Raw genomic sequence first — 72,089 nt, forward strand, 5'->3', positions numbered from 1 at the left:
TATGGTTTCAAAAAGACGAGTATCCTCGCCTATTTTCAATCCGAGCATTATCGGCAAACCCTATAAAGGAATATTTCTAACAGAAAATTTCCATCAATTACGCTAAGGCCCATCAAACGCTTAAAATCCAATTTGGCCCCAAATAAACAACAAGTCAAACAACTCTATTCGTAAGCTACAAAATAGCGAATACTTGTTTAGCAAATATCAATAAGTCTTCACCAAATAGCCCATCAAAATACAAACAAACATAAACAGTACTAAAGATAAATTACAACAAGATCTTAAACATTCTCTGCCTCATCCTTGGCAACGCCATCATCATCAACCATTTTGTCATCTCGAACGATCTTCCCAGGATCCATCTCAAAAAGATCGGCATCAGGCACAAGGAACTTCGCCTGTAAAGACACCCTCTCAAAACCCTCAACAAACGAATCTAAGATCTCATCACTCGTTGTCTTCTCTATTTCTTTAAGCTTAGCAGTTACCTCAATAAGTCGAGCTTCCATGCTCGCCAAGTTAGCTTCTTTCTTTTTCAAATCCTCAACATCATTGGCATAGTTCTCCTTGGTCTCCTTCAATTGTTTTTCAGTTTCAGCCAGCTTATTCTGGGGCTCGGAAACATCACCTTTAGACTTATTCAACTCTTCTTTCAACAACAAAACCTCATTCTTCTCCACCAGCACCTTTTTATGCTTCAGCTCCTGACTACGACCTAAACTAGCTAACCTCAAACCAACCACCTACAAACCACAATGAATAACAAGAAAATATATAACAAAATTCCCAACAAACACAACAACCATAACACAATTAAAAGACCTTACCTGCATATACTGACTAACAGCCATTTCGCCAACCTCATTCGCCAATGATACATCAGCTTCAGACTGACAATGCTCATCCGCAACAGCCATATAGGGATACTCCTTCCCCCATACAGATAAACCTTCACTATGTTCGGCCATTTCATGTAACTTTTTCTGATTCACAACAAAAGCTTGAATCTCCTCTAAAGAAACCCTTTGTTCCTTCTCGCTAGTATCCTCGGACACATCGACCACATTCGATTTCCTCTTCTTTGCAATCACCTTCCTCCGGCCCTGCTGAGGTTGGCTAACTTCTCCAACTCCACCCCCTTTTCGCGATTGGACGACGACACCTCTTTCTCCAAGTTCTTACTTTTAAAACAGGACCGAAGTGAAGCAGCCGACACCCCAGGATACTTACCACCTGCAGATTCAAAAAACAAAATAGCAACTCAGTAAGGCTCAAATACACAAGTAAATCAATAACACATATACACAACTCACCCATATAATCTACCACAGCAGCCCTATTTTCCTCCCACTTTAACAGTTCAAACATCGAGATCAAATTTTTTCGATCAATTTGTTCCACCAAAAACACAATCAAGCAAACATTCCTCGAAGATATAATCTCCGGTCCGAGTATATTTTGGGGTTCCGAGCACCAAAATAACGGAAACTTCTCGGCCAGATTTTCATCTATGAAAAAAGGAAAATCTTTTTCCAAACCTCTAACTTTGAAATACATCTCCTTAAAATATTTAAAAGAGGATTTATACAACCTGAAAATGCCAAAACCTGGGGTGCTATTGAAGTTTATCCAACCACCCTTCCACACCCCCTTGGCTTGAAATAACGAAAAGAACAAGTCAACAGATGGCACCTCTTCCAGAAATTCCATCAGAATTTCAAAAGAACAAAGGAACGCCCACCCATTTGGATGAAGCTGTGATGGAGCACAGTTTAACTGCTTCAAAACCTGACATTCGAAGTCTGTAAATGGCAACCTCACTCTCAGCTCTTCAAGGACACAGCTGTACATGTAGAAAAACTCAAATCCCCTCCCCCGGTGGTAGACCCTATCATCAACACTACATGGCAACAACTCAATTTGAACTCCAGAGCCAGCCCTTACTACCTTAGTTACATCCACCTCTTTCACAGCAGCTTCATCACAAAACAACGACACCCGAGACTTCACATCCTTCCCAACCCAGTCATAGGACCAGTCTATCTTATCCTTTTTCTCCTTTTCAAACCCCATCAAACAACAAAAACCAGCATGCAACCAGAAAACATAAAAGAGAAGAATGAAGAAAAAAATCAAAAGAAGAGAGACAAAACCATACCTCTCTTACTCATTCTTCACAAAGAAGTAGAAAATCAAACGCCAAAAATACCCAGGTAAAACTCCAAGCAGCAGAATTAATAATCCCAAAAGCAAAAAATGTTCCAAGTGATAAACTGCCTCAGTCACATCAAACGACGAAAGCCACATTGGAAACCAACAACACTTTAATGCAACCACTATTTCTCTCTCCTCTGGACACGACTCCCCACGTCAACAAAAATAAACCTCTTTTAATGAAGTACATTGAACTGGAGGCTCACTCAGTAAACCACTCAACCGAGTTATAACTCATCACAAAGCTCAACCTGTTTCATTAAAAAACTCTCCTCAGGCTAAGCTTGGAGGCTGTGATATGGTCGTCATTAATACGAGTTATAACTCGTCCTCATAACCGTTATCAATATATGCTATAACTCATTATTATCCGTTACTGCTCGGACTTTATGAGCCACAGCTCGGTGACATCAATACTCCTATCATAACCGACATCCCAAATGGCACAATAAAGTCGGTTACAATATCAATCATCGCAGAAACTGACAATTTATTGCCGAGAATGCAACGGATGAAGAATTCATCATATAAAGCAAGGTAAAGTGTTCTTTTCATATGGATTCAAACAAGATAATATACTGACTTAAGCTTCGGAGTGCCTTTGCAGGTACACTCCTCCTCCTCTTCATTGCTCATACTTTCACACCACGACACGAAAGAAAAGCTCGGATCCAAGAGTTGGACGTTCAGCCTTTGAGGACATTGCTCGGTTGACACCTCTATTTCGCAAGCAAGATCATAACTCATAACCAATAACAAGACACTTCATTGTAATTCCTAGGGAGAACGACCCGAGGTTCAATACTTCGGTTTATAAATTTAGGGGTTTGTACTTTTGACAAACAATCTTTTGTATGAAAGGATTATTGATTGGTTTAGAAACTATACTTTACAACGAGATCTCAATTGTGAAATTCTAAACCGTCACAAAGTCCGTTCATCACCGCCTCCCTTTCTTCTCTGATTTTTCTTTACCGAACCCACTCTTTGCATGCAAGAGTACCACGACCCCTCTCTCTTCTCAGGTGTGCGACGACGATGTTTTCCTCGGTTGGGTCAGACACGCCACGACGACGTTCTCCTTGGTTGCAACAGGCGCGCCACGGCAGCATTTTCCTCAGATTGGGTCACAGGTGTGCGATAAAGGTGTTGTAGTCACCTTAATAGTGAGAGGGAGAAGCAGTGAGAGGGGAAGAGATTGGCGGTAATGGAGTAGGTGGGTGGCGGACGGCAATGAGAAGGTAGGAGGAGAGTTTTCTGTGACTCTGTGAGGGTTTTTGAGGGATAAGTGAGGAGAGAGGAAGAAGAGAAGAGAGGGAGTGACGGTAGAATGGGGTTAGGGTGGGGTAGTTTAGGAATTTTATTAAAAAATTTGGATTTGGATACTTTTGTCATACGGAACCCATCTTTCATGGGTACAACGTTAATTTCCTTAGTTTATGGGTACTTTTGTTAGCGTTCGTAAATTTCATGGGTACTTTTGGTAGTTTTTCCTAGTGTAGTATATATATGAAAATATAAAATATATATTAAAAGTTTAAATGATATATATGTAAAAAATATATAATAATAAATTTTAATGTATAAATATATTTTTTTAAAGATTTAGCTTAAGTAAAGAATCACTATTTTACGCTTAGTAGAGTGGGTGAACTGTATTAAAATGGTACAATTTTATAATGAAAAAATATAGGTAAATAATTTTTAACAATTAATTTTAAATAATTTTAATTAATAATTATTTATTTAAATTTTAAAAAAATAAATAATAAATAATCAGCATTAGTTACCATTTTAAATTATAAGAATTATCATATCAACCATAAAAAGAAAAAATAATGATTCTAATGTGTGAAAGGATATCTGTTTTTTTTTTTTTTTTTGAAAGATATTTAGGCTAACACTATTTGATGTGTGGGTGATAGTGTAAAAAATAATTTTTGGAAAGATAATTGAATTCCAAAATTTAAAAGCTTAAATTAATAAACTCATCAGGTAAGTAGGATTTTAGAAATAGGATTGTTTTTCACAGATTTTTTAACTGTTTCAGATGGTTAGGACATGGCTAAACTCCAAGAATGACTTCCTGAAAGAGATGACCTAGAAAATTATAGCTCTATCCCCTCTTTCCCCATAAAAGCAAAGTGATCAGATTGCTTGGGCCCCCACTTTAGATGGGCTTTTTTCACTGAAAACTGCCTACTAATATCTCCAAGCAGATTCAGGAATGTAAAGCAGAAGTTTCAACCTCATTTGGCACTGGAGGGGTCCTGAACATATTAGGTCATTCATGTGGCTCCTAGTTCACGATGCAATTCTCACAAATGTGAAAAGAAAGAGAAGACACTTGGCAAATTGTTCAGCTTGCCCTCGGTGCAACCATAGTGATGAGACATCAATTCATGTGCTCCGAGATTGTCCCTTTGCTAAAGCAATTTGGTGTATCCTGCAGCCTCAATGCCCTGCTAATGACTTCTACTCCCTTGAAAGAGTTGAATGGATCATTAGAAACTTGTCTCTCCGTAACGTCTGGTCGTGCACCTTTGGTGTGGCGGTCTCATCCCTTTGGTTCTTCTGCAATAAGCTGGTTTTTGAAGGATCTACCTCCAACCCCATGCTTATGGTAGAATCTATAAAAGTTAGGAGTTCGGTCATTAATAAAGTGATGAAATGCAACCTTATCCCAAGGAAGTCACACATCAACAATAATCATCTTATTAGGTGGTATCTTCTGTCAGAAGGTGTTATCAAGATCAATGTTGATGGGTCCTTTTTCTCACATATAAATAATGCCTCGTGTGGCGGTGTCATTCGTCATCATTTAGGTAAGTTCATAAAGGCCTTCTCATGTAACTTAGGAAGCTGCTCCATAATGCATGCTAAATTATGGGCCATTATCAAAGCGTTGCAAATTGTTATATCAGAGAACTTTAGGGATATCGTCATTGAATCAAACTCCTTGATGGCCATAAATTTCATCAAAGATGGCTCACCTCCCCACCATCCGTGTGCTGCTCTCCTTGAAGACGTTCACAATATGGTAAACCGTATCCATCTGGTGCATTGGAACCATACTCTCCGAGAAGCTAAGTCTGTTGTTGACATCCTAACAAAGAAAGGTCATACTTTACCTTTTGGCCTCCATACTTTCGAGTTGGCCCCCTCAGGCATCATTCAAGCTTTGTCCTTTGATAGTTTTGGCTCCCTTAGATTAAGATGATGTAATTAGTATTACTGTTTTTTGTTTGTTTTGTTTATTTCTTTGGGGTCCTTGACCCCCTATTCTCCAAAAAATAGTAAAACAACCCTCCAATTCATAATCTCGTATTCTCCTCCTTTAATTAGATATGTGCCTATTTAAATTTTGTATCTATGAGGTATTTTCTTGTTTTGCAATAGCAGATAAATATTAATTTTATCTGTGATTATGAGTTGTGACTTATATATATTAATCACTATGCTGTTGTGACTTATAGTACATACATATTACATATAATTTTTTGGATGTTTCTTTCTAATTAAACAGATATTTCTTTTCTTTAAATGAATGTTTTTTATATAGCACAGCAAAAGTTTGACCTTCACAACCATCTTTATTAGATGGGCTTAAATCCTTCTCCTCTGAATTGGATGTAATGCGCACAACAATTTTACAAAACTTTAAATTTGTCTTAGTTGTTTTGGTTTAATTGCTTCAATTTAGATTTTGGAAACGTTGAGTGATGCCTTTACTCTAGAATTGAAAGTTCTTCCTTTTAGTTATTTTTAGAGCTACTAGCTTGGATTAGATATGATTCAAATAATGTAAAATTTCTTAGTTTTATCTTTTGGCTTTCATTTTCCTTTAAAATAAGGTATTACTATTATGAAACAATTATAATTGCTTACAAGTTTTTTGACAAAGCATCCGTTGATAATGGTTGGTTAATGATTATGCAGTTTTCAATATAGTCAAGAGAGAAATTTTGCAATAATATTTGATATAGTCGCAGAGAAAAGGTTAATTACTAATTATTTAGATTTTAACAAGGAGATTTATCTTTAATGGCCTAAATTCAACCATGCTAAATTTAAAGTCTCCACTCTAATTAACATTCTATTCTTCTAAGACACTAAATTAGCATATGATAACCAAATTTTAAATCCAAAATTAACATATAACTAAATCCTAAATTTTCTTAATCCTAAATCCTAAATTAGCATATAATAACCAAATCTTAAATCCTAAATTAACATATAATAAAATCTTAAATCCTAAATTAATTTAATTCTAAATCTTAAATTAGCATATGATAACCAAATTTATATGAAAGTAGTGCTAAATTTTAACTAGATTGTAGAAACAAAGTTATCAACAATAATAAGAACAAAGTAAGTACTAATTATACAAAACCATTTCAATCATCAACACAATGAATGAAAGTTAGGGTACAAGAAAGCTAATAAAGTAACAAAATCCAAATCCTAAACCCAATTTCATAGTAATCAATTTCAAACCCTAAACCCAATTTCACAATAACATAATTTAAACTCTAAATTTCAATTTCAGAGAGAAATTTCATCGATTTGAAATTAAAACATATATTAAAATCAATTTCACACTACAAGAAAAATGTTGAGAACCGTCGGATTTACCATAAAAAATATCAGCCGGTATAAACTTTGCTGGTAAATATTTACCGTCGGATTTATTGCGTTCGATGGTAATTACCGTCGAAATTTCCGATGGAGTATAATAAAAGGAAAACGGATCTTTCGTCGATGTTACCGTTGGAATAATCTGATGGTAACATTTGGCACCACTTCGTACGATTTTTTTGCCATATTACCGGCGGATTTATCCAATGCTTATACCGACGGAAATGTTATTTAAACTATTTTTAAAAAATAATGGTACCGTCAGAATATTCTAACGGTAGTATTTTTTTAAATTTAAACTTTTTCCGTCCATTTATAGTGTACCCTAATAATTAACAATTGAAATCGTGCTTCAAACTTGATGCGAAGTACAAAAAATTTAAATTATAAATACCGAATGATGGTAACTGAAATATCTGAAACAATGCTAACTATATTACATTCACATAACTATGTTTACATTCACTGAAATATATATTACAAATACGCAAAGTTTCTTGAAGAAATACATATCACAAAACTATGTTTACATTAAACCTAATCAGATTCATCATCTTCTTCCTCTGGTTCACCATCCTCTTCTTCTGATGTAGTTTTCTGATTATCATCGAACTTGTCTTCCTCTTCTTCGTCGCCATCGACCCTGTCTTCTTCTTGAAGATCGCCGTCCTCTGCTGGAAGTGCGTCGGCATCTAGTCCAAGGTTAATAATGTCATCATCCATAACAGCAGACCGAAGGGAGATCGGCTTACTGGTATCAATCACCATTTTCGAAGGAGTTGGGTCGTCAAACCAAACACATTTTAAACAATTTAAACGATGATTTGGCAAAACTTCTGCTTAATTCAGCGACATCCATGAAATAAATACATTTTTCATATAGAAAACAGTTGCAGGCATAAATCATTAACATACAAGTATTCAATAAAACATCAAATCCTAACCCTTTTAAAGCGCAACCCCTTATAACTCCACAATTTTCAGCAAACAAGGGTTTCAAAAAGGCGCCATTACGCGACCTTCTCCCACTTCCGTCCTAAAATTCTATCCTAAGAAAAGTAAAAAAAAAAAATTTAACAATTCATTATATTCAGATATAGAAAACCAACCTGGAATATTACTACACAGACAACAAAAAAAGGAAACTCTAATTGAGCTCAAAAAAATAGCACCCTCCTAATAAAAAAGATTACTTATTAAATTCACAAGCTGAAACTAATCCAAAAACTAACTTAAAAGAATAGGTAAAACTCATTACTCTAATTAATTAAAACCTAATTCTTAATTCAACGAAACTAACAAGAGGCATCACAAATTTAGTTTTTTACTTACATTAAAGTAACACAACAACTCCTAATAACATACTTCATTAAGCAAATTTAATCACCGATTTAGCAACAACTCTAACAAAATATTAAACTCACAAGGAAAACTAATTTAAAAGAATAGGTAAAACTCATTAATCTAATTAATTAAAACCTAACTCTCAATTTAACCAAACTAACAAGATTTAACAACTCTAACAAAATGTTAAACTCACAAAATAATATGAAAAAATATAATAACTATACCAACAAACCAATCAAATGATAGAAGTGGTGGCTCGTAGTGACAGAGGCGGCGGTAACGACGATTTAAACAGCAACCATGGTGGAAGATGCAATGGGGACAGTAGCAGATTCGACGAGCACGTGCTGCAGTGGTAATAGTGGGTACTCCAGGCACAGTGGAGACGTCGGTGGGAAGTTTCGGAAGCGGTTACAGTGACTGTTACCGTCGGAGGAGTAACCAAACGAGGAGAGAGAGGGAGAGAGCAGCGAGGAGAGAGAGAAGAGAGAGAATGGCATCGAACATGTGAAGGAGAACGTCTTCGCGTTTGAATTTAGCCCCAATTTTATCGTCGGATCTATCCGACGGTAATGTCTTTGCGTGTCCAAAACACAGCGCTTCACTAAACAACAGTAAACCGTCAGATTATTCCGACCCTAAATCTGACGGTACTAAGCGCGCTAAAAATTATTTTTTTTTCCTCCAAATATTACCGTCGAAATTTGTGTTTCGACGGTAATATTTTAAAGTTACAAATTTATTACCTAATCTGATGGTAAATCCGACAAAAATCTCGCCGCTATCTAACGATGGTAACTCTAACGGTACTCAACGTTTTTTCTTATAATGTCACAGTAAAATACAAACATTAATTTCAAAAAGTCTAATGGTAGAAACGGCCAACTTACTTGCAATGGAGGAGGTGGCCGGCAGCGTAGCAGATTCCTCGTTGCAGAGCAGAAGCGGTGCAGATTCTTCACGAAGCAGAGGCGCGACTTGAGCAAATTTGTCGTTGCGGAGAAGGGATAATGCAAGGAGAGGAGGCGGCGACAGGAGGCGCCAGCGGCAACGGGGCTGACGTACGGAGCGGCAGGGAGAGAAGAGGGTTAGAGAGGGAGTGGGAGAAGGGAGGTTAGAGAGAGAGAGAGAGGAGATTTCGAAATGAAATTAGAGAGAGTTCGCGCTTCGAATTTTAGGGCTCGTTTCCGTCAAATTTATCAGCGGATAAATCCGACAGTAACGCATTGTGGGTCACCAAAATGCAGCATTCCACTAAAGGAGTTTACCGGTGGACAAATCTGCCAATAAATCTCACGCTACATTTCGCGCTTATTTTTCTCGTTTTTCCTCCAATTATTACAAGCAACTTATCGTCAAAAACGGAAATTTGCCAGTAATAATTTGACTTGACGAATTCCACATAAAAACCGTTAATAAATCGACGCTAATGTATGTGACGCTAAAACTGACGGTATTCAAGACATCTCTTATAGTGTCGGCCCAATAAAAATTGACAAAAATTGATTAGTCCCCTTTTAATTACGTAATGGAATTGTTTCATAATTCATTGATGCTCTGACAATTCGTAAGAGAGAAAATTTGTTTCGGTCTGAACTTTGATACACTGATTGGTGATTCAATGCGTGAATTTTTGGAATTTCTAGATATGTAAGTTATGTCTTACTCAAATAATATTTTTTATTACTGTAGTTGACACTTTTTTTTTTTTATATTGTTGTGTTATAGTGTAGTATACGGTGTTTTAATTTATATAAATAAATGTTTAATTATTGTTAGTAACAAGTAATATTAATTTTAATAAATGTTAGTCCATCTTTTAATTTGTTATAAAATTATTTTAATGTTTGTACTTTTTTGAAAATGTAAAATTTAAAATCTAAAATTAAAATTTAAAATAATTTTTTAAAAAAAATTAACTCATATTAGCTAAAATGAATAAAAGATTAACTTCTCAAGTTCTCATAAACCCTTTTAAAGGATCAAACTGCATAAGCTTAAAAAATATAGAAACTTCAAAAAGTAGTAGCCAATGCAACAACACCAATGTGCATATATCAAATTCTCAAGATAGAAATACATTGCATCAAACAGCGTTTTCATATGATAAATATTATTAGCATTTGATCTTGATAAGAAAACTACCACCTTTTGCACGTGGCTGGAATTCCTATCAGCAAACGAACTTTTGAAAATGACGGAACAAATTAATGACTCCTAATGAAGTCAACAACCCTTTCAATTAGCCTTTCAGTCTCCGCAGCCACTCTCGCATCCAACTCCATGCCAATCTTATCCACATAGAAGCAATGCGGCATCGAATCAAACACCACAACCTCCACCTCTTTCCCCGCATCTTTCATGGCCTCACAATACTCCAACTGCGTGTCACGCATCAAATCCTTCTCGCCAACGGCAACAAACATCGCCGGCAGCCTCAGCCCCGCCAGCAGCGGTGCTTGGGGACCCATCGGGCTTATAATCGGGTGATCCTTGGTGGTTGCACTTGGCTCCGGCACCGCCAAATCCATCAGCTTGTCGACCATATCTCTAGTCAACATCGTTGACTCTTCGCTTTCCATGTAAGACTTAATAGGCCCTGAGCGTAGAAAGCCAGGGCACAAGATCAACCCACCGACCAACCTCACTGGCTCGATGTCCGTACACCCTGCTCGAGCTGCCACGTCATGAACAATGTTTCCACCGGCACTGTCGCCAATAAGAAAAACTCGCTTGAAATCAAGAATATCCGTCGTGAGCCATGGCTCACACGACTCGGCTAGAGCCAAAGAACGGATCCACATGAGTGACGCAAGTGCTGCGTCGCTTGCCGCCGGAAGCTTGTGCTCTGGAGCTAAGGGCAAGTACACTGACACGCACGGAGCACGTGCCTTGCGCACGAGGTTGGTATAGAAGTGATAGTACATGAACCAGTCGGGTTGGGTTATACAGTATCCCCCGCCATGAAAATGGAGAAGGAGGGGAAGCTTATTTGTCGGTTGTTCTGTTGTTGTTTCAGGAAGGTATATGCGCGCCTTTAAGCCAGTTTCTGGGTTTATGATGAGGTCTTTGGTGGCAACGCCGTTGATGAATTCTTGATGTGGTGGGACTGGATTCATAAGAATCTGGGCCTGTGGCGGCCCAGTCCATGTACGGTCTACTGTGCCGTCGTCGTACACCCGTAAGAAGCCGGAAACCTCTTCCACAACTTTCTTGCCGGTGTTAGAAGCCATTGCTTGGGTGGGACTTTAGTTTGATTGGGTCACAAAGAAGAGGGAAATATGTAAAATGGAGCATTCAATAAAGATCCTATATCAATAATTTTAGAAAAAGTATAGATAACCAACAATATTTTTGAATAAGGTGTGAACAATGTGAATTAATAAAATTAAAAAAATAAATTAATCTTAAATTTAATTAATAATATTAAATTAAAATATAGTATATTCTTATCTAATTGGTAGTTATTTATGTTGTTTAAAATAATTATTGTTTATCTAACCTTCTCCATAATGTTATTCATTGATTTAAAGCTAAATAAAATAATAAATCACTTCTTCTGGAATGTACGTAGGAGAGAGGTTGTACCGTTGTAGCCTTGTCTTTTGTAGACGATAATTGAAGTGAGAAAGAGCGACATAACGTGTGGTAGGGACGTGTGGTAGGGATGGAATGGAGTCCAGCTGAGTTTGAACTAGACGGTTTACAAAATTGACTTTGGCTCACTCGTGAACTTATTAATAATCCAGCTTATTAAGCTCAATCTTAATTCATCTAAAATTTACGAGTAGATTCAAATTTGCAAACTGATTTAAATAACAAAAATATAATTTATAATTTTATATTAATAAATTATAATTTATATATATATATATAAAATATTTAAAAAATTAATTTTATATATTATTTATTTATCAAATATAAATTTTTTATTTAAGTTTTATATCAAAATTATATATAAAAATAACTATAAAATTTTAAAAATTAAGAACATTAATATTTATGTAAAATTATATATTACTATTTTATAGGACAATTCACATTAATAAATCAAATAGATCTCAAATTTACGTATATCTTCCAAAACAAAAAACGTAATGTAAATGCACAAATATATATAAATTGAATTAGTGTAATTCGATTTATCATGAATAGTAAATCGAACGAGACTGAGTCGATTTACTATGAGTTTTGGTGGTTCGAATTGGTCCAATTCGATTTAGTTAGGGAGTGCACGTCGAATGAAGTAAATTGAAGCACTGATTCGATTTACCAAGATACAATATGTTGTATGTAAATCGAATTAGACATGAAATTGAGGGATTAAATATTGAATGCTCATAGTAAATCGAATAAGCATAATTCGATTTATTCAAAACGGTGGCTATGGTCAATCGAATCAATGTATACCGATTTACAATGGATTGAGTTATATATATAAATCAAATTTGAGTAATTCGATTTAGTGTGAAACCATCTTATATAAATATTACTTGAAGGTGAATTTCTTATGATAGTAGAACACAATGTTTAGTGAGGATAGGTTAATTCGATTTACCAATGCACGTAATGTAAGCAATAAATTGACACAATCCAATTCGATTTACCATGTATTTACCAAGATATATAAATAGATGTAAGTTAATTCGATTTACTATGGTGCAAACGTATATAAAGAGTACAATAAAGATTACATTTAATAATGAGATATTCTCCACATCCAAGTTCATCCAAACAATTTTAGGTCACGCGCTTTTCCCGCTTTCTTCTTTCCTCACACTTCTTCTCTTCTTCTTCTCTTCTCCCTGCGCTTCTTCTTCTTCTTCTCGCGCTTGTTTACGCACAGAGCGTCTTCTTCTTCTTCTTCTTCGCATTTCTCCTCCTCATTCTCCTTCTTCTTTTTCGCGTTCATTCTTCTTCACATGTTTTCTCTTTGTCGTCATTCTTTTGTTGTAGTTACTGCTGTATTTTTTTGTCTTTTCTTCCTTCTCTCCCTGGTGAAGAAGCACTAGAAGGTGAGGAGGAAGAGTGTTAAATTGTGCAGAACAGAAATGAACTGAATATGTTATTATAGTAAAACAATTGTATAGTACTAAATGAATGGAACATTATCCATTATATAAATTCAAATTCGAACAGCTTTTTGCATAATGAACCGAACACGTACTCATGGTGAAATAATTGTATAGTATTGAATGAACGAAACATAATCCATTATATAAAATCAAATTCAAATAGCTTTCTACATAATGAACCGAACACATACTCATAGTGAAACAATTGTATAGTACTGAATGAACGAAACATAATCCATTATATAAAATCAAATTCAAATAGCTTTATGCATAATGAACCGAACACGTACTCATGGTGAAACAATTGTATAGTACTGAATAAACGAAACATAATCCATTATATAAAATCAAATTCGAAATACCTCTGTCTACAATTTAGAGATTATCAATTCAATTCAATTCAGATTCAGAACACATGCGTCCATTCAATTCAATTTAGCAAAATATTGGTGTTGTTGGTGATGACAATAACGAAGAAGAAGAAGGAGGAGGAGGATGAGGAAGAGGAGGGGGAGAAGCAAGAGAAGAATCTGAGGAGGAGGAGGAGGAGAAGGAGGTATACGTGAATTTGAAAGAAGAAGATGATGACATATGCGTGTATTTGAAAGAAGAAGAAGAAGAAGAAGCGCATGGGAGAAGAAGAAGAAGAAGAAGCGCGGAGAGGAGAAGATAAAGCGCGTGTAATGACGCTCTTTTAATGAGAGTGGTTTTTGTTAGTGTTAGACCTACTTGGATAAAACTTGGATAAAAAAAATACTTGGATATGTAGCATAGCCCTTTAATAATACCCATAATGAATACAATAAAGAGTACATTCAATAATAAATTAAAAAAAATAATTATAAATATTTTCTATAAATTATTAAAAAATCTCATTATAAATGTCATGTTACGTTGAACTTAAAAAGAGTACTAAAATATGTTATTTTATATGTTAATTTTAATTTAATAAAAAATATAAATTTTTATTATAAAAAGAGTATTTAAAAAGTTGTTCAATTTTTATATGTTATTAAAATTTAATAAATATGAGTAAATTTTTATATATTATTTTTAATTCAATTTACTAATAGGAGTTGAAATTAATTTATGTTTGATAATTATATACTAAAATTAATTTTAATAAATGAATATTGTTTGAATAATATTAGTTAATATCACTTTATAGATAATTACTAAAAAATATGATATTAAATTATAATATTATCCTTTTAAATTTGTTATAATCTTTTTTTATACTTTTTTTAGTATATTTTTTATATTATATAATATTTTTTTCTAATTTCCTATTTTAGTATGTTATAATTTTTTACTATTCACAACTAGAAATTAATACTTTTTTTATAATAAAAATTAATATTTATTTATTTATTAACTTAAAAATAACATATAAAAATTGATAAGTTAAGTACTCTTTTTTTATAATAAAAATTAATATTTATATAGGTCGATTTCACATTAAATTTAATAGTCCGAATTCGATTTATACTTAGAACTCAGTTTGCTAATAAATCGAATTGGACTGAATCGATTTACCATGGACAACCAAATTCTATAATTCAAAGCAACCTAATTCGAATTACTAGTTGTCACAAACCATGAATAAATCGAATTATACTCATTCGATTTACTACTATGGACATCATGCATGCATAAATCGAATCAGGCCAATTCGATTTATGCAAAAGACATTTCCATGTAATTCAAAACTTATTACCAATTCGATTTACTACTATATTGCATAAATCAAATTTAACCAACTCAATTTATATAGAAATATGGTTTGGATTTATTTGGGTGAATCACGTAATATTGGGCTAGCTTTGGTTTATTTATGTATTTTGCCTATTTTATATGTATATATATATTATTAAAAGTATAGATTAAATACATATCTTATATATATATATATATAATCGAGCCCGCTCACGAGCTAATGAACAGAGCTTATCTAAGTTCAACCTCGACTTATTTAATTTATGAACTCAATTTTAAGTTCAAACTCAACTCATTAGCTCACGAGTTCAGCTTATCAAACTATTAACAAATCGAGTTCGAGCTGACTTGACACACTTCCAACCTTAAACATGAGTAATAATAAGATGGATTTTCAGTAGACTAAACAAATTTATTAGGCATGAAATTTCAAAAAAGAAAGTTTAGGGAATCAACTAGGATACCAATTAATTCTTTCAATTACAATGTGAATTGCAATAATACAAAAAAACCATCTTATAATATTATCCAAACTTAAACCTAATTTAATTTCTCACTATTACTTAAAAAAAAATAACCTCACCTCACGTTCCTCTCCCATCCCAATAGCGTTGTACTTCATCTTCTCCAATTAGTTTTGTTGTTGAGAGACATCACCTGCACCTCCAATCGTGGTAATCAATCTTCCGTCGTACGAAAGAGCTGCTACGCCTAATATCGAAATTGACATCCACAACACGCACGACGGAAGTTTCTTGGCGGCGTCATTACGCTGCGTGACTTGACACCAACCTCGAATGGACGTCTGCCAGTGTCCACCCCGCGCCTGGTGATAAGAATGAGTGATGCTATAATTGCTGTTTGCCGCCAATTATAAGGTAACGCTGTTTGTGTCTGTTATTATTTCGTCTTTTTTTTTTTTTTTTGAAAATCAGACAATCCAATTTTGTGGAGGGAAGAAATTGGATGGTGTGATTATTTTCTCTTCCCACAAAGTGTCTATATAGCTGTTCAATGTAATCACCTCCTTATATCACAAGTGAGAGATTTACTTAAACTCCTCCCCAATACAAAATAAGGATTAATAATGAAATTAGTCTTTAAAAATAGTTAGTTTTTTAAATTCGTCTAAAAAAATTTATTAATTAAATTAATTTTTTAAAGATTACAAATGAATCATTTTGTTATTTTATTAACAGCTTTTGTCAACGATTGATGATATGAAATATTAATTGATAATAATATAATATACATGACATCTAACATGTCTAATTGAACATCGAATAAATATGTTTATGAAAATCTATCAATTTAGTCAGTAAATTATATTGGAATTAGAATTTATGTAATTGGAAGTAAAAGGTTATATTGGTCTGTATTTCAATAGTAAATACTTTATCATATTTTTCATTTTAATAAAAATATTAAAAATTCTAAATTGTTTATTAATTAGATTCTAATTATGTATAAAATAACTGGATTTATTTAATTTTTCCTATTTTTAAAAATTATATATATTTGAATTTTTATTTATTTAATAATTAAAAATAAAATAATTAAAAAGAGAGGTAAGTATCCCATATGAGAATTGTTGTAGATAATAATAATAAAGAGAGAGCACTCAAATTAAATCATGTGGGGTGCGCATGGCAAACTGGACTGTCTTTCCTTCATATATAATATCTTATGCATAAGTCATAAAAAACTTAATAAACAGTGTAACATGCATGACCTAACAATAACATTCATAACCCACTACAACAATTTCAGATTTAGATAATAAAAACCATTGTCTAAATATATGAAAAAGGAAATTGCCTCTAACTTGCCTAACACAACAGCACACTTCGAATTTAGACATTAAAAACCATTGTCTAAATATATAAAAAAGAAAATTGCCTCTAATCCGCCTAACACAACAGGACACTTTTGAAGGAGTTATCCATAACATTATTTCTTTTAATCTAGAACAACACTTTTTTAACATACTACCAGAAATACGGGAGTTACCAACAGGTTGGTATTCACGAACAAATGGTGGCAAAACTTAATGATCGCAGTAACTAATTGCAACGTATTATATCTCTGTGACCAAATTTTGCGAAGTTTTTCTGACGTTCTTTTTTGTCCGTGGCTAACTTGAGATGGATTTTCTTATTTGCCACAGACCTAATGATCACCGTGACGAAATGGAACAATGTCCACTTCCAATTCTGTGCTTAGTTTGGTATTTCCCTCAAACCCTTTCAAAATATTTCTATGCAGTTCATATTTTTCTCAAATTTAAACCTTAACCTCAGGTAAATATCAGGGTGCAGGTTTTTTTTTTCAATTTTTTGATAGTTGGTTTCTTCTCCCTCCCAGTGCTGCCACTGAAAATTAATAAGGTATGTTAATTATCTAATTTTAGATGCGGTTTATGATTTACATTTTTCACACTTTCTGCTAAAGTTGTTAATTTTTGCTTCTTGATTAAATAGTAATTTCTTAGTGTGGTTATGTTGTTCATTAGCGGTATAAAAATTAGATGCGGACCATGATTTGTAATTTCACTCTTTCTTTCATTTTTACCCTGCACATTTTTTCTGTCGATGTTCTTTCTGGCCGAATGCAATTTTTTTTATTCTTTCCTATTTATTTATGGTGGTTATGTTTGTATTTATTACCCTTTTATTCTTTACTATTTATTCATGGGGGAGTTAAATTTTGATTCTGTTTGGGATGCATACTTAAGAGTACAGATACAAGAGTCACTACCATCATCATCAAATTATTAGAAGAGAATTCAATGCTACAATAATAATGATCCATGTTATATATGTTAAAATTATAAGAAGAGTACAAAAAGAAACTAAGTTTATAAACTACTTATAGACTAAAATCACTTTTTATATCAGTTATATTTTTTTCATATATATGATGGATCATTATTGTATTCTTAAGTATGCATCTCAAACAGAATCAAAATTTAACTCCACCATAAATAAATAGTAAAGAATAAAAAGGTAAGAAATACAAATAATAAAGAACATGCAAAATTTATTTTATTCCAATGACCCACTGTTCAAAAATAAATACATGTTTATAATTAACTTACAGATGGAGTATAAATTGATTTGAAATTAAATTGAGGAGGAGGGAAGTAAGTGAATTTAATAATAATATACATTAAAATTATTATTTGACAGAATGAAATTAAAGTTATGATGCATAATAATGTTAATAAGGTGAAGATTTTTTAGATAGGGGAGATAAAAAGGGGTATAGTATCTTTTGAAATTCTCATGTTTATGTTTAACGGAGTAGCTCTAACTAATTTTAGAAACCACTAACTCTGATTAATTGGAATAATAACTAAGTTAATTACTAAGTATTAATTAAATTCATCTCGACGTTCAAGAAAGAAAAAACTATACATTGTACGTATTTAAATTACGTTTCATAAGCCTTGAGAAACCAATTTATAAACTAATTCGTTGAGTAGCAAAAGTTCAGGGTCAGGTTTTAATTCTGTTTTGAATTTCATCTTTAACTCTTAGTTTTGATGGCTACTTCTATATACAATGATAGTATGTTAGCATAGTTTAACTCCTTCTGATAGGGAGCATGATTTGAATTGGGGTGTGAAGTGAATGAGAACTAATTTTTGTTAGTATATTCTAGTGATTTTTCAATCTTTTATTTATTTATATGAATCTGATTAATTGTCTTAATTATAAAAATATGACTAATTATGCTTTTTAATCTTGATGTATTTGTTACTATTTAGGTCACACAAAATGACAATCGCACGACCTTGCTGAAAAGATTCAACATGGATTACTATGGAAGAGCGTGACTTGCTTAAATGTTGTGGAAGCATCAAGTTTGCTACGCTCTTCTGCTTCTCCATTCTCCTCGTTGCAACATGCACTCGACGTGGTCTCTGACATTTGGTGTTGTAACAAGATTAATATGCATTCTTGGCTGATAGTACACAATGCTCACACCAATATCTGTGAAAAGCCCTTCTCATATGCATTCTACACTTTTGCCCCATCTTCTGCTATGGATTCTAGTATAGAGGTTTGTTGTCTTTAATATTCTGTTTGCGCTTTGTTATCGAATTTAACATGATGTTACCATTTAATAATTCTCTATAGTTCTTTGGTTTTGGTGGGAAACTTGTAGGAGATATATGCACTTAGCGTGCAGTATCTGCAAAGGCATGGGTTTCCATATTTTATTATTTCTTCTGACTGGGATGCGGATGTTAAATTAATGGATCTGAAGGTAACTTTTAAAAATAAATTGTTTTCTAGAACCTGTATATAACACTGTAAATTGAATATAAATCATTGCATTTTTTTATCTATGTAGACAAGCGTTACAACCAAGCCAACATGTGAGTTTGAGTGGGCACGTCGAAAACAATTCATCATTATAGAGCAACACATTGCAAATTTTTTTCAAAAGAGAGGATCTGTTCGCTCTACAACTGAATCACCAGAAATTCAGGCTGCGATAAATTAAAAGATATTGATCTCAACAAGAAGCCATTTTGGAAGGAGGAACATTATCCAACCGAACCAAATATATATTTACCTGTTTCTAAGCAGGAAATCATTGATTTAGTATGGTTGAAAATGAGTGATTTCTTTCAATTATTAATGATGAAACTTTGGATATTTTCTAAATCTGAATTTAAGTTTGACTTGTTAAATATGCTTTATGATTGATTTACTGAATATGCTGTATTGGTATTATGCTTAGTAATATTTAATTTAGTTAAATGTAGAGACATTTATGAAACTCTTTTTATGTGGTTTGACTTCTTGTATTTCAATTATATGAAATATTTTATCTGTATTATTTTATTTGACTTTTTTTCTGAATTCTTTTTACGCTGTCTATGACTTTGTGTTGCAGGCATTTGGTATACTATGAAGCATCAACGTAATATTTCCGGACAATCAATCTTTGAAGAGCTACGAAGATAAAGTGAAGACATAAACTTGAGTTCGGAAGATGGTTTGGAACAAATAAGTCTCAATGATGGTGGGAATGAATTTTCAGAGACAGAGATGTTAAATCAAAGTGGTGTTGATCTACCAGAACCTGCTGCACCTAAGAATAAAAGATATGAAAATGAGCCACTGCTTGTGAAGGTCAAAGGTAGGTTTATTCAAACTCTAACTTCTCTTTTCGAGCAACTAGGAAATAGTATTGGTGTCAAATTTTGTTATCCGAATGCTCCTATAAAATAAAATACATTTGTTACAATGTAGCTTTTTTAATATCTTTTTAAGCAAATTAAGAGGCGTTGTCGTCTTGGAGTTCGGAACTGATTTCAGCTGAAATAATTACCCAATCCCTAATGTTGCTGTTTATGTCTTGATCTATATCTTGAGCAGCAGTGTCTTTTAACATTAAATGATAGATTGTTCTTTTCAATTTTTATTTTCATTTTTTGGTTTAGCTTTACCGAAATAATAGTATGTGACTAAATCTAGTTACTTTATTTTTGTCCATTGTTCTGAAATTATGTGCTCCTTTAATTTGCTCCAATTAGTTCACCATAAGTTAAGAGTATTTAGTTTTTTATTAGGTGGCCAGTTTGCCAAATCAGATCCATTTATTTTGCCGATTTATGTGTTCTTCTAGTAGATGTTTTTTAATTTTACCAATCTCTAGTGAGTTTATATTTAAAGCCCGGAGGTGGTTGATTTTATTTTCTACAAGTTATTCTTGTGCTGGCTAGTTTTTTTTCTCATCCTGTTTTTAAATTTGCATAACTCAACTTTTGTTCCCTTTAGTTTTGGTTTCTTCTCTATTTGCTCTACACAAAGTATATTTGTGTTTTTCCTGTCTTATCCTGGATTTGTGTTACTATAAATATATTTTAAAATTATTGGATACTGTGATATAGTATTTTTGCTTGTAGTATGTATACATGTTATACATGATCAGGAAAAAGTCATATGTGGGATAAAAATGTAACTGGTTGTGGTCGGAATTATTGGCCTCGAATTGGTTCTTGTTGTTATACACTTTGCTTTAATAATGTTATTTTTTTCTTGATTAATCATGCATGGACAGACTAGCAATATGCATGTTTACTTTGTTGGTAACCTCTTTTAGTGTGACAAAACCTTGAACCATATAATCTAATTTTTCGTTTCATTAAAGCCACACTTGTTTAATTGGTAAGTTCAGGATTCTAGAGACAATTTCTTACCAACCCACCGTGCTTTTATTGTTGAATACTATATTTAGTTTGATACCGATATGTGTATGGAATTTAGATTAGATTCGTATGTAATTTAGATTAATTAGTGATATATGTGTGTGTGTAATTAATTTGATAAATTTAAGTTTGTCATCTATGCCGTTTTGTTTTGCTTTTTTTAACTTTGGTTTAGTTTGACTTGACGTTCTTCCATTAATTCAGACACCTTTACTGGAGAAATCATCACTCGCAAGATGACAGCGATTCAAGTTTGGACCTTGAAAAAATGTGAAAAAGTTATGATGGAGTTGGATGCAGATGGACAAGGTTGAGATAACGGCTCGAACCTGTTTGTGAGATTTCTTGGTCAAGTAGCTCGTGGAATTATATTTTGTCCCATATCAATCAAAAGATGGGATAAGATGCCAGAAGATAACACAAAAAGACAGTGGGAACTTATTAAAGTAAGTTTATTTCACTTTGATGTGCATTTTTATTGATTTGTTGTCTTTTAATAATTAATCTCCTCTATGAAATATTTCAAGAAAAATTTTAAGTTTGATTATGCTGTTGGCGTCAAATGGGCTCTAAGGACCTTAGGTGATAGATGGAAGGCCCATAAGTATAATTTACAAGGAGAATACTTCTTTTCTAACAAAAGAAAGGCAGAAATTCTGGCTGCGAATCCCTCAGGCATACCGCCTGTTGAATGGACTGCTTTTGTGGATCATTATATAGACCCTAAAACAAAGGTAAATACTTAATCTATGCTTTTTTATTTTTTTTATTGAATATTTATTATAGATATCTGGTAACATTTATTTACTAGTGTCTTGTTCTTGAAAATCATAGAAACAATGTTTGCGAAACGCTAGAAATCGTGAGAAGCTTATAGTTTCACATGCCGGTGGAAGTAAAAGCAATGCTAGAAGAGCAACTCAGATGGTATTATTTTTTTTATTGTTGAGCCTAGTACTGTTATGCTATTTCTATAAAATTAGCGGTTTTAATTAAATTTGTGATTACCTTTAATATTCTATTTATTGTATTAGGAGAAAAAATTGGGAAGGCCTGTATTTTGAAGTGAGGTTATTGTATCAACTTTGCTAAAGAAAGATGGGAGTTATGTAAGCGGGAAAGGACAACGATTAGCTGTGAGTGTCTGAATTTTTTTTATTTGGCTGTATTTTTTTTAGGTTTAATTACTCTGTTGGTCCCTATAGTTTCATCAAATTTTTAATTAGGTCCCTTTACTTTTTTTCCTTTCAATTGGGTTCTTATACTGCTTTTAATTTTGTAATTATGTCCTTTTCATGTTAAAAATGTTAAAATTAATATAATATTTTTACCAAAATGCATGCAGTCAAAGATTTAATTAAGTTTTTAATTATAAATACCTTCAATTTGCGAAGAAATATTCAGCCAACTCTAATATTTTTTACACTAAGAAGGACTTAATTACAAAATTAAAGTAGTGTAGGGACCCAATTGAAAGGAAAAAAAGCATAGGTACCTAATTAAAAATTTGGTGAAATTATAGGGACCAATAGAGTAATTAAACCTTTTTTTATATGCCTTAATTATGTCAATACTCTACTCCAATGCGATGTGCATTTGTTTGTAGGGAAAAATGGCAGATCATTTTCCTGAAGAAGCTCCACTGAAGGTATTCATTCAAAAGTCTTGGCTCATCCAGATGATGTAATTAAAAAAGTTTGTGGTCCTGAGAATGGTAAGCGAGTACGTGGTTTTAGCAATGGTGCATGTCCCAGTGGTTTTGGTAAGTCAAAGCGCATCTTTGGAGGGGCTATATACAGAGGTTCTAACAGTGCATCGCAACAGCATGTTGCAGATTTAGAGAGGCAACTTCAAGAAGTCAAAGATCAAGTGACAACTCTTCATAGATTTCTACAATAGAAGTACATTGATGAAGTACCTACTTTCTCTGATTCTGTGCCACACATTCAGTCGGATTGATGCACCTCATGTCATGTTTATTTTAATTTTAATTTATATCTAGTTTACACTGTTATTAGAGATACTTTTAATTTTTTGTCATACAGAATTTGAAAACTTGATTTTTGTTATTTCTTTACTATACATATGAACAATGCATATGCTTTACCATTATTACTTAGTTTGCTATTTTTTTTTTTTGTTTTGATAGTTATTATCGTTGCTTTGATAGTTTTTATTATTAGAAAATATTTTTAACATGTTCATATATATATATATGGAAATAAATATATGCAATAACAATAATTAAAAAAAATTCAATTAATAATTATGGCTGAGAGTTTTTTTTTAATTAAAAAAAATTTAGCTACAGATTTATGTGTTGGTAAATAGCCCATTAATATATTGGCCACGAAAAAAAGCATGAAAAAAAACCCGGCCTACCAAATATTTCTTGTACATGTTTTTTTTTTTTTTGCCACAGAAAAAACCATAGCTAAATAACCCATCAATGTTTAGCCATAGAAAAATGTGGCAAAAAATCCCAGCCTGCCAATATTAGCCACGGAAAAAATTGTGACAAAATTATACTTGTTGGTTACATTGTTATCATTTAGCCACGATTTAGAGTGTGGGCAATAATATAAAAACTGTGACTATTCAAATGTCTCCACGGGTCACATAATTGTGGCTAACAGGCCGAAAACCATGGCTAACTGAAAAGGCATCGCTCTTGTTAGCCACGGATATGTATTCGTTGTTAACGTTTAATCGCCACGGATTTTCTTGATTTTTGCCACATTTCTGATAGTGCATCCAAAAGAATTCTTGACTTTGTATCCTTTAAGAAGCATTGTATTTTCTTTAGATATAGCCCACGCTTGTTGTGAAATCCTAAAACAACAATTTTTAAGTGATCCTTCTATGACAACATACTATAGTGTTGCCTATTTTAGTTAAGATAACACTGTTAAAATGTTATCTTTTCTTTCAACATAGGCAACACATAATAAGGTTGACTTTTCACTTATTACAGTAAAAAATTACATACTTTGCCCAAGTTTTAAAAGTCTTAAAGAAGGCCACACATGAAGTACATAATAACTTATCAATATACCATGAAGGCTATATAATATGCACAGGTTCCTTAGTTAAAAAAGGTGAGACTTTCTATTTGATCCAATAGAGACTATATCTTCAATTCAATAAAATAATAATATCCTTCATTTCAATCCTGCCGATGCCTATCTTCACTTCACTAAATCATACTTATATAGAATTAACATAATTCAACAAATGATTCAGCCATATAAATAAAAATTATAAGAAAAATACAAAAGAGATGGGTGAGAGAAAGAGAGAGAGAGAGAGCAAGAGAGAGCGAGTATGTGGGTGGGAAACACATTGAGAGGTAGGTCTAAGGAACAGGACAAGGATCCTAGGGTTTGGAACAGGGAAGAGTATCGACGGCTGGAATTTGAGTCTTTCTCCATTTTTGTGGACAATCTCCCAGAATATCGAGAAGAGAATTATTCCACTTGTTCAACTGGACTGGGCGCATCAATGATATATACCTTTCCAGAAAAATGGAAAAATGAAGAAATTTACATGTTTGCCTTCATCCGATACATGACGAAAGGAGGGACATCAAAAGCTATAGCGAAAATGAATCACCTGAGGCTGAGAAGCAAGATCCTCTTTGTAGGAGAGGCTAAGTACAGAAGAACCTCGGGACCAACGAAAGTAGAGAAAGGACGACAGGAAGATCACGCACCAGGCCCATCAGCAAAGTGGCCACAAGGGGTAAGATACGATGATGAATCCTTGCTCATTGGGACGGAGGGACGGACGAAGGAAACTTTAAAAACCGGGCATGGGATTGATGAGACTAAGGTACTGGAAGCTACAGTGGTGCAAGATAAATGGAATGGTTACAGCGAAGACTTGTAGGGATTACAATGAAGCCAATTGATTTTAATTCCTTGAGGAATATAATAGCGAGGAAACTACCTTCTGTCGTCCAAGTTCAGGAAATGGGAGCTTATAAAGCTCTTTTGACCTTTGATAGTGTCCTGAATGCCGATGAAACTTACACGTTTAAGTTGAATGACCTCTTGCAAACTTTTCATAAGGTGAGGAGGTGGAATGAATCGGAGCGTAGTGATACCAGAAGGGTGTGGCTAGAATGCTACAGAGTTCCGTTGCATGCATGGTCAGTTGACATTTTTAACTTGATAGGAGGTCATTGGGGAGCAGTAGTCGGGTGTGCGAAAGAGACAGAGTTATGCAGTGATTTCACTGTAGGCCGTGTCCTAGTTGATACGGGCGACATGAAAGTGATCCAGGAGCGGATTCGTGTCGCTGTTGGAGCTGGAAGATACGATGTTCTGGTAAAGGAGAGTGGGCATGGAATGGGTGGGCTACAGGGCAAGGATTGTTTTATGGACAGTGGATCCACAATGGGTGTGATATTGAATCGGAACAGAGCAAGTACGAGTACAGAGGGAGTTAAGTGGCAGGAGAAGCGTCTGTATTCATCAAAGGGAACCGCCCAAGATGAAGATGCGCTGATGGTGGTGAGCCGAGGAGGGAAAGATGACGAGGGTAGGTTGGTAATTTCTGATTATTTTTTAAATAAATGGAATAACGACAGTACAAATCGAATTTGCGCAAAAATAGTAACGAATAAAATCATTGATGGCGTCAATCAAGGCCTTCCGGTTCTGGATTTTGAGCGCAAAGATGCTTCCAGTTATGATGGAGAATCAGATCGCACAGTTACTTGTGAACCTCCTTCTTTGCATAATGGGCTGAAACGGGTAACTACGTATGGAAAACAAAAACCGGAAAAATGGGGCTGCACTAAGGTTTGGCCCAGGAACAATGAAAGGGGGCTGGAAGGGCACACTATTGGGCTGGGCCTCACCCCATCAGAAGCTGGATTGGATCTGAGTCGGGAGAAGCGCGCACCACAACCCACCAAGGCGCTGGCGATCCTGTATGCGCAGCAGGGATCCTTCGAAACTAGTGGGCGCTGCCATGAGGGGGAGGGCGGCACCTACCATGGGGTTGAGAACGGAGAGAGACGGGCGAGCACCGATCTGGGTAGCCGGCTGGTCCGCGACGATGCTACCTGATCCCGAACCGGCAGACGATCTAGTGCGAGGCGCACTGGGGGGGCAGGTTTCGATGAGGTGGAAGACAGACCTCCAGGCGCAGTGGCGGATAACCAGGAGCCTGCTGTAGCTGCGTCAGAAATGGTGAGAGGCAAAGATGGTGGGGATGTCGGAAATGGTCAGGTTGCTGTGGAAGAGGGAGAGGTGAGCATGGCTGATGGGGATGTTGGGTTAGGGGGTGCACACAGTGATCAGTCTGAACAGGGGGTATGCGTGACCAATGCTTGGAGGAGCAAATTTTGGTAAATAAAAAAACTTTGGAGCTGGCTTTGGAATCAGGGGCCATACTGTGCAACGAGGAAGATGACATAATGGTTATCCTTCAGGCTCAAAATGAAGAAATAGAACAAAAGAGGAAATTGGTGAAACAAAAGGCGAAGCTGCGGTGATGCAGACCAAAAACTAAAAACCAGGTGTGTAAATATAGCTCAAAATGACTTTCTGTTCTTGGAATGTTAGGGGGTTGCGGGGTGATGATAAGATGAGAATGGTGAAGGACTTAAAATATAAATTTAACTTGAGCATGATAGGCTTGATTGAGACTAAGAGACAGGTTGTGACAAGAATCAACGTTAATAGGTTCTGTGGATGTACTGGGACAGGGTGGGAATATGTAGGGTCGGACGGTGCATCCGGGGGATTGTTGATGATTTGGGATGACACGTTTTTGAATATGAATAACTGCTATAAGGGGGAACGATGGCTATGTGTTGAAGGTGTTTTGCTGAAGAATAGCTTCAACTGTGCTTTTTTCTTGATTTATGGTGCACATAGTAGAGAAGAGAAGAGCCAAGTATGGGAGGAGTTGAGTTACATTGCTGGTCTGTGCTAGGTCCCCTGCTGCTTTATGGGGGATTTTAATGAGATAGTGCATGCAGAGGAATGAAAAGGTACTATTAATTTGCCAGGATATGCACTTAGTGGACTTGCCACTTACAGATCGCAAGTTCACTTGGTTTCGAGGTTGTTCATGCAGTTGCCTTGATAGAGCTTTGGTAAGTGTGGAATGGTTAGAAGAGTTCCCTGAGACTCGATTACAAGGAGGGTCAAGAGGCTTGTCAGACCACTGCCTTATTATTGTGGAGGAGCAGAGGATGAAGGGAGATCCTAGACCCTTTAGGAGTCTTGACGCGTGGTTCATACATGACGGCTTCCTTCGAATGGTTAAGGAGGAATGGAGAGGTTTAGGGGAGTTGCAATTCATAGATAAGTTGAAGGAACTAACGGATCCGTTGAGAAGCTGGCACAAGCACAATTTTGGTGAGATGAAGAATAAGATCTTGAAGTTTGAGGAAGAGATCAAAAAGGTCGATGATATGGTAAGTTCTGGTGAAACGATGCTACTATGGAGGCTAGAAGGAAGGCACTAGTTACCTGCTGCGAGTGATGGTATGTGAGAAAAGAAATCCACTGGAAGTAAATGTCTCGATCTCAGCATGCTAAGGACATGGACAGAAACACAAGGAACTTCCATAATTTAGCGTCGTCAAGAAGAAGGAATAATAGGATTGATAATCTGGTAGTCAATGGCAGACTGATAAGGAACTAAGCTAGAATTAAAGTAGCTATTAGAGAGTTTTATAAAGATCTGTATCGTCAGGAGAGCTCTCCTTTGCTGGGGTTCAGAGATGGTCTGGTGGGAAGGATAGATGAGGAAGAATCAGTGTCTTTGGAGGTGATGCCATCAGCTGAGGAAATTAGACAGGCAGTGTGGGATTGTGAGTCCTCGAAGACGCCGGGATGTGATGGGTTCAACATGAACTTCATTAAGCGATGCTGGGATGAGATTGGCACGGAGTTCACGGGAGCTGTTATGGGGTTTTTTCAGACAGTCAGGCTACCCGCAGATTCCAATATTATGTGGGTGGCGCTGGCCCCGAAGTTCACTGGTGCGAAGGAGATGAAAGATCTCAAGCCTATTAGTATGGTTGGGTGTGTGTATAAGGTCATTTCAAAGGTACTTGTTAGGAGGATGAGAGCAGTGATGCCTGGGCTAGTAGGGGAGACACAGAGTACTTTTGTGCAAGGTAGAAGAATCCATGATGGGGCTCTCATAGCATGTGAAACGATGCATTGCCTCAAAAGGATAAAGGGGAAGGCAGCCATAATCAAGTTAGATTTCCAAAAGGCTTATGATAGAGTCAAGATGGGTTTTGTGGATATTGTGCTGGAGAAGATGGGTTTTGGGCGCAGGTGGAGGACATGGGTTATGGAGTGTGTGACCACAGCTTCGATGTCAGTTTTGATTAATGGGTCACCATCTAAATCGTTTAAAATAGAAAGGAGCTTGAGACAAGGGGACCTGCTCTCTCCATTCTTGTTTGTGCTGGTTGTGGATGTACTGCATAGAATGATTGGTGAGGCAGTCAGGAATGGTCGTATCTCTCCTTTGGTGGTTGGTCGAGACAGGGTGAAACTCTCACACCTCCAATTTCCTGACGACACTATCCTGTTTTATCCACCAGATGATGAGACTATGCAGAATTACAAGCGGCTGCTGCGCTGGTTTGAGTTAATGTCAGGGCTCAGTATCAACTTCGACAAGTCCAGCTTGATTTCACTCAATTGTGAAGAGCAGTGGGTACAACGTATGTGTAGGTTATGGGGTTGTAAGGAAGGTACCCTCCCTGTTAAATACCTTGGAGTCCCCTTAGGAGCTAATCCAAGGTTGGTTAAGACCTGGAAGCCTATCATTGATAAGGTGGAGGAGAAACTAAGCCTCTGGAAAGCTAAGGTGCTAAACAAAGCGGAGAAGCTGGTGCTTATAAAATCTGTCTTGAATAGTCTGCCAGTATATTACTTGAGCCTATACAAGATGCCAAAGGCGATTGCAGAGAAGCTGATTTCCCTACAAAGAAGATTTCTGTGGAGCAAGGAAGATGGGAGACAGGGCATGGTGTTGGTGAAATGGGAGTTGGTGCAGGCCCCTAAAAAATTCGGAGGGCTGGAAGTTGGAGATGCTATGGTTCGGATCACCGTACTGTTGTTTAAGTGGTGGTGGCGCTTTGCGAAGGAAGAGTGCCCATTGTGGAAGAAGGTGGTCTGTTAATGTAATAACTTGAGGCTGAATGAGTTACTATCCTCAAATCTTGCCTATTAGAGTGGGACCTTGGAAGGATATATGCCATATAGAATTCAAGGAGCAGCATCTGAGGGATAAGGTGATTACAGGTCTGGCGATGGAGGTTGGTGACGGATGAAGGATTCGGTTTTGGGAGGATGTTTGGTTGTATTGTGGTTCCTTGAAAGACCGGTTCCCCAGGCTCTTCTCTATTTCAAACCAATGTGGGTTGGCTATTGGGGACTGTGGGTTTTGGGATGGGCTAGACTGGGTATGAAACTTCCAATGAAGGCGTGAGCTTTTCCAGTGGGAGTTAGAACTCCTAAGTCAGTTACATGAGGTGTTGAGACCTGTGAGGTTAGCGAATAATAGGGAGGATAGAGTCGTGTGAAAATATGATAGACTTGGAATTTTTTCGACTAACTCCTTTGTGCAGGTAATACAAGAAGGAATGCTATCAGAGGATGTTACCAGTTACAGTTTCACGAAGACCATATGGAAAGGGTTGGCCCCACCAAGAGTGGAGCTGTTTGTTTGGTTTGTCCTGGTAGGCAAGGTGAATACAAAGGAACCGCTAAGCCGGCTCGGGGTTATTGACCAGGACGATAAGCGTTGTGTCTTATGTAATAAGGAGGATGAGCTGATCCACCACTTGTTCCTTGGCTGTGATTTTGCTTGGCAGGTGTGGAGTGCATGGATATCTGCGTTTGGCCGGCCATGGGCTTTCCTGGAGTTATTAAAGGACCATTTTCTAAGTTGGACAGATGAGCCGCGGAGAAAGGAGGACCGAAAGCAGCACCTGAGATGTTTCTGCGCGATCATTTGGCACATTTGGCTTGAACGAAATCGGAGGCTCTTTCAGAATGAAGGTAAAGGCGTAGAAGAGATCATCACAATGGCCGCCCTAAGTTGTGACGAGTGGAGAGGCAAGCGTCCCTAGGGTTGTTGATGGCTATGCCGGAGATGACATGGGGATGTTGGATATTTGGGTTAGGATTTTTAGGGAGTTGTCTGTCTTCTAGTTTATGTTTGACCCTATATGCTCCACCTTAGTGTGTTGAGCTCTTTTAATTTTCAAAAGAAAATATATAAGAATACACACAAGATCACTAGAACAAGAAACTAGGAACAACTTGATAACTAATTCATCTAAACAAAAATTCATAATCACAAAATTTAAATGATTCAACAATGAAAAGAAAATGAACAAGAACTCGCCAGTCAGTAGATATAGGTTGGCAGCTATTATTGTTGGTTGCTTCCTTGTTGCGAAGGGTTATTGAAGTCTTGTAGCCTCGAAAGTGTTGTCTTCTTCGTTGCTTCTTAAATTAATATCTTTAAGTTCATTCTGTTGACAAGACAAAAACTAATAACAGAAATAATAAATAAAATGAGCATCAATAAGAAAAAGAAAATCAATAACAGAAATAGTAAAAAATTATTCCCGCTTATTACCTAAAATCAAGGTGTATTTGGATTTGGATGTGAAGTTCAGACATTTTTGAGTGAGAATTTTGACTTATTCATTGATATGATGATTTGTCTAACGTTTTCGTTTGGACAGTAATAAAAATACCTGCAAAAAAATACAATATTTAAGTTAGTAAGAACTTTAGTAGAATTGAATGATATTGGATTAAAAAATGTGTATATTGAAATATTTGCAAGCCATGAACCTAATTTTTTATGAAAAAAATAAAGTGGGTTGGACTTATGTTATATAGGCCCAGATATAAACAAAAATCAGTAATAATATAAAAAATAAAGTAGTATCAAGGACAAGATAATTTCTGTTGGAATCATAGTGTTGATGAAGAATTTACAGTAGCTAGTGCCTATAAGATTCTAGCTGGGATAATAAACAAAAAGCATATCCTGTGGCAAAAACTTTGAAAATGGAAATGACAAGAAAGAATAAAGGGTTTGCATGGCAAATGGCACACAACAGACTTTTTACGGACAAGTAGAAGGGCTAGAATGATGAATATGGGTGATTCGTGTCATAATTACCCAGAATAAACTGAGACAACAATACATGCATTAAGAGACTACCTTAAGACAACAAGAGTGTGGATACAAATGCTAAATCCCGGAACTTTTTTGGATTAGAATTAGAGGATTAGATGGTTAATAATATGAGCAACAGATATGGGAAGGACTTTCAATGTAAATGGGCATATGTCTTTTTAACTACTTGCTGGTGGATCTAGAAATAGAGATGTCAGGAGATTTTCAACCCTCTATACTCCAGATCTAACAATCCTAAATTCTAAATACTAGAATACATTACAAAAAATAAGCAAACACTCATAAATAAAAAACAATCACATATAGTAAGAACAACAACAAAAGAGATACAGATAAATTGAAAACTACCACCGCAGGGGTGGATCAAACTTAATACAGATAGAACATCTAACAACCAAAGACAAAGAGCAGGATGCGGATGTGTGTTGCGTACTTACTTGGGAGAGTGGATTGTTGGATTTGAAGCTAACACAGGTTATTGCAGCGCAGAGCAAGCGGAGATGCTTGGGATTCTCCATGGGTTGCGGATGACTTGAAATATGGGTATGCCCCGAGTCATCATGAAAAATGATGTAGAAGAAGTACTCAGGTCTATCACAAAAAATAATGAAATTAATTAGATCCATCATGAGATAATAAGAGAAATTGTTAAGATAAAACAAAGACCGTGGGAACTAAGTTCTGCCATATTTATAGAGAAGCCAATCGAAGCGCAAATTGGTTGGCAAGGAAGAGCTTGGATGGTGACTTAGGATTTAGGTTCCTGTATATAGCTCTCAAGAATTTAGAAACGCTATTACAAGAAGATGTTCAGGAAATTGTTGTACTCATCCATTCGTACTATTAATGTAGTTCAAGAGTGTAGATTATATTTTCTTTCTTGGGCCTAGGCCTATTTTATTACAAAAAAAAGTTTAGTATCACATGAGCAATAAAAGAAAAATCAAAAAAAAAAAATATACCTTATCTAAAGTTAATATCTTACATCATCAATTCTCCTAAAAATTATGAGTGCAATAATAAAAGATAAATATCATAAATTCTTAATCATTAAATGATCAATTAATAAAAATTTTCAAAAATAATTTAGATAAAATCTCATTTTTTGGAATAAATTTAACTTTTAACCTTTGTTATTTTTTTTTATTTTTTTTTACTAAAGATAGGAGACTCGAACCCACAACTTCTTAATTAAGATAAAAAATAATGTTATACATTTAAATTTGTTTATAAATTAAGTCTAATTAAATGTTAATCATAATTAATTTTTCATATTTAGCCGTGTAAGAGAGAGAGCCTGTAACAGACTTATTAGGGGTGAGCACGGGTAGCAGGTACCCAATTACCCGTCTAAACTCGAATCGAACCAATTAAATTGGTTCTAAAACCAACGGGTAATCGGGTCTAATCCGAACTAAATTGATGGCCTTTGTTAGTGATTGGTTCGAGTATCGGTTATGGGGGTGGGGAACCCGACCAACCGGCAAATTCGATCATATATTAATTAAATAAATAAAATAAAAAATATATATATGACTTTTTTATTAGACAATAATTATTTATTATTAACATGTTTAGATTTTAATGAATTTAGTTTTTAATGTATTTAGTGTTTAACATGTTTGGATTATTTCTATCGATGTTACATGTTTATTGTACTTATTAAATTTTTAAGACATTCTTTATAAATTTTAAGATTATCGAATACTCAATTATCCAAACCGAATAAATTCATTCTTAATAAATTTGGTTTTATTCGGCTACATATAAAAAAAACCGTAAATTCAAACCAAATCAAACTAATTACATTTTAATCAGTGTAATTAGTTTAATAACACGCTTGTGCAGGAGGAACTTCTATGGTTTCAAAAATCCAGAGAGCAGTGGGTAAAATTTGGGGATAGAAATACCAAGTTCTTTCATGTCCAGACTCTTGTGCGGAGAAAGCATAATAAGATTCATGGTCTCTTTCTTCAAGATGGGGTGTGGGAAACGGACCCAGATGTCCTTAGAAGGGAAGTTGAATCCTTCTATAAACGCCTATTCTGCCAGTCGGAGGATGTAGACTTAGGTTGTCTTGGTGATGTGCCACTGCCTTCCCTGAATGATGAAGCCTGTTGTAGCCTCACAGCGCCAGTTACTCTGGAAGAAGTTAAGTCGGCTGTTTTCAGTATGCATTCTTTTAAGGCGCCGGGCCCTGATGGGTTTCAGGCTTTCTTCTTTAAAGAATACTGGAAGATTGTTGGTTTTGATGTTTGGACTATGGTTCGTCATGCGTTCTCTGGTTTGGATATGGATCCAAGGATGATGGAAACTCTTGTGGTTCTTATTCCGAAGGTAGAAAACCCGGTTTTCATGAAGGATTTCCGACCAATTAGTCTCTGTAATGTGGTTTACAAAGTTATAACGAAGGTCCTGGTCAATAGACTTCGTCCCCATCTCAAAGAGATTATTGGGCCCCTTCAAGGAGGGTTTATCCCGGGGAGAGGAACCCCTGACAACATCATTGTAGCACAAGAGGTTCTCCATTTCATGAAGAAGACAAAGTCAAAGAAAGGCACCCTGGCCTTTAAGATTGATTTGGAGAAAGCGTACGATAGAGTGGATTGGGGATTTCTGAAACAAACCCTGGTGAGTTTTGGCTTTCCTCCTCCGACAGTCAATCTGATTATGCGTTGTGTCACTGCTTCCTCACTGTCTATCCTCTGGAATGGGGATAGATTAAATAGCTTTACTCCGAGCAGGGGTCTTAGGCAAGGAGATCCTATATCACCGTATCTGTTTGTGTTGTGTATGGAGAGATTGTCCTGTTCTATTAATCAGCAAGTTGGTAAGGGCGTGTGGAAGCCAGTTGCGGTTTCTAGAGGGGGTCCAAGAATTTCTCATTTGATGTTTGCCGATGATTTGCTTCTTTTCTGTAAAGCTGAAAAACAGCAAGTTCAAACTGTAATGGTAGCTTTGGAAAATTTCTGCAGAGCCTCTGGGATGAAGGTTAATGTGGAAAAATCTAAAGCGCTATGCTCCAAGAATGTTTCAGCGACAAGAAAAGAGATTTTCACTGGAGTCTCCTCCATCAGATTCGTTCAGAACTTGGGCAAGTATTTAGGGGTGAACCTTAATCACTCTCGGGTGACACGCGCAACTTTCAACGATGTTTTGGACAAGATTCGGGGAAGGCTAGCCAGCTGGAAAGGAAGATTGCTTAATAAGGCAGGCAGACTCTGTTTGCTCAACTCGGTAGTGACTGCGATTCCTACTTATCGCATGCAAGTATCTCTCTTCCCTAAAGGGGTAACTAATAAGATAGAATCCATGATGCGAAACTTTCTATGGAAGGGTCAAGCTGATGGTAGAGGCCTGAATCTAGTTAACTGGAAAGTGTTGGTCACTCCTAAGAAGTTTGGAGGTCTGGGAATTAGAGATCCCTTTTGTGCCAATATTGCTCTTCTTGGAAAACTAGTTTGGCAACTTTTTCACCATCCCAACAAGCTATGGGTTCAACTGTTGACGGAAAAATACCATTCTTCTAAGGATGATTGTTTTAGTCGGTCTCGAGGAAGTGGATCTTATGTTTGGAAGAGTATATGTCGAGCTTGGGATATCCTAAAGGATGGTTTTAGTTGGTGCATTGGGAATTTGGAACAGAACTTTTGGTTTTCTAAATGGAGAAGAGAGGGGCGACTGTGTCAGGAGATGGATTATGTTCACATTTCTGATTCGGATCTCAGGATCTTGGACCTTTGGTCATCTGGACAGTGGAACCTTGAGAATATCTATTCTCCTCTGAATCAGTCTCTGCAGAGCAACATTAATTCTTACAACCCAGATGTTCAAGCTGGTTCAGAGGTCGGTTGGTGTTGGACTGGTGCGGCCTCAAAGGTTTATGATGCTCATAGTGGTTATTTATGGTTCAGTAAGAAGATGTTTAGTTGGGAGGATAGGGGTAATTGGCTTTGGCTTTGGCGTCAACATGTTCCGGAAAAGAACAAATTTTTGGCCTGGCTATGTCTTCGGGAGGCTCTTCCTACTGCTGCATTTCATTTTAGAAGGGGCATTTCGCACACGGATAGCTGTCCACGATGTTTCTCAAGTCAGGAGTCGGTTTTACATTGTATTCGGGATTGTCCAAAAGCCCAACTTGTTTGGCAAGCTTTAGGGATCTCCGATCAACCAGTGGATTTGATTAGTTGGTTCTTACATAATAGCAAACAGCGCCCCTTTAGATTCTTTTCTGGTCTCTGGTGGATTTGGTGTTCGAGAAACAACGAGATCTTTCATCCTCACGAGCATTGGACCACAGATAAGGTGATTGGTATGGCTTTGTCCTTAGAAAAGGAGCTCCGAAATATTTTTGAGTTGCAACGACTATCTATCCCCTCAACCATCAGTGGCTCTTGGATTCCACCCTCAGTGGGTACCTTTAAGATTAATTGTGATGCTAGCTATCCTGCCAGTGGTGCTCGAGTTGGTTTTGCTTGTGTTAGCAGAGATTGGAAGGGAAGGTGGCAACGAGGCTGTCTGGGAACAATTGAGAGTCGTAGCATTTTGCAAGGAGAGTTGTTTGCTATTTGGAGAGGCTTTCTTTTAGCATGGGACTCGGGACAAAGAGACATTATATGTGAGACAGACTGTGTGGAGGCTTTTACTATTGTCAATAATTTACAAGATTGCTCTGGGTTTACTGATCCTTTGGTGTTAAAAATCCGAGATATCATGTCTTGGAAATGGCGTGTTGATCTTCGGTTGATCTTGAGAGATGCAAATACAGTAGCAGACATCATGGCAAAGACTACAATGAGGATTATTTCTCCCCAAATGGAGCTTCCATTGCCTTGGAAGGAGTTTGAGAGTAGTATTCAGCGGGACTGCCTTTCTTAAGCAGTTTCTTTTTTTTTTTTCTTTCTTAATTTTTGTTTATTTTTCTTTTAAGTCACAAAAAAAAAAAATCAGTTCAATTTTAATTTTACCATAAACTCGAACTAAACCGACCGTGCTCACCCTACTTACAGTATAGGTTTGTACTAAGCTCTCCGCATCCGATCAGATCGTCCCCTCTCAGGCTCTCACTATCACTTTCACTCTATTCCATTTCTTTCCACTTACGAACTGAACCTCTCCCCACCATGGCCAACCACCACCACCATCATCATCAACGACCGCATCGCCTCTCAGTTCCACCGCGCTCCACCTCCCCCACCACCTTCAGCTCCAGTCCCACACGCTACCCTTCGTTCCCATACACTTCTTCCTCATCGACCCCAACCGCAACCCCATCCAAAACCCGTCTCTCCACCATCCCCTCCTTCAAATCCTCATCCAAATCCAAATCGTCCCTCTCCTTCCTCTTCCTCCTCCTCCTCTCCCTCCGCTCCCTCTACTCCCTCCTCCCTTTTCTCCGCTCCTCCCCTTCCTTCTCCCTCTTCCCCTTCTCCTTCCTCCTCTCCCTCCTCTCCTTCCTCTTAACCCTCTCCTTCTCCCTCTTCTCCTCCCACTCTTCTCTCTTCTTCTCTTCTTCCAATTCCTTAGACCCTTTCAACCAACACAAACCCAAACAGCCTCTTCTTGCGCTTTCTTCTTTAACACACTCTCAGCAGAGGCTTCTTGTCGCAAAATCAGTCCTTCTCGCTCTTGTTTTTCTCCTCCGCTTCCAGGCTCTCCGCTACTGCGGCACCGCCGCCACCATCCTCGCCGAGTTCACCGGGACCGTGGCTGCGCGGTTCTTTGCAGAGCGGAGGACTCAGAACTGGAACCGGTGGCGAAAATTGCGTGGCTTCGGAACTCTGATTTTGGGATTGTTTATGCTGGCTTTTGGTTGGGATAAAGAAGAGTGCTTCCCTTTGTCTAACAAATTGGGGAAGATGATTCTCCCGAGCGAAAGCTGTGTGGCGATTTGGCCAATGCTGCTTCCATTTGTGGCTGGGTTTATCGGTTGTTACGAAAGGATTTCGATGGATTGGGGAACGATTAGGCAGCTAGGTCAAAAACGGGTACGGCTAATTACTCTGTTTTTCACTACAATTGTGCTTCTTGTTCCTGCTCTAGTTAGTTTTTTCGTGTTTGAATCTGAAGAAGATAGTGTTTCCTTTGGGGATTTGGCTTGGCCTTTGGTTAATACTGTTGCGTTCGCTGTGATTTTGAGTGAGAACTACACCAATGATGAGAAGCTGGTGAGTTCTAAGGACACTCAAAGGGAGTATTTGGTCACTTTTGTGTGTATATTATTATTGCAGCTTTTCTATTTCCCCGAACTTTCGCTTTGGGGTTTGTTGCTTTGTGGTTTATTGCTGTACATTGCTGTTAGAGACTTAGATCCTTTTCGCCATGATGTTGCTGGATCTAGTGAGGAGTCCTCGGAGTTCTTGTCAGATATGATTATGAAGCCTATTAGGCATATTTTGAGCGAGAGGAAATCGCGGAAAATCGCGCTCTTTCTCTTGATCAACACTGGGTATATGGTTGTGGAATTTGTTGCAGGTTTTATGAGTAATAGTCTTGGGCTGATATCGGATGCGTGTCACATGTTGTTTGATTGTGCTGCTTTGGCCATTGGGCTGTATGCTTCATATATATCTCGTTTACCTGCAAATAATTACTATTACTATGGCCGCGGAAGGTTTGAAGTTCTGTCGGGGTATGCAAATGCTGTTTTTCTTGTTCTTGTGGGAGCATTGATAGTGGTGGAGTCTTTTGAGAGGATATTGGATCCTCAAGAAATATCAACGAGTAGTTTGTTAGTTGTGTCTATCGGAGGGCTTTTAGTCAATGTGATTGGCTTGATATTTTTTCATGAGGAACATCATCATGCCCATGGAGGGTCTGGATCATGCTCTCACTCTCACTCTCACTCTCACTCGCACTCGCACTCGCACTCGCACTCAGAGTTACATACTCATCACTCCCACCATTCCCATGATAAACAACATCACCATGCCATACATGGAAGCAATCAAGAGCGAACTAACGTTTCTGGTGGTTGCCAAGAAAATTCATGCCATGGTGATTCTGGTAATCACCATCACTGCAATCATCCAGTGAAGGGCGACTGTCATGCAGACAGTCATGGGATTCAGAGCATTCAGCATCGTGAGAACACCAACTGCCATGAACATCAACACGAACATCATCATAATCATGACCATCACCATGCTAGCCACCATTGTCATGAAGCTTCAGTTGTTCACTGCTTGGATGTTATTGATGTTGCTAAATCTCATTGTGAAGGAGTGAACTCTACTGGACATTGCGATTCAGAGCTATGGGAATCGTATGCTAAAGCAGAGGAGCAGCGAGAGCACAGCCATCACCATATTGATCACAATATGGAAGGCATATTCTTGCATGTTCTTGCAGACACGATGGGGAGTGTTGGCGTCGTTATATCTACCCTATTAATAAAGTACAAGGGATGGCTTGTTGCTGATCCTGCCTGCTCAATTTTCATTTCGGTTTTAATTGTATCCTCTGTAATACCTTTACTCAGAAATTCGGCCGAAATTTTGCTCCAGAGAGTTCCGAGGGCACATGAGCATGAACTCAAGGATGTGTTAACTGATATATTGAAGATAAAAGGTGTTTCTGGCATTCAAAAGTTTCACGTATGGAGCTTAACAAACACAGATGTAGTTGGGACACTTCATCTACATGTGTCAACAGACAGTGACAAAGTGTCTGCAAAGTCTCAAGTTTCTCGTTTATTGCATAATGCTGGAATCAAGGATTTAACCTTGCAAGTTGAATGTGTTAGATAGTATTTATTTTACATTGAATGTGGTTTACATATTTTTGTGTAAATGTAACCAATTTGCAAGTGCTAGGCTTGTCAAACTGATATTTTAGGTTGTATAGTCTTATTTGTACGAAAAATGAGATTAAGCATCCAAAGGTTAAAGTTCTTAGCTCAAATGTAATCTATCATGGTTTCTCTTGGAAAATCGTCTGCGACTCTTAAGGCAGTTTACTTATTATTACTTTGGAAAAGTCTCATAAAATCAGTCCATAGCATCGGTTTTATGTTCGCCACCAGGCTTGTTTTTGAAGCACTTCATTACCATTTCTCCTTGCAATGATGTGCTGCCTTATTGGATTAGAACAATGATATGATTTTGTCATTTTGATGTATCTTTAATGTTTTACATAAATATCTAATTATACCTAAAAGTTATGATTTGTAATACAACTGTGAAATTACAAGTAGCCACCTATTTGGGGAAGTATTTTTCTCCAAGATGTCTGCTATACATACAAGTCTTTTTAGTTTACAAGTCTCACAAGCTCAACAAAATACACGTATTACACTCCCACATTCAAGAGTAAATAAACGCACGTTATTCAACCACTTCCTGTTTCCAAAGCGCGCTACTCACTATGCATTATGAACGACTCTTCTTCTTTCTCTATGAAAACGAGTTTCTTGCCAAATTTGAAGATAATGAAACTTCAGAAATACACCCAAACGATTACAGAAATACATTCACCCAAAATTCATTGAAGTACACCTTATGCATAATTCAGAACTCTTTCTCTTTCTCCTCTTGATGTCAAAAAACAATGGAAATCGAGAATAACGAAGAAAGAAAACAGAGAGAAAAGCACGTAAATGAAGAAAGAGAAAGAGAAAGTAAGAAACGAAAGAAAAGAAGAAGAAGAAGAGGAAGAGGAAGAAGAACATACAACAAGAAGAAGGAGGTGCAGTGAAAGCGTGCAGTAACAGTTCGAAACGCGTTAATATAAATAACTTATAAAGATTTGTATAAAAAAACGCTTGTAGGTAGAGAATTATTCTTTCTCCAATCCCATTCCTTTATCGAACTCTTGTCCGCCTATTTGTCTCCATTACACAAAAATATGCAATTAACAATACAAAACTATTCTTAACATAGTTAATTAGACTTCAACTAAAGACTTCAATTAACAGATCCATTCCCTCAATCCCTATACATAAACAAAAATCTCTTAGACAAAATTTCTATACATAAATGTTACAACCAGCTTCCACGTTGGGCCAGGACGCGCATAAACGGTCCATTTAAGGACGTATACGCCCAAATCAGAACCATATCCCACAAAGTAAGGCAGAATCAAACAGAGATTTTCTTCAAATCTCTGGTCACCAAAGGCTATAAATACTAAATTACAAAAAAAAAAAAAAAAGGCTATAAATACTAGGGGACAACTCCCCTCCTCAAGTATATTTTCTAACCCTAATCCTAGTATCGCTTAGATCTCAAACTCAGTTGATTGTCGGAGTCCTTGCAAGGTACACTACTCCCATCCAGCTCCGAAGTGATGGTTGATTAGTGACTCTCCTTCTCAACCCCCTTTTATCACTGTTAGTAGTTCTAGACCAGAACAATAAACAACACATCTCTTTAATCTGCTGCTACTTCTCTTTCTCCACAGATAGCCTAATAATAGAAGAACATCAAGCCAACTAGAAAACCAACGTGCAAGTAACCAATACCAACGTGTAATTTGTTATATTAAAGTTTCCTCATGTTGCTAGCAATAGTAATGGTACACTAGACTGGCAAGCGTTTTTCTTCTCTGCTAAAATAGCTTCTTATGGTATCAACGGTTTGAGAAAACACCTGATGAAAACATTGGCACATTTCTTCATAGGAATCCAATGTTGCTTTCAGAAAACAAATGCTCCAAAGTACCAACTTCAAATACCCAAACCAGGGCATTATGATTATAGTGAGCAACACAGCCTCAAGAGCTCCCATAAGCACAGTGAAGCGTTTCGCAATCGAAACGAAGCTATGTTTACGTACCTCAAGATTGAATTCACCAATCAACATGATGGAATAAAGGGATAGCACCATAGAAGCTGCCCACATAATCTGGTAGTGTTCTTCGAATGGCGACACGTTCTTCGATTGGAATCGAACTTGGAGGTATCCACCTAATGTGGATATGACAAAGATTACAACGCCGTTCAATGGGGACGGGAAACTCACTCCTTGGTAAGAGCTTGCTTCACTGGAAAACACATAATGCATACGTTAAGTTCATAAAAAGTTGTGATATTATAAAATGATGAACTTGAAGAACATTACAAAGGGACAAACCTTTCAACTGATTCTTGACTCCTTGGATGAATTTCACTATCTGGCATCATCTTTCCCTTTCTCTTGTTGAAAGCTGAAGAAATCTGCAATGGTGAGGCAAAGTGAACTTATTATAGTTGCTGTAAAGGAGAGAAAATATAAAGATAAAGATTCTCTGTAAAGGAGACTTCGTGTGTGAATATGTATAGTTGCAAAGTGAACTTGGAGAAAACAGAATATCGATTCGGAAACATTTCAGGTGCACCGAGAGTACCGGTGCTCCAATTATTTTAACTGTTGATCTGAATTATAAAAAATATATATAATATATATTAATTGAAATCAACGGTTAAAATAACTGGTGCACCGGTACTCCCCGGTGCACTTGAAATGTTTCCTATGGATTCAAGTGAATGGGTTAACCATACACTGATTAACGCAACTTACAAGTTTATATATAATTATATATATGATCACATCTAACTATGGTTAACACAACTCTAATTACTAAACTGAGTAAGTTAATTTAACCAGCAACTTACAAGTATATATTATAGGAAAGGTTTCACCTGTTCCAATGTACTTTAGTCAGTTAATTTGACTCTGTTACAACACTTTTTTTTCTTTTGACAGTAAAAAGCCCTACATTTTTGTTAGATAACTTCGACTTTTTGTTGAGATGTTAATGGGAAAACAAGTTGGAGAGATGGAGTAAAGAAAATGCTTAAACATGATGCAGTGATTGAAATTATAAGTAATTTGATTTAATTGAATGCAAAATGAGTGATAAAAAAGTCAGTTAACCAATTGTGTCATTTTAATTCTTTTCAAAGTCACTATACAAGACAAATAGTAACCTTTTCTCCAACGTTGATAATTTTCCTGTTATGGTTAACACAGCTCTAACTAAATTAAGTCGGTTAACTTAACCAGCTTTCTAACTAATCAGTGTCAGAGTGGCACTCTCTCTAACTTTTCTAAAACTGCCATAACTAGTAACTAACCAACTTAACTAACCAAATCTGCCTTATCACTAACGAATTTCATTCCCTTTCTCTTGTTGAAAGTGAATTTTCAATGTCAAGTTATTATTTGTCAAACTTTGTATATACTTAACTCGTGGTGTGATTGGAAGTACCGCAATTATTTATTTACACGGTAGAAATGGAAATGTAGAAGGAAATTCCAAATGAGTAGTAAAGATTTATAATAAGTCAAAAGGTTTAGGGCATTTTGCGGCACGCAACTCTTCTAGTGGTTGGACCAAGCTTCCTTGGTACTTCCTTTTACTTACTAACAGAATAAGGAGAGTGAAAAGATAGGGAGATTCTTATTCTTAACGAAATCTTGATCAGAATTCAATCATAGCTTTAAAAAAACTTTAAAAATAGAAAATAAACTACTACAATGACTTAATTTATTATAATAGTTAAAAAGTTAAGTGTGGAATTTTAAAAAACTATCATGACTAATTATGGCTTATTTTTGTAGCACATGTTATGTATGCATTAAGAGTGTGGCTTATGTAAATTTACTTTGGTAAATTATTACTTGGGAGTTGGGATGATCTGAGCCGGCTATGTAGACTCTCTTGTTATCTGCGGTTGAAATAATCATTTATTATTCTTTGTTTGACGATTCTTTTACGGTGATATTAAAGAAACAATAGTTAAAGTTATTTTATATTTATCATAATATTTAAAATTTTATGTATATAATATCTATAATTATATATTTATTATACTTAAAATTATATAATTATTTTAATAATAATTAATAAATATTAAATAAAATAATTTTATATTATTTAAGCTGATTTTTTATTGTCTTTTAAAAATTATTTTTTTATTTGGATAATTCCTATATTTCATTGTCTCTATTTTAGATGAACCATGCATGTTAGATGACCTACAATCATTGGTGGAGCTTTAGGTTGGCAATGCTGGCAAATGGCTATGGCTCCCCCAATATTTTCAAAAATTATATATATATATATATATATATATATATATATATATATATATATATATATATATATATATATATATATATATATATATGTGTGTGTGTGTGTGTGTGTAGGTGTGTGCGTGTATGTGTGTGATAGAATAAAAATCTATATAATTTATTTGGTCAATATATTAGAATTATATTTTTCTTTTATGAATTTGTGGGTTTAAATTCTATTTCAATAATTTTTAAATTTTTTTTAGATTTTATCTTGTAATAGATAAATAATTTGATGATTTGATTAATAAGTATCATATTTATAAATATTTTAAAAAAATAAAAACTTTTATGACCTGTCAACGAATAATTTCTTTCAAATTGTATGCAGGTTTTGGGTATAATGAGTGTAAATTATACATATGTATACAAATCGATATAATATAAACAATTTGGTATATTAGTTAACTATTGGCAAAACTTATTCGCTGTCTAAAGTTTTTCATTTAAATACTCAAGTTTATAAAACAAATTTGCTTTAACAAGTCTTTGTGAATACAATGCAAGTTCGCATGTTATTTACTTGAAAGGCTTTTCCCACTCGCTTTGGGTTTGAGAAAAATATCTCTTCTACAAAATGGACATAATAATCACGTAGCATAATTCTGGATGCATTTTTGTATATGTGGTATGAGATTGATTGCTTTCACATTTCAATAGACAAGTTGTGTTGTTTGTTTTGACTAAGTTGCTAAGCTTAAACTTATAAAGCAAGTTAGAAAATGTTATCTATTTTATATTCCATTTTGCCATACCACTTCGGTGGTTTGACTGGTTTCTTAACGCGGAAATGCAGGGAAAGAAAAATAAATTGTGCCAAATTTTTTTTACTTGACAAGAAAGAAATCAGGAAGCGGTATCTCTTCAAGACAAGGCTTTATCTATTCTAGAAAGATGAATTCTAAGAATGTATACTTTATGTTTATTTCGGCTATATATAGTAACTATGTAAATATTATTAGAATTAAAAGGACTTTTGTTAAGTAGATAATAGCTTTTGTGAACAATATGAATAATGAGTTTTAAAATTGGCCCAATAAAATAAAAACACACTACACCCAAGTTACTCACCTAAATTTTAATATTAGGATAACCATTCGCACACATAGTAAATTGAACATCTAATATATCTATTGTTCATATTATTTAGTATTTTCATTGTCTATTTATACTTTTCTAAATTAAAATTACATTTTTTTTTTATATTTTAGTAACACTTTTTGAAGTAATATTTTTTAAAATATTATAGTCGCCCTAACATAATCATACTAAAATACTTGGTTGCACCGCCACCACATTTGCCTCTCAATGTTAAGAGACTGATGAATTTTAAGAACCAGATGGTGACCAGATTATTCACATGAGGGCTTTCATCCTAAACTAAGAAAAAGGGCTCTAAGCAATCACAAATTACATTCCAAAAGTCAAAAGTTCCAAGTTCCAATGCAAGCATGAAGAAACAGAAGACCTCACAACATATGGAAAATGTCATACCAAAAGACGCTAGAAAAGAAAAGGGAGGATCTAGTGCATGCAACATTTCACCCAATTACTCTATGATTATCCCACACCAAGCAACGAAAGTTCGCCATTCCTTCCTTAGTTTTGAGTTTTCGATCAAATCATCACCACTTTCTTAGTCCACTGATTCTCTAGATGAAGAACATTGATTTGGTGTGAAATCCCCAAAAATAAATTAAAAAATTTAAAGCATCCCATATCGTATCTAGGATTTAAAGTTATAAAAAAAAAAAATTAGTCACCAGATTTCCATGGGATTAATTACATGAATTTTTTTTTTAAACAGTATCATCTTTCAATTCGACAAACTAATGATTAATTCGTTGCAAATTTAAATTATATTTAAAGATTTACTGCTAACCAATAAATTGCTGAATATTTAAGGCGAGATTCAAACTCTAACACCTTTTTAAGCAGATAAATAAATTGACTATTCGATAAAATCCAAGTTGATTGGATTAGGCGTAGTAATGAAATTATCCCCTATTAATAATTGATGTTTTAGTAAGTGTGGTAACTATTGTGTTGTTATAAAGAGTGGAATTAGTGTTGAAGTTTAATTGTAATTGAAGCACAGGAGAACATATAGTAATAATACTACATCTATTAGCATATATATATATATATATATATATATATATGAACAGAAATTAGCATTGTGCATTGCTTCACGTTCTGATCAAACCACTGAAATCTTTGTCCATTCATTAGATTATTTTTTGAAATTTTCAATTGATGAGCTATAATAAAGAGCCGTGGAATTTATCTTATTTAACAACATTTTACAACATTTGGTTGTACACTTAACTACTATCGATTTTCAGAAAGTACGATTGGGCAATTGAAGTAGACAACAATATAAAGTAAAAACATCATAAAACAAAAGCGTTGAGGGGCACCTAAAACCAACGGAAATCACTACAAATCTAATGATTAAAGTGCTCAAATAACCTTCCTGTATTCATTCAAGGATTATTTAAATGTAAACACTAACAAAGCTATAAAAAAATATTTACTAATATTAATATTTACTAATCTTATAAAATAACTAAATAAGGAAGATAAAATAAAGAAATATAAATGAAAGACTCTAGTATTAATATTTACTAATATTAATATTATTCTACCATAATAACTATGATTTATATATTAATACTATATTTGTAATATGAAGAGAAAGAAAAGCTTCGTAGAGAGAGAAGAAATACTTTTATTGATATGTGTATTTGCCTGAGGCTTATGGTCCTATTTATATGCATACAGAAAGATAACTTTTTCAACCTTATTAAATACATTCTCTCTTGAGAATGCGAGCTTCACATGGGAATGGGCATCCACGTCCCATTCTTATCACAATACTCCCCTTGGATGCCCATTTAGGATAATTGCTTCGTTAAAACCTTACTAAAGAAAAATCCAGTAGGAAAAAAACCTTAGTGAAGGAAAAAGAGTACAATATCTTTTGTGACGGGGACTGCCTCATTAAAAATCTTGTCAAGAAAAATCCAATGGGAAAAAAACCTGACCAAGGGAAAAAGAGTACAGTCTCCCCCTCATGCCGATATCATTTAATGTCTCGAAATCGGCGCATCCCAATCTCATGTACCAATCTTTCAAATGAGGATTTTGGGAGTGACTTTGTAAATAAATCTACCAGATTATCACTTGAGCGGATCTGTTGGATATCAATTGTCCCTTGATTTTGAAGATCATGAGTGAAGAAGAATTTGGGAGAAATATGCTTTGTTCTATCACCTTTGATGTATCCGCCTTTAAGCTGAGCAATGCATACTGTATTATCTTCAAACAGGACAGTTGGAGCTATCTTATGATCAATCAGTCCACATGATGACAGAATATATTGAATCAGACTCCTCAGCCAAAAACACTCACGACTAGCTTCATGAATCGCCAGTATTTCAGCATGATTAGAGGAGGTTGCTGTTATCGTCTGTTTCGTGGACCTCCATGATATAGCTGTACCACCATATGTGAACAGGTATCCTGTTTGAGATCTCCCTTTATGTGAATCAAACAAGTATCCGGCATCTGCATAGCCAACTAGTTGTGACTTGGATCCATAGGGATAAAACAATCCCATATCAACCGCTCCATGAAGATATCGAAAAATTTGTTTGATTCCACTCCAATGTCTTCTGGTTGGAGAGGAACTATATCTTGCTAGTAAATTCACCGCGAATGATATGTCAGGTCGCGTATTATTAGCAAGGTACATTAGCGCTCCAATGGCACTAAGATATGGTACTTCAGGACCAAGGATATCTTCATTCTCTTCTTTAGGGCGGAATTGATCATTTTCCACATCCAAAGATCTTACGATCATTGGTGTACTTAATGGATGTGACTTATCCATATAAAATCTCTTCAAAATCTTTTCTGTGTATGTTGTTTGATGAATAAATATCCCACTTTTTATATGCTAGATCTGTAGGCTGAGACAAAACTTAGTCTTTCCAAGATCTTTCATCTCAAACTCTTCTTTTAGAGTTTTTATAATTGTTGGAATCTCTTCAAGAGTCCCAATGATATTTAAATCATCAACTTACACAGCAATTATAATGAATCTAGATGCAGTTTTTTTATGAAAACACATGGACAGATATCATCATTCTTGAATTCATTTTTGGCCAAATACTCAGTAAGACGATTATACCACATTCGTCCAGATTGCTTTAGACCATATAAAGATCTTTGCAATTTAACTGAGTATAACCCTTGCGAATATTCACTGGATGGTTTAGATATCTTTAGTCCTTCAGGGACTTTCATATAGATATCTCGATCTAATGAGCCGTACAAATAGGCTGTTACCACATCCATTAAATGTATATGCAGTTTATGATATACAGATAAACTGACCAAATAACGCAATATTATCGCATCCACTACAGGGGAATACGTTTCTTCATAATCTATACCGGACCTTTGTGAAAAACCTTGTGCCACAAGTCGGGCTTTGTAGCGCACAACTTCATTTTTCTCATTTCGTTTTCTCACAAATACCCATCGGTATCCAACAGGTTTTACATCTGCAGGTGTACGGACTACAGGTCCAAAGACTTCACGTTTTGCGAGTGAGTCTAATTCAGACTTCATGGCTTCTTCCCATTTTGGCCAATCATTCCTTTGTCGACATTCTTCGACTGATCTTGGCTCAAGATCCTTACTTTCATGCATGATATTTAATGCCACATTATATGCAAATATTTCATTGACAATTGTCTTATTTCGGTCCCATTTCTCTCCTATAAAGACATAATTTATCGAGATCTCGTCATTTTCACAATTTTCAGGTACCTGAACGTCTTTTGGCGTTAAAATTATATCAGAATTTTGGACAACTGCAGGTGTCTTTACTGTGTCTTTTTCAACAGGAATAGTATTTACCTCTTTTCTCTGTCGAGGATTTTTATCTTTGGAACCGACAGGACTGCCACGCTTCTGGCGTGTATTTGCTTCAGTGGCTATTTGTCCTACTGGGACATCAATTCGAATTGGGGCATTTTTCGCCCTGTCACGCTTCTGGCATGAATTTGCTTCAGTGGCTACTTGTCCTACTGGGACATCGATTCGAATTGGGGCATTTTCTACTGGTATATAAGATTTTGTTATCCTCTTTGTATCAGAAAATGTATCAGGCAATTCATTTGCTATTCTTTCCAAATGTATAATCTTTTGAACTTCTAGTTCACATTGCCCTGATCGAGGATCTAAATGCATCAACGATGATGCATTCCAATTAAGTTCCTTTTCAGGAAGCTTATTCTCTCCCCCTAATGTTGGAAATTTTGATTCATCAAAATGACAATATGCAAACCGGGCTTTAAATACATCTCCCGTTTGTATCTCAAGATATCTCACTATAGAGGGAGAATCATATCCAACATATATCCCCAATTTTTTTGGGGTCTCGTTTTGGTGCGATTAGGTGGTGCAATGGGAACATATATCGCACATCCAAATATTCTTAAATGGGAGACATTTGGCTGCTGGCCAAAAGCTAATTGCATAGGAGAGAACTGATGGTAACTCGTTGGTCTCAAACGAATAAGTGTTGCGGCATGTAAAATAGCATGCCCCCAAATTGAGGTTGGGAGATTTGTTCTCATAAACAGGGGTCTAGCAATTAATTGGAGGCGCTTAATAAGTGATTCTGCTAACCCATTTTGTGTGTGAACATAAGCTACTGGATGTTCAACACTTATTCCATTAGCCATACAATAAGCATCAAAATCTTGAGAAGTAAATTCACCAGCATTATCAAGACGAATTGCTTTAATTGAAATTTCTGGAAATTGTGCTTTTAATTGAATAATTTGAGCCAGTAATCTCGCAAACGCCAGGTTGCGAGAAGATAATAAGCACACATGAGACCATCTCGAAGATGCGTCTATCAGGACCATAAAATATCTAAAAGATCCACATGGTGGATGAATATGTCCACATATATCACCTTGAATCCTTTCTAGGAATTCAGGGGACTCAAATCCAATCTTTACTGGTGATGGCCTTAAAATTAACTTCCCTTGAGAACGTGCAGCACAACAAAATTCACTAGATTTAAGAATCTTCTGGTTCTTTAGTGAATGTCCATGGGAGTTTTCAATAATTCTCCTCATCATGGTTGTTTCCGGATGACCCAATCTATCATGCCAAGTTATGAATTCATTTGGGCTAGTAAACTTCTGGTTTACAATGGCATGTGATTCAATTGCACTAATCTTTGTATAATATAACCCAGATAAAAGTGAGGGCAACTTTTCTAATATAACTTTCTCAGAAATTTTCATACATTGGAGGTGGTTCATCTTGGTAATAATATGGAGGGGGTGGCTCTTGAAAATGTTGATGTTGGAATGCTGGTGGCTCTATATGTGGTTCATATGGCTCATATGGTTGTTGGTAGGATGGATATGGATTAGGGTCATATGAAGATGGTTGGTAAAAGGTGGCTTGTGAGTATGGTTGATGGCTATGTTGAGGATATGGCTCATAGGTGTATGGTGGTGGTTCTTGGAAGTCACAAGGAGATTCACCATAACCATTGGATTGGTATGCATCATAGAATGGCTCTTCTTCATAGTGCATTGGTGGAGGTTGTTGCCAAGAGGATTGATCATATGCATATGGCTCCTGCCACCTTTGGTTATCCCATCTATGATGCACATCTTCATTTAAGTTCCCATTTCCTACAACATAGTTGTAATCACATTCATAGCCAAAGTGAGAATTCATAGTGAAAAGTGAAAATAAGAAACAAAAGCAAACAAGAAATAATGAAACAAAGTCCTAAAACTAACAAAAACTAACAAGCAATCCAAAAATCAAGCTATTCACAATATTTACATATATACAATAACCAATAACGTAACACCATTGCGATTCTCCGGCAACGGCGCCATTTTCTGATGAGCGGGCTTTCGTGTGGTTTAGAATTCACAAATGAATGCTCGTTGTAAAGTATAGTTTCTAAACCAACAATAGTCCTTTCATACAAAAATTTTGTTTGTCACTAGTACAAACCCCTAAAATCTATAAACCGAAGTATTTAACCTCGGGTCGTTCTCCCTAGGAATTGCAATAAAGTGTCTTGTTATTGGTTGTAGAGTATGTTTTGGGGTTTTTGGGATAAGAGACATGAAAAGTAAATGGTAATGAAAATAAACTAACAACTAGAAAGGTCTTGGCAAGGTTTGGTGGTTAAGGATCTCTATCCTAATCACTAACCACAACATGAGAATTGGCAAGGATCAACCCCATTAAGTCATCATCTAACTAATAAAGGAAAGTCAAATGAGCTATGTCAATCCAAGTCCATAAGTCCTTGTTCTACACCAAATCAATTAGTGAGATCTAGAGTTAATGGCTCCCAATCGTCAATCACTTGGACATTAGTAACTCAAGAGTTCCTAAGTTACCTTCCCAAGCCAAGAGCACTAAAATCTACTCTAAAATCCAACCAAGCATTTCATCAAACACTTGGAAGGCATAAAAGGAAAATATAGTAAAATAGCAAGGAAAGTAAATCTATACTACTCAATTGCAAGAAAGAGAAGACAAGGGCTAGAGCTAGTTTCTCAATGCTCGGATATTGAAGCTCGGCATTCTGTAATATTTTGCTGGTAAAATAGATCGGAAACTGCTGCTTTTGCCTTTCTGCAACTAGAGCGAAGCTTACAGCCCAGTTAGTGACAGAAAGCATGTCAGAAAGACACCTTCTGATCAATTGCTTGTATCTTTTCCAAGCTTCATAGAGGGATTTACCTTCTTTCTGTCTGAAGGTCTGGACCTCCACTCTTAGCTTACTCAATTTTTGAGGTGGAAAGAATTTGGCCAGAAAAGCATTGACCAGCTTTTCCCAAGAGTTCAGGCTTTCCTTAGGTTGTGAATCCAACCATATCCTAGCTCTGTCTCTTACAGCAAAAGGGAAGAGCATAAGTCTGTAGACCTCAGGGTCAACCCCATTGGTCTTGACAGTGTCACAGATTTGCAAGAATTCAGCTAAGAACTGATGAGGATCTTCCAATGGAAGTCCATGAAACTTGCAATTAGGGCTTCGTATTCACTTTGATTGTTACTTGCTTTGAAAGAAAAATAGAGGGAATATTCGAGGACATTGCCGTGATTATCATCAAGTATGATACCTGCTCCGTATCCTTGTGGGTTGGAGGACCATCGACGTATAAAGACCATTCGATGTAATCTTCGGTCGTGTCTGGTACTGAGAACTCGGTGATGAAGTCGGCCAAGAATTGGGACTTGATAGATGTTCGGCCCTCGTACTTGATATCAAATTCCAAAAGTTCCACCGACCATTTTACTAGTCGGCCAGCCAGCTCTGGTTTCTGAGTTGTGATACATAAGTACTCATGATTTTCCTCATTCATAGTCTCAATATGATATCCATTTCGGCGAATATCTTTAAAACTCAACAAGTTCTTCGAGACTTTGTAGACAATAGTGCATTATTTATTATAAATTTTGTTCCTCCAGGAAACAAAATTATAGCTCTTCCGGAGTCTTCTATCACATTGCCTGAGCCAATAATAGTATTAACGTTTTCTTCTTTTGGCACAAGATGGGTAAAATATATATAACTTTTAAGAATAGTGTGCGAACTTACACTATTCGCAAGGCAAATATTTTCAGAATATGTCCTTACCATTTTTCTTCAAAAATAATAATAATAATAATAATAATAAAATGAGTAAAAGTACATGCACAGTAAAATTATTCATATGAATAGTTAGCAAACACACATATTAAACTATTCCATCATTGATCAAATAGCCAATATTTCCTTTAGAATCCTTAAAGAAATTAGATACATCATAATGAGTGGTGAAATTTTCATTATTTGAAACAAAAATTGTTTCCTTTCCTTTGTCATCCCTTTTCAAGGATGCTTGATAAAGATCAACTAGGTGCACTGGGGTACGACAGGTACGCGACCAATGGCCATTTCCACCACAACAGAAGCATTTATCCTCAATTGATTTACTTTGCGCATTATTTCTTTCTTTATCCCACTTCTGGTGAGATCCTTTCTTGTGAGCATAATTTCTTTTCCTTCCATAATTTTTCTTGTTATCAAAATCTTGCCATTTACCTCTTCTGGGGTTATAATTTGCCGCATTTGCTTCAGAAAATGGGGCGGCGCCAGCTGGGCGCGCTTCATGATTTCTTAAGAGCACCTCATTGTTGCGTTCAGCAACAAGAAAGCAAGAGCTCAAAAAAATTTTTAATTCTTTTTCTCGATACTGCTGCTGCAAGAGCACATTCGAGGCATGGAAGGTCGAGAAAATTTTCCCTAACATATCGGGTTTGAGGAAGTATCACATGATTGTACCTTTCTTCAAGGTCTTTCCACAGATCTGCAGGATCTTTTAATATGGGATATTCATTTTTCAATCATACTTCAAGATGATGACGAAGGAAAATCGTGGATTTGGTTTTATCCTTCTGAGATGTATTATTTTCAGCCTTAATGGTATCTTCAAGATCCATTGAATCAAGATGGATTTTAGCATATAGTATCCAGATATATCAAAAGCATTGTATTCAAGATGAAAGAGTTTCGATATAATAAAAATTTGTTACTTGAAGTCTTCCTAAAATTTCATTAGAGTTTCGTGCTGATAACGTGTTATAAAATAACTAAATAAGGAAGATAAAATAAAGAAATATAAATGAAAGACTCTAGTATTAATATTCACTAATATTAATATCATCCTACCATAATAACTATGATTTATATATTAATACTATATTTATAATATGAAGAGAAAGAAAAGTTTCGTAGAGAGAGAAGAAATGCTTTTATTGATGTGTGTATTTGCCTGAGGTTTAGGATCCTATTTATATGCATACAGGAAGGTAATTTTTTCAACCTTATTAAACACATTCTCAAGAGCTTCACATGGAAATGGGTATCTACGTCCCATTCTTATCACAATATGCTAACTTTTTTTTACTTTAACTATTTTAGAGAGATGAATTCTAAGTATTTATAGTTTATGTTTATGGCAGCTATACAATGACTACGTAAGTATTATTAAAATTAAAATTATATTTATATTTTACATTTTGGTAACACTTTTTGAAGTAATATTTTTTAAAAAGTGTTGCCAAATAATAAAAAATATTATTTTAATTTTAATAATACTTTTTAAAATATTATATTCACTGTAACATAATCATACTAAAATACTTGGTTGCACCACCACCACATTTGCCTCCCAATAATGTTAAGAGATTGATGAATTTTAAGAACCAGATGGTGATCAGATTATTCACATAAGGGCTCTCATTCTAAACTAAGAAAAAGGGATCTAAGCAATCACAAATTACATTCCAAAAGTCAAACTTCCAATGCAAGCATGAAGAAACACAAGACCTCACAACAAATGGAAAATCTCATACCAAAAGACGCTAGAAAAGAAAAGGGATTCCAGTGCAACATTTCACCTAATTACTCTATGAATATCCCACACCAAGCAACGAAAGTTCGCCATTCCTTCCTTAGTTTTGAGTTTTCGATCAAATCACCACTTTCTTAGTCCACTGATTCTCTAGACGAAGTCACGAAGAACATCGATTTGGTGTGAAATCCCCAAAAAAAAAATAATAATAAAATAGAAAGCATCCTATGTCGTATCTAGGATTTAAAGTTAAAAAAAAAAAGTCATTGGATTTCCATGAGATTAGATGATTTTTTTTAACGGTATCATTCTCCAATCCGATGAATTAATAATTAATTTGCTACGGATTTGAATTATATTTAAAGATTTTTTGTTCGCCAATGAATTATTGTATATTTAAGGCAAAATTTAAACTCCAACACGTATTTTTTTTTTTAGCGGACAAGTGAACTCACTATTTGACGAATCTAAATGAAATTATCCCCTATTAATGGTTGATATTTTACTAAATCTGTTAGCATATATATATAGATGGAAAGAAACTAGCATTGTGCATTGCTTCACGTTCTGATAAAACCACTGAAATCTTTGTCCATTCATTAGATTATTTTTTAAAATTTTGAATTGATGAGCTAGAATAAAGAGCCGTGGAATTTATCTTATTTAACAACATTTTACAACATTTGGTTGTACAGTAAGGGCTTGTTTGGGTGAACTTCTAAAAAAAGATCTTTTTTCGAATTATCTTTTTTTAAAAGATCTTATGAAAAAATAAAAGTAATTTTATGTTTGAGTATCTCATGCAAAAAGATCTTTTTATTTATCAATTATGTTTGGATATAATAATATAAAAGTACTTTTTTGTTTATTTATTACATGAAAAACATCTTTTTTTTATGGAAAAAAGATCTTTTAAAAAAATATGTAAATTACACCTTCTCAAAAAAGATGTTTTTCTGATTTTTCTAGTACTTTTACTTTTATTACTCAAAATTTGTCAAACACGCTAAAAAAAAAAAATTATTAAAAAAAAATCTTTTTTTATCAAAATAATTATACCCAAACAAACACTAACTACTATTGATTTTTAGAAAGTACGATTGAAATTCAAGGACAGTTGAAGTAGACAACAATAAAGTAAAAACATCATAAAACAAAAGCATTGCGGTGCCTTAAAACCAACGCAAATCACTACAAATCTAATGATTAAAGTGCTCAAACCTTCCTGTATATATTCATTCAAGGATTATTTAAATGTAAACACTAACAAAGCTATAAAAAAATAAATGCCTAGCTAAGTCTTAAGTACAATTATTTGAAAATATGGTAAAATTATATATAGCATGGAGACCAAACATAAAAAATATAAAATAAAAACTAAACTAAACTTATGAAATATAATAAGAATTTAATTTTATACAAGTTTTATACAAGTATAAAATATTTTATTAATATTAATTATTGTATGTTATTTTGGGAATGAAAATATACTTCGTTTATTTCATGTCTCCTCCCTATACTAGAAGTTGTAACTTCTTATCTATAAAAAAAAAAAAAAAAAATCATTGTTGACAAGTGTGTTTTGTTTTAGAATAATTTGTTCTCTTCGGCTTTGATTGCCTTTTCAATCCAATGAATTTAATAAAGCCGTCATTATTATTATTATATAATAATGCTATTAGGTCTTATGTGAAAACTTATGTGATGTATAATGTATTATTGGACATTAAACAGTTAAATATAAAATATAGATTATATACAAAGAAGTGAAAAGGTAGATGGCCGGTGGCGGAGATTGAAAGAAATTTTTGGGGGAACAAAAAGTTTTAATAAAATAATTATATAATAGTATTTATATTAAAATAAAAATTATAAATATAATTCTTTTATTTTTAATTTTATTAATTAAAATATAAGATTACATATAGTTAAGATTAACTAAAAAAGTAAATCTTATTTTCGTTAAAAAATATTGTTTAAATTAATAAACCAATTTGATTTTAAATAAAAAATTAATTTAAAAAAAATTACTTTTTACATGAAAAAAAGTTTTTTTATAAAAACCTATTTTTATTTAAAAAATCATTTTTTAAATCCAAAAACTGATTTTTCTTTTCAAAAAACTAATTTTTTATTTAACTTATACAAAAATGATTACGACTTTAAATTATTTTGTAACATTTTAAAAGATTAATTTTATTTTTAATAATATTTATTTTTCAAAAGTCTTAATACTAATTATTTTTGGTATTATTTTTATTACAATCAAATAATATAATACAACAAAACAAAATTTTAAATTTCTAATAAAATAAAAATATCAAAATTTATTAATGTAAACAGTGTTGATATTATAATAATATTTAACTTGTAATATTGATTTAAAATAAAATATTAATTTTTTTATTAATAACTGATATTACGACTAGTTATATTATAATTTTTATTATTCTAAAAATAAAATAAGACATAAAAATATATGAGAAACCAAATATAATTTAGTGTAATATTGATTTAAATATATGCATGCAACAAAAAATTTTTCAAAGAATGTTAAAGGCATGGGTGTTGAACCCAAGTATATAACTAGAAGCATATCATTTTAACCAATTAATTTAACTTGTTTTTCTTTGAAATAAAACTATTTACAAAAATTTTGGGGGGTGTGGCTTTATTGTTCAATAAAACTCCGCCAACAGGGTGAACGCGGATCGGATCAGATCGGATATGGCTAAAATTTCGATTCGATTCGCACTAAAATCATCGGATCTAATATCCGCAATTTTAAGGTTGGATCCAATATCCGATCTGATCCGATCCGCATATGGATCGGATATCGGATATCGGATATCGGATATATCCACAAAATACAAAAATTTTTTTTAAAAGCTTATTTTTATTAAAAAAATATCATTAAAATTTATTTTTTTTATTCTTTTAAATATGTTTACTCTTAAAATAATATTAAACATACTTTTCTTGAATAATAAATTAAAATAATACAACATATATGATAATTATTAGTTGAAAAAAAACATATAAAAATAATATTTACTTATTTATTTCTTTATTTTTGCGGATACGCGGATATGCGGATACCAACACAAAATCCGCAATCCGATCCAAAAGCCTTGCAGATCGGATCCATATCCACAATTTTCAGATCGAATTTGGATAAACACCGCGGATATGCGAATCGGATCCGATCCATGAACACCCCTATCCGCCAATGTAAATGTCTAAAAAAATAATCAAAATTTAAATTGTTTTAAATGAAGTGAATTTTAGAATGGCTTTAAAGCTTTGGTAATACTGGAAAAATTTAGTTAAAATTAAAGTTATATTTTTTTATTATTTAACAACACATTTTAATTCGATGACATTTAATTTTAACTAAGTTTTTTAAGTATCGCAAAAGTTTTATAATGGTTATAATCAAAGCCACCATAGAATGTACTAAAAAGATATAGCAAGGATAAAGTTGAGAAGATGGATACAAATTCCTATTTTAAATTGCTAAATACAAAAATGTCTAAAATCTAAGAGAGAAGAAGAGTTATTTAAATAATTTAATATTTAAAGTGGTTTTTAAAGTTATATTCGCACTTTAATTTGGTTTTTAAAAATTTAATTTACTCAATTTAATTTTTTAATTTAATATTATGCACGTTAGTCTCTAATTTTGTTTTTATTATAGAATTGTTAATGACAAATTGAAATAAATTGACGCTTATCACGTTAAACTCTCTAATAATTATTTGATTTAGTAATTAAAATTTTTATCCTTTAAAAACTTTAGGTGAAACGAAGTTTAGAATCGAAGATAAAGCTTGTCTAGTGCCAAAAATCGTAACAATTTTTACGATTTCCAAAATATTAGAGCAAATAAGATACAACTACCACTTGTTGCCATCATTCAATAGTTAAGATGGTGAGCCAAATAATATGAATTTAGGTTTATAAAGGGGGACAAAGACTATATTGATGTAATATAGTTGTTATCGTGTCCAACGATAAAAAGAATAAACTATTATTTTTATTTACGATTATTTAAAATGTTAATAAATTTATTTATAAAAAAAATAAAATTAACTTTATATTCATGAAAAATGAGATTTTCTTGATAAAACTATTCAAATTTTAAAAAATTACTAAAAATTTTCAAATTAACATTAATAATTTTAATAACTTTTTAGGATTTGAATAGTTTTGTTAAGCAAATTTCATCTTTTATGGATATAAGAAGGATTTTATATTTTTGTAAATAGATTTCTCATCGTTTTGAATGTTCGTGGATAAAAAATAATAATTTATCTGTAATAGGAATTATGTAAGATCACTCATGACATTAAGACTCAGTTGATGAAAATAAAATGTGAAACTAACATAATGCACGTAAAATCTCAAAAACCTTTTTAGTAGGAACCACTATTTTCAAAGGGCATTTTGGAGTTTAACTATGTTTGTATTAAACAATGCTTTAATAAGCTCGAATAATATAAAGCATAGAAATAAATAATAACATCTAGAGTAATAAAATAACTTAAACATTATTCTTTTGGGGGTTATGTTCTCTTAGAGTAGTACAGGAAACCTATTATGACATTCCTTGATGCATCGTTGAAACTTTTCCATGTTATCTCGATGAAGTATTTTGCATGTTTGAAAACATTCTTTCAAGTTGTTGCAGTTCTCATGACATATCTTCAAGTTTTTAGATTTTGGGGGATAGAGTTTATTGCATTGTTTGATACACTCATCCAAATTAATTTCGATGTTATATAGATATTGTGATAATTGAGGTGGTGGTGGAGGTTGAACTCGTTTATGAATAGCATCATGGAATTCCGCAAAGGTAGAACAAATAACCACTACAATCATCAACATTAATATTGCTAGTGTATTTGTGGCAACATTATTCCTAGCCATAGGTCTTTCTTCGATCTTTTTCTGTCTTGCAATGACAAGTTTACACTAGACCAAGTTTTATACAAGTATAAAATGATTTTTAATATATATTATTATATGCTATGAAAATATTATATTCTTCGTTTATTTGATGTCTCCTCCCAATACTAGGAGTTGTAACTTACCTATATAAATAAATAAAACAAGTGTGATGTTTTAGAATAATTTGTTCTTTTCGGCTTATAAATTGCCTTTTCAATACAATGAATTCAATAATAAAACCGTCATTATATAGTAATTCTATTAGATTTTTATGTGATAACTTATACCATGTATTGGACATTAAACAATGTTAAATATGAAATATAGATTACAAAGAACGGAAAAGGTGGACCTAGACAGATAACGAAAATTTAAATTGATTTGAACGAACTAGCTATGAATCACGGATACTTCGCTAAGTTATCGTGTTCGCGTGTCGTTAAAGCCGTTTTTTAAGATCTCGTTCTAAAAAGTTAAGGTTAAAGTCATCAGATGTAACTTTTTGAACTTTTGAAAGTTATATCTCACTTTCTTCATGATTCATTAAAATAGAAGAACTATCTACATGTGTTGATATTGTAAAAGTTATATGTTATCCTTCTTAAATATTAGCCTTCCTCTTAAAAAATATATCAATTCTTTGATTTTTCATTATTATTTTATATAAAAATTTGAATATATATCCTGTAAAATATGTAAAGAAGAAGTTAGAAGGACAAATATTAAAATTTATAATATTTATTAAATTTTTTTATCAATTTATACAAATATAATAATATCAATACTTATTGAATATTCTACTATTTTTTATCATATAAAAAATTAAACTAAATAAATAAAAATATCTAATTTTTTATATTTGAACTTAAAGATAGAGAGAGGGTTGTTTATTGAACTTATTAGATACTTTAAGTTATAGTAAAGTATTTAAGTCAATTGAACTATTTTTTATCTTTTGAAAAAGTATTACTAAGTTTTTTATAAAAAGTTTGGGGGGTCATGGCCCCCCATTGTCTGAACTAAGCTCCGCCATTGGATACAAGTGTCTGTTATGTCTAACCGTGTCTTAATAAAAAAATAAAAAATTCTTTTCCGGACACACTTGGACACACCTAAATATCATCACGTGTCAACGTATTTAGTCTTATTTTTAACATATATTCTTGAAATAATTTAGATATAGTATATATTATTATTTATTAAAATAAAAAATATTTTAAATACTTGATATAATTAAAATAAAATAATAAAAATAATTTAAAAAATATCAATTTATATTTTAATATCAATAAAATATCAAAATATCATGATCATTTATCTAAAAAAATACTTTATATTTTATATATGTGTCTCATGTCTTATAAAATTTTAAAATTCATGTGTCGGCGTGTCCCGTGTCGTGTCGTGTCCGTGCATCACAGGAACGAAGTCTTGGAGTTCAAACATAAATCTTAGTATTTGTAAATTGCAATCTGTAAGGAAAAATACTCATACATAAAGATACTAAAGACATTGAATAGGAATTGATGATTTTCAGTGGCTAAGAGAAGGGGGAGTTGAATCTTAGTCCCTTTTTCACTTAATAACACTTGCTGGTCTTTGAAACAACTTCTGGAGACTTTTTAATTTTTGTTTCATACCCAGTCACGAGACTTTTTTCTTTTTATCTCGTGACCCGGCACGAGATATTTTTCAGTTTTATCTCCTGCGCAGCAGAAACAGAAATGGAGTAGAAGAGAGAGAGAATTACACCAAGATATATCTTGGTTCAGCTGCTAAGTGCAATGCAGCCTACATCCAGTCTCCATCACAACAATGATGAAATTTCACTATAATCATTCTTGATTACAAACACCAATTCTCCCTATGAACTACCCTTCCTATCCAGGACAAGTCCAGAATCTAAACCCCAATCCTGAACTTGACTTGGTTACTGCCAAGATTTCAACTGCTAAGTGCTAACTCAACTTGTAAGGAGATTCCCACGGAATCATGAAACACAACATAGATGTATAAAGGAATTCTAGGACATCTATGGCTTTTTCTTTTAATTTTGTATACTCTGCCTTTTTCCACTCTATGACTTTTTCTTACAAACCTCATTGTTTGCCTTTTTCATGAGACTCAAGACAGACAAAATTAAACAAAAAATTACAAAATGAAAAACATTGAAGGAGAAGAACTTCTGTTAGCTTAGGTAGCTATGAGAACTATGTGCCTTGCACTCTCACTCCTTGCTTCAAGCCTTGACTGTTCTCCCTTTTATAGAGGGGGAAGCCTCCACGGTTGAAACCAAATGAACCAAGCTAAATTTCTTCTTCTTCATGAAAAACCGGTTCAGTCAAAGAAATAGGAGAGATAACCGAATGCTAAAACCAACATGCAATTACCTCTGAGTCTTCTCTTTACACCAAGCTTCATCAATCTGAATCATCCAACTTGACTTGCACTCCAAGAAGGACTCCTAGCCCTTGATGCTTCTTGATATATGACAGCTCCTCCTGCTCCACTTTTGCTTCTTTCTTCACGTAGCCACCCTAACTACCTTCTATGATGAGTGAACACAAAAGTAAAGACGAGTCATCCCTCTGAAATCTTTTTCCTCTGACCGAAATCTTCTCCATCCATTTTTGGTATGGAGAAGCTGAGATCTCTTCAACAAATCTTACCTTAAGTGATGAAAATCTCAACCACAACATACTTTTTATTTTCTTTTTCTTGCCATCATTGTAATGGTCTTGTTGCTTACTTCATCTTCTCTATGGTAGCTTGCCATAGCTTCCATGGTTTCTCTGTTGAAATGACCGAAAGAGAAGAGAGCAGAGAAAGTAGAAAGAGAAATTAAAATTGCTTTCAATGAAGCTAAGATAGAGAATGAGAGTGAATTAAATTTCCACTTCATTTGTTTGCTGAGTAACGTGTAGTATCATTAAAGCCATCAAATCACTTTTCTCTTTCTCTTTCATGTTTCCAATGCAAGTTAATTCAAGTTAATTGAATTTTGAAATCCATCTCAACTTGAAGAATGAGATCCGTTGGAAACAATGAACTTTGCTTTCTTCCATTATTGGTTTCGGACCAAGTTTTGGTCTTGGTAGCAAAGTTTCAAATGGGCTAGTAATAATAATTCAATTTGGCCCAATCAAGACTAATAATTCAGCCACACTTCTTTGAATAATTTTTTAACCAATGCTAAATATAAAATTCACATTTGGACTTGCAACATTTTTTTTCTTTTCGGGCCTAACAAAAATCTGCACCAACAAAATTATTAAGTTAGCAATTGTAAATATGAAGATCTTAATTAATAATTTTGCAATTAATTGTGTTAATAATGTTTGATCATCATCAATTTAAATTAGAGTTTTCCAAACTCATCAATCTCCCCCTTGATGACAAACATTATTAAAAATTGAAATGGAAAGAGATCAAAAGTTAGAGTACTCCCTTTGTGAATACTTGGATTCCTTCCTTTCCAATTGTTACATGACTCCCCCTTAATGTATGCTGTTTTACCAAGGGAAGTTTTACCTGTAACTTTTGAAATCAAGCTTAAGGCAACTATGTTATTCAACATATAAAATTTTATAATATTGAATGGCTTGATTTATGAGTAGAATTGGAGTGATAAACAAAACTCATTTGTTACCATAAAATTGATTTTCTGCTCAAACAAAACAATCAAGAGGTAAAGCATGCTTGAGTACCTTCAGAGTACTTTTCAACATATAATAAAACTCAACATACTTTGGATCAAACTAGTTTTTGTAAAAAGCAGTTTCTTGTCAAAAGGCTTTTGCCAAACAGCCAAACAATAATTTACAATTTATGAAACTGTTTCATATCATCATCCAAATTAAATAAGATTTGCATATTATTAAACTAAATATCAGAGCTTAAAACAAACTTATCACAACCAACAACAGATCATGATAGCCATAAACTTGCAAAATTAGTATAAACAAAATTAAATATAAAACAGAGCAACACAGTCAGAACATCTCATGTACAGGGGTTATCATGAATCAACTTGATTTCAGCCCTGTTTTTAGTTCTAGTTACTTTTCAAGCAAGGCAACAAGCAACCTTTCAATTTTTTTGCTTTTCCTTCCCCCTTTTGTCATCAAAGGGAACCTGCAAAGAAATGACAATGATATGCAAAATATCCAAAATATCACAACAGTAAAATAACAGAGTATTACAGATCTAAAGTATCACAAGTTTAAAGTATCCAAAAAAAAAGGCCTACAATAGTATCAAAATAAGCCAAATAAAACCAGAAATCAACAATAAACACAGTGATCAATCATCAGATAAATTGTACTCAGAGCCATCTGCATCATCATCATTGGCATCCCCCATCTCTTCTTCAAAATTCTACAGCATTAGGCCTACCCTCTCTTGGCACTTCACCCACGCCCTTTCATTTTCAAAAGCTTGTTTACGTGCAGCCTTGTATGAATCCACCATTAGTTTAGACATGTTAGATAACTCAGTGAGAATGTATTTGACCGATTCTGCTGTCTTGAAATACTCAGGTGGCCGACTCTCAAACTCGCTGTCAGAGGGAATAGACTTTTTCCCTTTGTTCCCTTTCATAACTCCTCCTCCCTTAATGAGTGAAACCTTATTCTCTACAGCTTCATTTGTTAGATCAACTTTAAAATATTCAAAAATGCTGGTGAGAAACATGCCATAAGGTAAATTTGCCTTTTTGGTATTTTTAACAGATTCCCACATATGCCTTATCATAAGGTATCCAAAAGAAATAGGAGAGGAAGTAACAATAGTAAAAAGTACAAGAGAGTCAGAAACAGTTACTTTGTTATGTGAACCACTTTGAGGAGTTAGAATATGAGTGATGATTCTGTGGAGCAATGAGTTTGTGGGACCGAGGGCCTTGTGAGTCAGGATGGTGCCATCCAAGCCAGACAAGTTCTCACAGATTTGTTGAAGGGCAATGTTGGATGTGACTCCAACCTGAGAGTCCCATTTGTCAGTCATGTACGCTCTTGGTCCCTCATCTGTGTAGCTTAGGACAGCGCTGATTGTCTCCGAATTCAGAGTCATGTATACCCTCTTTACGTAAGAATGAATGGTACCATCGATCAGCCTCATATTAGTATAAAATTCACGTACCAATCCAGGGTAAACGGGTTTCTGAATATGGAGCAGAAGAGTCCATTTCAGATTCTCAAACAGATGAGAAAAGTTGATTCCTTTGGCTGCCAGTGAGTCCAGATTCACTAGGTATGAGGCACATAAGTGGCGTTTCTCCAATACTTCTTTGTGGAACTCATAGGATGCACACGAATTGAACCTTGCTGGATCAAAGTGTGAATGAGATTTGTTGAACTTGTTTTGAATTCCAATCATTCCAGATTAGCTGGTTCCCTCGTGTTGTGTAACACAAAGCTTTTGGTCTTCTGTGAACTTTGTCCAGGGGTGACTTTCTTCGGTGGTGATGGAGGCGGTGATGGAGGTGGTGAGGTGTGGGATTCCTCTTCCTCTTCAACCACGGGTTCCTTCTTTTTCCTTGAGGAAGTCTTTGTTGCTATCACCTTTCTCCTCATGGTGTCTGTTTGCTTGGATGATGTGAGGGAGAAGATGAGGATGTGGAGTGAATGTGTATATGTGTGTGGGTTTGAAGTGTTGAAGATTTTTTAGAGAGAAGGATGCGTTCACTTTTCTTGGAGCAGTTTTCTTTTTCATGATAATAAAAATGGAGAAGTGGAAGGGGGGAAGGTGAAGAGAGAGCCGAATTGAGTGGAGAGATGTGGGAGGTTAGGGAAGCATTAAATATTGAGTGGAGAGAGAATTTGAGGGAGTTAATACCCATTAATGAGCGGTTATTAACCAAGGGAAGTTTCCTTTTATTTGAAATTAAATCTGAAAGGTTGGTTCCTAGAATCAAGGAATGAGAAGAAGGAAAAGATTTGATTTGACAGCAACTTCTTCCAACAAGATTTGATAAGACAACAAAAGAAAATTGTGATTAACACAAAAAGGAATTCAAAATTGGTCAGAGTGAGGTCAAAGAAATTTAGTGGGGCCCAAGATAATTAAAGTCAGCGCAGTCCCCCCTGTACCATGGCCCGATCATCACATCCTGAAGTTTATCTCCTGCTTTCCTACGAGATAAAACCAACAGAATCAAAAAATTTCACAAGTTATCAATAGAGCTTAAATCTATCATTCCCAAACTTTTTCTCAAAGAGCAGAATCTGTCTTCATACAAGGGTTTAGTAAAAATGTCTGCAAGTTGATCTTCAGATTTTACAAATTGAATATCAATAGTTCTCTTTTGTACATGTTCTCTAATAAAATGATATTTAATTTCAATGTGCTTAGTTCTTGAGTGCAGAACCGGATTTTTAGAAATGTTTATAGCACTCATATTGTCACAGAACAAGGGTATACTATTGATTTTTAATTTATAATCTTCCAATTGAGTTTTCAACCAAATTAATTGTGAGCAACATGCAGAAGCAGAAATATATTCAGGTTTGGCTGTGGATAAAGCTACAGTGGCTTGTTTTTTGCTTGACCACATGTTGAGTGAGCTTCCAAGGAAGCAACACATGCCAGATGTACTTCTTCTATCCACTCAATCTCCCGCATAATCTGCATCACAAAACTCTACTGCACAAAAATCATCAGATTTTGGATACCATAAGCCATAATCACTAGTTCTCTTAATGTATCTAATGATGCGTTTAACGGCTGAAAGATGGGATTCTTTTGGGTGAGATTGAAATCTTGAACATACACCCACACTTTGAACTATATCCGGTTTAGAGGAGGTAAGGTACATGAGAGAACCTATCATTCCTCTATACCTTATTTCATCCACATCTTTGCCATCATCATCCTTTTCAAGTTTAGTGTTTGGATGCATTGGAGTTCCCATTGGTTTGGAATTTTCTAGGCCAAATTTCTTGATTAGTTCTTTTGCATACTTTCCTTGGTGAATGAAAGTACCACTATGAGTTTGTTTAATTTGGAGGCCAAGAAAGAATGTTAGTTCCCCCATTAAACTCATTTCAAACTCACTAGTCATGAGTTTTCCAAACTCTTCACACAAGGACTCATTAGCCAATCCAAACACAATATCATCCACATAAACTTGAACTAGGAGAATGTCATCATTAGATGCTTTAATAAATAAAGTAGTATCGGTGGTACCCCTTTGAAATTGATTTTCCAACAAGAAGACACTAAGCCTTTCATATCAAGCTCTTGGAGCTTGTCTAAGGCCGTAAATAGCCTTTGAAAGTTTGAAAACATGGTTTGAAAATTCTTTATCTTCAAAACTGGGGGGTTGAGACACAAATACTTCCCTATCAATAAAGCCATTAAGGAAATCACATTTGACATCCATTTGAAATATTTTAAAACCCTTATGGGCAGCATAGGCAAGAAGCAACCTTATTGCTTCCATTCTAGCTACCGGAGCAAAAGACTCATCAAAATATATACCCTCTTCTTGATCGTAACCTTGGGCCACTAATCTAGCCTTGTTATGAACAACTTTTCCATCCTCACCTAGTTTATTTTTGAAAACCCACTTAGTACCCGTTACTTTCTTACCATCCGGATGAGGTACTAATGTCCAAACCTCATTCTTGTCGAATTGAGCTAGCTCTTCTTGCATGGCTTTGACCCAAGAAGAATCTTCAAGAGCTTGCTTTACATTATTAGGCTCTATTTGTGACAAAAAAGCAAGATTGCTTAGTTCGGTTTGCCTTTTGGATGAGGATCTTGTTGTCACACCTTGTGAGGAATCACCAATGATAAAGTCATGAGGATAACCCTTCATGGACTTCCATTCTCTTGGTTTTCGGAGTGAAGTTGAGCCTTGTTGAGCCTCATCACGCTGGTCTGTTCCAGATTCTCTTGCAGGCTCAGGAGACAAAACAGAAATGTCTCCTCCATCCTGACGAGACAAAATTGGACGGACAGATTCTTCATTTTGAACAGACTTGGGATTTTCTTCACTTGTTTCCTTGTTGGCAGCATCTTCATAATCTGAATCATTTTCTATCACAGTACTGGAAATTAAATTAGAATCACAAAAAGTTACATGTATGGATTCCTCTATAGTTTTATGTTCTTTGAGGTAAATTCTATAGGCCTTGCTAGTGGTGGAGTATCCAACAAACATTCCATCATAGGATTTTGGATCAAATTTACCAAAGTTTTCTTTATTGTTAAGTACAAAGCATTTGCATCCAAAAACATAGAAATACTTAAGATTTGGAGGGGTTCCTTTCCATAGCTCATAGGGAGTTTTCTTCAACCCTTTTCTAATAATGGTCCTATTCAAAATATAATAAGCTGTATTTACAGCTTCTGCCCATAGAAATTTTGGAATCTCATTCTCACAAAGCATGGCCCTAGTCATCTCTTGAAGGCTTCTATTCCTTCTCTCAACCATCCTATTTTGTTGAGGGGTTCTAGGGCATGAAAAGTTATGAGCAATTCCAAAATCATCACAGAATTTTTTAAAGTCTTGGTTTTTAAATTCTTTTCCGTGATCACTTCTCAAATGGGCAACCTTCAAATCCTTTTCATTTTGAATTCTTTTGAAAAGGGTTGAAAAGGCCTGAAACGCATCATTTTTATGAGCAAGAAAAATTACCCAACCAAATCTAGAGTAATCATCCACCACCACTAGACCATAGTGTTTACCTCTTAAACTTTGAGTTCTTGTTGGACCAAAAAGATCAATGTGTAACATCTCTAATGGCCTTTTAGTTAAAATTCCATCTTTTGGTTTAAAAGAAGATTTTACTTGTTTGCCTAATTGGCAAGCATCACAAGTAAGATCCTTATCAAATTTAATATTTGGAATTCCTCTAACCAAATTTTTCTTAACTAGTTTAAAAATTTGATACATGCTAGCATGACCCAATTTCCTATGCCATAGCCATTTTTCATATTCAAGAGAAGTAAAACATGTCACTTTTTGTTCTTTCAAGTCCTCAAGAGTCAATCCATACACATTATTGCACCTTTTAGCCTCAAACAAAATATCCCCAGATTTTTCACATACAACTAAGCACACAAACTTTCTAAAAATAACTTCATATCCTAGATCACACAATTGGCTTACACTAAGTAAATTATGTTTCAAATCATTTACAAGAAGAACATCATTTATACAAGATGAAAAGCTTTTACCAACTTTTCCAATGGCCACTATCTTTCATTTACCATCATCGCCAAAAGTGACAAATCCTCCGTCATACTCATCAAGCTTTATGAAGAAGATTGTCTTTCCGGTCATATGCCTAGAGCATCCGCTGTCCATGTACCACATGTTGTCCTTCCTCTTGGATGCTAGGCATACCTACAAAATAAGCTCAAGTGACCTTAGGTATCCAAATTTTCTTGGATCCTTTTACATTAAACCATCTCCTCTGTCCCAAACCATTATAGTCAAAAATAACTTTGCAAACTTTGTCACCAATCATTCTTTTACCAAAGAAGCATTGAATGGGAAAGTGTCCATTTCGGTTATATAATCTACAAAACCTTGGAGTTGTTATTTTGTTAAAGCTTGCTGGATTTTGAAACCTTGTATCATTAGAAGATGAAGCAATATTTTCAAAATAAGGTTTCTCAACAGGTTTAAAGAAGCCCAAGCCAGCTTTATCATAAAGAGGTTTTTGACTAGCCAAGATTTGATTTAGATTTTCAGAACTTTGAGTGAACTTGGCTAAGTCTTCTTTAAGCCTTTTGACCTCTTTAAGCAACTCTTCATTTTCTTTAAAACAATTTACATATGCAACAACAGAATGATCACTTTCACAGCTCCTAAGTTAGGCTTTTAACTGCTTATTTTCTTCAACAAGATCAACAGCAGTTTCGGCCTCCCTTAGTTTTTCTTTGAGAAAATCATTTTTTGCTTTAAGAATGGTGATTTGTTGTTTAAGATCTTGATTATCCAGCAAGAAGCATCTAATTTTTTCAGAAAGGTGGTCTATCATAAGATGAAGAGCTTCAGTGTCAGGGTTATGAGTAACTACCTGTTCAACGTGGTCTGCCATTAGACATAGTTGAGACTTGGTTTCGAATTCTTCATCATCTTCAGAATCATTTTCCAAGTCCTCCCAAGAAGCCATCAGACCTTTCTTCTTTCCCCTTTTTGGCTTCTCTTCTTTCTTCAATTTAGGGCAATTTGATTTGAAATGCCCAGTTTCCTTGCAGTTGTAACATAGCATCGTGCTGAGATCTTTTCTTTGTTCCCTAGAGCTGCTTCCCTTGCTTCTCTCCTTGAACTTTACCATTTTCCTGAATTTTTTAGCAAACAACACAAATTCATTTTCAGAGGAGTTATCACTGGATCCATCATCCAGGGGGTTAGTAACAGATGTAAAAGCAATTCCTTTCTTTTTTGAATCTTTTTTCAAATAAGTATTTTCGAAAGCAAGTAAGTTTTCTCTCAAGTCATCATATGTCCTAGAATCAAGACCACTACTCTCAGATATTATCAATGCTTTTGTTTCTCACTCTTTTGTAAGACATCTTAAAACTCTCCTCACAAGCACAGATTCAGGATACTTAATCCCCATAGCATCCAAACCAACAATGATGATGTTGAATCTTTTAAACATTTCATCTATGGATTCTCCTTCCTTCATTTAGAACATTTCATATTCTCTGTTCAGCATGTCTATCCTGGCCTTCTTTACTAAGGTGGTTCCTTCATGAGTGACTTGAAGTTTGTCCCAGATTTTCTTTGTCGTTGTGCATCGTGATACTCATCGGTACTCCTCGAAGCTGACTGCACAGTTGAGCAAGTTGATAGCCTTGGCATTGAGCTCCACCTTCTTTCTATCTTCTTCAGTCCAACTGGCTTCTGGTTTAAGGGAAACTACTCCTGTAGCACTTGTGGTGGTTGGATATTGAGGACCCTCCAGGATGATCTTCCATAGTTTGTAATCTACTGCTTGCACAAAAATCTTCATTCTCTCCTTCCAATAGGTATAGTTCTTCCCATTGAAGAGAGGAGGTCTGTTGCTTGACTGTCCTTCTGTCAGGTTGTAAGACACCAGGTTTGAGCCACTATTTTCTGTCATCTGGATCTTTTCTCCAAGCTACAAAACTTGATCTCTTTGAGACCAAGCTCTGATACCAATTGATGGTTTTCAGTGGCTAAGAAAAGGGGGGTTGAATCTTAGCCCATTTTTTACTTAATAACACTTGCTGGTCTTTGAAACAATTTCTAGAGACTTTTTTATTTTTGTCTCGTACCCAGCCACGAGACTTTTTCTTTTTATCTCGTGACCCGACACGAGATATTTTTCAGTTTTATCTCCTGCGCAGCAGAAACAAAAATGGAGTAGAAGAGAGAGAGAATTACACCAAGATATATCCTGGTTAAGCTGCTAAGTGCAATGCAGCCTACATCCAGTCTCCATCACAATAATGATGGAATTTCACTATAATCATTCTTGATTACAAACACCAATTCTCCCTAGGAACTACCCTTCCTATCCGGGACAAGTCTAGAATCTTAACCCCAATCCTGAACTTGACTTGGTTACTGCCAAGCTTTTAACTGCTAAGTGCTGACCCAACTTGCAAGGGAATTCCCACATAATTATGAAACACAACATAGATGTACAAAGGACCTCTAGGACATCTATGGCTTTTTCTTTTAATTTTGTATACTCTGCCTTTTTCCGCTCTATGGTTTTTCTTATAAACCTCACTATTTGCCTTTTTCATGAGACTCAAGACAGAAAAAATTAAACAAAAAATTACAAAATGAAAAACATTGAAGGAGAAGAACTTCTGTTAGCTTAGGTAGCTATGAGAACTCTGTGCCTTGCACTCTCACTCCTTACTTCAAGCCCTGGCTGTTCTCCCTTTTATAGAGGGAGAAGCCTCCACGGTTGAAACCAAATGAACCAAGCTAAACTTCTTCTTCTTCATGCAAAATCGGTTCGGCCAGAGAGAGAGGAGAGATAACCGAATGCTAAAACCAACATACAATTACCTCTGAGTCTTCTCTTTACACCAAGCTTCATCAATCTGAGCCATCCAACTTGACTTGCACTCCAAGAAGGACTCCTAGCCCTTGATGCTTCTTGATGTATGACAGCTCCTCCTGCTCCACTTTTGCTTCCTTCTTCATGTAGCCACCCTAGCTACCTTCTGTGATGAGTGAACACAAAAGCAGAGGCGAGCCATCACTCTGAGATCTTCTTCCTCTGACCGAAATCTTCTTCATCCATTTTTGGTATGGAGAAGCTGAGATCTCTTCAACAAATCTTACCTTAAGTGATGAAAATCTCAACCACAATATATTTTTTGTTTTCTTTTTCTTGCCATCATTGCAATGGTCTTGTTGCTTGCTTCATCTTCTCTATGGTAGCTTGCCATAGCTTCCATGATTTCTCTGTTGAAATGACCGAAAGAGAAGAGAGCAGAGAAAGTTGAAAGAGAAATTAAAATTGCTTTCAATGAAGCTAAGAGAGAGAATGAGAGTGAATTAAATTTCCACTTCATTTATTTGCTGAGTAACATGTAGTATCATTAAAGCCATCAAATCACTTTTCTCTTTCTCTTTCATGTTTCCAATGCAAGTTAATTCAAGTTAATTGAATTTTGAAATCCATCTCAACTTGAAGAATGAGATCCGTTGGAAACAATGAACTTTGCTTTCTTCCATTATTGATTTCGGACCAAGCTTTGGTCTTGGTAGCAAAGTTTCAAATGGGCTAGTAATAATAATTCAATCTGGCCTAATCAAGACTAATAATTCAGCCACACTTCTTTGAATAATTTTTGAACCAATACTAAATATAAAATTCACATTTGGGCTTGCAACATTTTTTCTTTTTGGCCTAACAAAAATCTGCACCAACAAAATTATTAAGTTAGCAATTGTAAATATGAAGATCTTAATTAATAATTTTGTAATTAATTGTGTTAATAATGTTTGATCATCATCAATTTAAATTAGAGTTTTCCAAACTCATCAGGAATAAACAACACTCAAAAATAGGTAAATTTGATGGTGGTTTTAAAATTTTGACAATAATTAAAAAAAAATATTATTCATACATTAAAATTAATCATTAAAATTGGTCATTGTATATTTGTGTTTAAATATATATATTATTTAATTTATTTTTAATATATTTTGTACTCTAGAAGGGAGAGTGTGACTAGAAACTGAGTTTGA

General features: G+C 34.8%; 4 protein-coding genes across 4 annotated transcripts; 2 read left to right on the top strand and 2 right to left on the bottom strand.

The window, feature by feature from the left end:
- Nucleotides 1-4,882: 4,882 nt before the first annotated feature.
- Nucleotides 4,883-5,437, top strand: LOC148562963 (uncharacterized). The gene has a single exon (XM_088491095.1). It carries the CDS (start codon nucleotides 4,883-4,885, stop codon nucleotides 5,435-5,437), a length of 555 nt encoding a protein of 184 aa, XP_088347221.1.
- Nucleotides 5,438-10,235: 4,798 nt separating this feature from the next.
- LOC107605298 (strigolactones hydrolase CXE15) lies at nucleotides 10,236-11,523 on the bottom strand. Its single transcript, XM_016307136.3, has one exon. The coding sequence runs from the start codon at nucleotides 11,433-11,435 to the stop codon at nucleotides 10,410-10,412; it is 1,026 nt and encodes a 341-aa protein (XP_016162622.1). The 5' UTR covers nucleotides 11,436-11,523; the 3' UTR covers nucleotides 10,236-10,409.
- A 24,923-nt stretch (nucleotides 11,524-36,446) lies between these two features.
- On the top strand, nucleotides 36,447-39,353 carry LOC107605296 (zinc transporter-like protein). The gene has a single exon (XM_016307134.3). It carries the CDS (start codon nucleotides 36,546-36,548, stop codon nucleotides 39,168-39,170), a length of 2,625 nt encoding a protein of 874 aa, XP_016162620.1. The 5' UTR covers nucleotides 36,447-36,545; the 3' UTR covers nucleotides 39,171-39,353.
- A 1,224-nt stretch (nucleotides 39,354-40,577) lies between these two features.
- On the bottom strand, nucleotides 40,578-41,649 carry LOC107605297 (uncharacterized). The gene is made up of 2 exons (XM_016307135.3): nucleotides 41,493-41,649; nucleotides 40,578-41,403 (listed from the first exon to the last, which is right to left on the bottom strand). Exons 1-2 carry the CDS (start codon nucleotides 41,540-41,542, stop codon nucleotides 40,941-40,943), a joined length of 513 nt encoding a protein of 170 aa, XP_016162621.1. The 5' UTR covers nucleotides 41,543-41,649; the 3' UTR covers nucleotides 40,578-40,940.
- Between the last annotated feature and the right edge of the window lie 30,440 nt (nucleotides 41,650-72,089).

Source organism: Arachis ipaensis, chromosome B6 (genome assembly GCF_059453495.1).
Source record: "Arachis ipaensis isolate K30076 ecotype BB chromosome B6, ASM5945349v1, whole genome shotgun sequence".
In the NCBI taxonomy this organism is placed as follows: Eukaryota; Viridiplantae; Streptophyta; class Magnoliopsida; order Fabales; family Fabaceae; genus Arachis; species Arachis ipaensis.

Bases quoted from the DNA above. Each gene is read 5' to 3' on its own strand.
- LOC148562963 (XM_088491095.1), top strand. From the start codon at position 4,883: ATGAAATGCAACCTTATCCCAAGGAAGTCACACATCAACAATAATCAT.
- LOC107605298 (XM_016307136.3), bottom strand. From the start codon at position 11,435: ATGGCTTCTAACACCGGCAAGAAAGTTGTGGAAGAGGTTTCCGGCTTC.
- LOC107605296 (XM_016307134.3), top strand. From the start codon at position 36,546: ATGGCCAACCACCACCACCATCATCATCAACGACCGCATCGCCTCTCA.
- LOC107605297 (XM_016307135.3), bottom strand. From the start codon at position 41,542: ATGATGCCAGATAGTGAAATTCATCCAAGGAGTCAAGAATCAGTTGAA. The intron at 41,404-41,492 runs GTTTGTCCCTTT...TGTGTTTTCCAG, and splicing joins AGTCAAGAATCAGTTGAAAG to TGAAGCAAGCTCTTACCAAG.